Source organism: Humulus lupulus, chromosome 9 (assembly GCF_963169125.1).
Source record: "Humulus lupulus chromosome 9, drHumLupu1.1, whole genome shotgun sequence".
NCBI lineage: Eukaryota > Viridiplantae > Streptophyta > Magnoliopsida > Rosales > Cannabaceae > Humulus > Humulus lupulus.
Genome location: NC_084801.1, coordinates 179119857 through 179191945, shown reverse-complemented (window position 1 = coordinate 179191945; position 72089 = coordinate 179119857). Strand labels below are relative to the sequence as shown.

Sequence of the window (72089 nt, the reverse complement as noted above, 5' to 3'; positions counted from 1 at the left end):
AATAAGGTATCGACTATTTTGATACTTTTGCACCAGTAGCTAAATTACTCCTTGCGCTTGCTACCATTAATCAATGGCACTTGCATCAAATGGATATTAATAACTCATTTCTACATGGTGAACTAAATGAGGATGTTTACATGAAACTACCTCAAGGAGATAGCCCTAAAGGGAAGCTTCCTATCAATGTAGTTCACAAATTAAACAAGAGCTTATATGGCTTAAAACAAGCCTCTAGACAGTGGTTTGCTAAACTTAGCACCACATTACTTCAGCTAGGTTTAAACAATCTCCTTCTGATCATTCACTCTTTACTAGGCATCAATCAGGTGTTTTTCAAGCACTACTTATATATGTTGATGATGTCAATGTTGCAACAAACAATGAACATCCACTAACAAAATTTAAAGATACAATTAATGCCACATTTAAATTAAAAGACCTCGGTCCTTTACATTTCTTTCTTGGACTTGAAATAGGGCAATCAAACAAAGGGATTTATGTTTCCCAAAGACCATTTACATTGCAGCTTTTATAAGAAACAAGATATCTTGGCTTAAAACCTGCCTCCACACCAATGGAGCGAAATCTAAAGTTGATTTCTGATGAGGGTACTCTCTTTTTAGACCCCACAAGCTATAGAAGTCTTATTGGCAAGTTTATCTATCTCACCATCACAAGACATGACATTAGTTACGTTGTAAACAGACTAATTCAATACCTCCATTCTCCTCGGCAACCACATTTAACAACAACTTATAGAATTCTACAATACCTTAAGGCACTCCGGACCAAGGCTTATATTTTTATGCTAACACTAATGTTCCTTTACAACTAAAATTGTTTGTTGATGCAATTGGGGTGCATGTATTGACACTCATCGTTCCATTTCTAGGTATTGTGCCTTTCTCGGCCAATCTCTCATATCATGGAAGTCAAAGAAGCAACAAGCAATTTCTCGCTCTCCAGCTGACGCTGAATATTGAGCTATGGCGAATGAAACATGTGAAGTACTTGGATCACTGCCATCATTAAAGACTTTCAGCAAGAATTATCTCTTCCAGGTTTCCTTTATTGTGACAACAATGCTGCAATCCACATCTCTGATAATCCAGTTTATCATGAAAGGATCAAGCATGTGGAAATAGATTGTCACTTAGTTCGAGGAAAGGTCTCAAACGGCACCATCAAGATGATACATGTTTCCTCAAAAACAAGCTTGCTTATGTATTAACTAAGCCTTTAATCCCCTCTCATTTTCACGACATTGTATCCAAGATAAGTGTCAAAAACATATACACTCCATCTTGAAGGAGCCTGTGAAATATACAATTAGTTAGTCTTCTATAACAACCTTAATTAGCTTTAGTTAGTTGTTAATTTATGTTTTCCTTTTAGTTAATTTTGTTACATGACAGCTGTGTATACAGTTCTATTCGAGAATATAAAATGCCTTATTAAGAGGCAATCTCTTTTGTACATCTCGATTGATTCAATCAATAAAACAAACAACTTTATTTCTTGTTTTAGCAAAAGTAACAATTGATGAGTATGTCTTCACAATAGGTACTTGTAGCTAAAAAAAAAAAAAAAACTTCCAAACGACGTGCCCCCTATTATGATGGCATATGTTGCTCTAATTACCTATGTTTCTTGTAGTGATATAATGAAACTTTCTCTTTATTTTTTTATAAATGACACCAAATACCCTTTTTATTTTTAAAGAATATCTTTTAGTTTTTTAAAATTCTAAAAAATAATAATTTAGATCAATACCAAAGATGTCATAAGTTTTTTGTGTTATACACATATGAAATATGATAAGACTACTTGAAAATGACTTTCTTAATTTAGCATTTAACATTTTTTAGAACTAAATAAACATTTTCTTAAAGTAATATGCTTTTCAATAAATATATTTTTGAAATCATTTTCTAGAGTAGACGTTATACTAATAAAGATCAAATCTTAGTGTCTGCTAAAGGGTGGTACACCCTAGAATCATGTCCATCAACATAGTGAAGACATCTAAGAACTCATGTACCAATCTGGTCTCTCCTAGCCCTGCTGGCATAACCCTGGTGGTATCCACCACACTGGCTAGAAACCTATACAACCTCCCTGCAATAGGTCCCTAGCCCTTAATGCTGATATCATGGGTACGCGGGGTCCATGTACAGTACCCACAATAACAAAGGGATCCTCACCCTCAGGCTTAAAGATCACCATCTTCTTCCTGCAGTCTATAGTAGCCCCATATCTGACCAGCCAATCCATCCCCAAGATCATATCAAAATCATCCATACCCAACTCAATCAAATCTACTGATAGTTCCCTACTATCTACCATCACTGGCAGTGCTCTAACCCATCTCCTAAAAACTACCAGTTCCCCTATAGGCAGCATAGTCCCAAACCCCGCAATATAATACTCACTAGGTCTACACAATCTATCAATTACCTTACTAGATACAAACAAATGTGTAGCACCAAAGTCAATCAATACAGTATAAGAGGAGTCAACGCTAGAAAGCTGACCTATCATTACCGAGGGACTAGCCTCGGCCTCCACCTGCGTCAAGGTGAACACTTGAGCTGGAGTCAAGCTATCCACCTTCCCCTGTTCCTCCTTCTTCACTGTTGGGCAGTCTTTCTTGAGGTGTCCCACCACCCTGCATAGATAGCAAGCCTTTGCCCGAAATTCACCCAGATGGCACTTCCTGCCCTTCGTGCATTCTGGGTGATTCCTCCATGTCTCACTGCCTCCCTGGCGGCCACCCCGAGCACCCCGACCCCTCCTATCAGGACCAGCAGTAGTCGAAGTGTCAGGGGTCTTCCTCTTCAGATCACTGGGGCCTCTGCCCCTACCAAATCATGTGGATGGAGGCACTGTCGTGCGAACATCCCGTCTCGCAACGTTCTCCCTCTAGATCTTGTTTTCTACCTCTTCATCGGTAAGAGCCTTCTCAATGGCCTGATCATAAGTCGTTTGCCCAGGTACCGAGGTAATCCTCACATCCCGGGCTATCATAACATTGAGCCCTCAAATAAACCTGTCTTATCTAGTTGCATCTGGAGGCACTAAGTCTGATGCAAACTTCGTCAGCCTATCAAACTTCAGGGCGTACTCTGTAACTGTCATGCTACCCTGTACTAGCACTGTGAATTCATTTACCTTCGCGGCCCTGATGGCAAATTTGTAATACTTCTAGTTGAACAAATCCCTGAACCCATCCCAGCTCAAGGTAGAAATATCCCTGGTCTGTGATGCCACTTCCCAAAAAATACAGGCATCCTCTCTAAGAATATAGGTGGCGCATGCCACCCTTTCGTTACCTTCCACTCTCATAAAATCCAAGATAGAAGTAATCATACTCATCCACTGTTCTGCCTTCAGTGGATCCGGTCCTCCTTCAAAGGTTGGAGGATGCTGTCTCCTGAACCGCTCATACAGTGACTCCCACTTATTCCCAACCTCAAGTGTCTGTACAACTGGTACCACAACAGGTGGCACAAAAGGTGCAGCACTCCCTGACGGAGCCTGCTGTCTGAAGAGGCGGATCTGCTTTTCCTGACTATGTAATCGGGCTTGCATATCTACAAGTATCTGCTGCCAGTTCTCAGGGACTGGTGGAGGGTTATGGCTCTGCTCATCATCTCTAGCCCCAGACCCTGTACCGGTTAGTCAGATAGATATCCATGGACGCATAGATATCCAAGTTTATCTACAATCAACGACTCGACGGTCAGGCAATGATGACAGGTTAACGGTCTTTCCATAGCTCACCATTGAAACTCAATCCACATAAGCAGTCAAGATGCCAACAACCATTCAAATATTCATTCACATGCAACATCAATGCTAATAAGCATGCATCATTATCATCACACAACAGTCAAGGGCCAAGCCCTATCAGTGTCTCATGCTACCTATTAGTCACACAAATCAAAACATTTATATTCCATTTAAACATATAATCACATATACACAATTAACAAACCTAGAGTCGAGCTTGTCTTTAGCGGCGAGTGTACATGTCATGCTATACCCAGAAAATGGGGCAGATTGAGCCGGTGCGTACCCCGTTGAAGTGGGACCATAGATCGTCGGGGTCACGAATGTCATCCCATGGGTACTAGCGGATTCGAGCGCCGTTGGGGGTACCGGATAATGGTTTGCGGGGTACTGCACCCTGTATCTGGGAAAGGTATGGGCACTCGATTGGGTTGCTGGCTGCCACCCAAAAGCTTGGATTCGGGCCTCCTCCCAGTTGATAAAACCTTGTGCCCTCCTAATGAATTATTCTAGGGTGGTCGCCTTGCTGCGCTGCATATCGTCCCAGAGAGGGGATCCAGCTCTGATCCCGAACTGGAGAGCCACTAGGCGTTGTCCGTCATCCACCTTGGTTTATGAGGCTTCCTTCGTAAAGCGCTGTATAGAAGCTCTGAGGGTTTCTGTGGGATGTTGCTTGACATTGGCCAGTGCACTGATCTACATGTCCATCTTCATGGCGACCACAAATTGTTTACGGAATGTCGACTGTAATCCGAACCAGGATTGGATTGATCCAAGTTTAAGTCTCTTCTGCCACTCTTCCGTGGGTCTGGCTAGAGTGATCGAGAAACATAGGCATTTACCGTTGTCGAAGACGTGAGCTACGGTCATCAGGCGGTTATAGCGAGACAAGTGGTCCCTAGGGTCTGCGTTCTCGATGTAGGCGGGTAGGTTCGGTATCTTGAACCCTTTTGGCAATACCACATCTAGGATGTGTTTAGTGCATGGCTCCTTTTCTTTCTCTTTGGAATCAAAGCCTCCTCCTTCTTGTTTCCGGACCAAGCGGTCTGTGACCTTCTTTAATGCGGCCAAGAGTTCCATGAACTGTTTGGCCATTCCATCATCCAAGGGAACTCTTTCATTCCTCCTATCGTTGAGGTTATTCCTCAAGTCACCCCTTCGGGGGCAAATCTTTTCCTTGCGGGCCCATTCCTTTAGGGCATTAAGATCGTCGCGCAAGTCTATTTGGGAAGTATCGTCTCCCGAACTAATGGCTTCCGAATCTTCCTCGCGCTTGTATCCTCTGTGATCTTTATTCACAGATGCACTGGGATGGAAACATCATTCCCATTCGGTCTTTCTAGGGACATTCCAGGGCCTAACACCTTGCGGGAGCTTCTCCTGCGAATCAATCGGATGATCCCGTCCTGGGATAGGATGCATTTGTTCTTTCCTAGGGAATTTCCCTTGGTTAGCCCCGGTTTTTGGAATGGGATGTGATTTCTTTTGGGGGTTTCCTTTTCCCACGGGATCAACCATCTTGGCTTTTCCTTTTTCTTGAGCAGGATTCGGCAGGCCGTCTCTGGGATGTGGTCCCAGAGGAGGGATCGGGCTCATGTTCTTAGGTATGCCGATCCTAATTGGTGGGACCGACGGCTGTGTTCCTGGAGGCGGAACGGTTGGAGGATTGGTTGTCAATCCTTGGGAAACAATGAAGGCCTGAAGAGCTAGTAGGGACTCTTGCATCTGGCGGGTGGCCTCTTTCTGTTCAGCTATCTTGGCTTCTTGATCCAGGACTTGCTGTCTCAAACGGACCACTTCTGGGTCCTCATATTCAAGATTCATATCTTCTTCAGGGTCAACAGGATCTTCGGCCTCGTGATCCGGATATTCCCCTTCATTCTCTTCATCTTCTTCGTAGTAACCTTCGTCATAGTCAGCCCCATCCTCGAAATTCTAGGAGTCTTCATACAGAGGCACTTGATAGGGTGTTTCCTCGGGTTGGTCTAGAGGGAATGGTTGATTGGGCAATGGTTCTTCATTGCCTTGTTGTTGTTGGAGAGCAGGATCAAATACGGTATGCCTAGTATTCACCATTGTTGCAGATGTTCAAGATCAACTCAAGCTTCCTTCGGCTCTCAATGAAAGCACCAAAAATTTTTTACCGAGTTTTTCGGAAACTAAAATTATGAAAGATAAGAGAGCTAAAAAGAAAGGATTTGAAATATACAAGTAAGGATTTTACGTGGTTGGGGCGTTAATGAGCCTTAGTCCACGAGTCAGTTGTATTAGAGCTTTGTTGACGCCGTTTTTCGTCAACAGTGAAAGAAGAGCACGTAAACAATAAACAGTAATGGCCAATAAAAGTACGATAATCCAAAACACGATTTTTACGTGGTTCAGCAGTTAAATCTGCCTAGTCCACGAGTCTTTGTTATTAAACTCAAAATGATCTCTGAAAATTCTTCAGAGATTAATCCTTCAGAGTTTTCTCTCAAGATCACCAAAATTCGGTCCTTTACAATGGTGCATAACCTCTCTATTTATAGAGAAGATTTATGAATACTATCCCACATATTTTGGGTAGTTACTCTTTTTATGCAAATAAATTAAATGGCCTCAAATGCCTGTAATCCGATACAAAAGGAAACGTCCCCTGAAGACCAAGGGGCGTATAACTGATCAAATAATATCCCAAGATTGTAGGGGATTTACAGTAATAAATGTAGACCTCATCTCTTATAGACGACTCATCAGGATATTCAAGGTTATTATCCTATATCACCAAGGCCTTATTCTCCCAGGTCTCCTATCGACTTTTTCGAGCTAATAACATCTCCCGAGGCCACATGACTTCGAGATCGTAGGCGCGTCAGGCTCGGAGCCCATGATCCGAGGTCATCCCCTGAGAACAGATGCACCTCGGAGCCTACCTTTCGAGCTCGTGGGGATTTCAAGGCCACCATCTTCGAACTCGTCTCAGCTTTGCAGGCTCGATGTTTAGTTTTGGAACATACTCCAGACTTTACGAGTTCATTCATTATGCATCCAGCTTTCGAGGTTACACTTCTCATGGCTCGAAATCTGGGTATAACATTTTGCCCCCTCAAAAGTATTTGTTCGAATCCTAAGAGAAGGAAACTTTTGAACTACTTTCTTCGGGAACCGTACCGTCACAAACTTAAGAATGGACACGCGTCAATTGGGCATTGCCCATTCATGGTACTCGAGTACCTTGGAAATCTGCCCACGATCATTCGTCTGCCACCTTTTCGGTACTATCATGTCATCGGTCCCTGACCGTTGGATCTTGCAAGGATTTTATTCAACGCCCCAGATTAATCCCCTTTTTCCATCTACATATAAGACCCCTCTCATCATCTTCTTTTTTTATTTTCATTCATCAAAAGCAAGAAAAGAGCAAAACCAGAGACTATCCCTGAGAATTTCTTCTTGTGCATGTTTTCTCAACCGAAGAAACAGAGGACCGCCAGTTTGTTCGAGACCGTGAGCTCATATCTGCAGCCTCTCCTTCAGTCAACGATTTCTTTGTAATCGCCATTATTGTGTAAGTGTCCAATCTTTGTTTTCCCTTATCCCAGTTTTTGTTCATACTGTTCTTGTTATTTCTGTGAATGTACTAGTTTATTTTCTTTGTACAATACGTTAGGGAATTTTTGTCCGATAGGCTTTCATGTTTTAAGTTTCCATACTGGGTTTACATCACTGGTTCATACCCAGTTTTGATGTTTGAGCAAGATCTCTTTTTTTTTTCTGGGCTTTAAAATTTTAAAAGGCATTTCTTGTATACCAAGATATTGGGTATAAACCCTTGGCCTTGACGAATGCACGATACCCAAGATTACCTTTTCTGGTTATCCGCCACTCCTTTTCCCCTGATTTTTAGGATTTTTAAAAAATTGTCCACCCTCCTCCTTTTCTCGTGGGACACACGTTCTGACTCTTTAATAAGGGTCTTAGTATCGAGCTTGTTTTGTTCCTAAACTTCGAGCTTGTCCTGTCAAACTCGTAATTCTTGCATGCATGGCCCTCACCATTTCTTCTTTCTCGCTAGATATCACAGAATCTGGAAAGACGGTGGGGGTCGTTGCTGGCAATCCCTTATTCGCCCAAAACCCCGAGCCCGGAATCACTGTTTGCTCGGAATCAACGTCGAATTCGCGAGTACGATCTCGCACGCGAACAGGAGGATATTCGAGCTCATTACCGCCGCCAAATTGACGAGGTCATAGAGAAGAAAAGGAGGACCCTTCGAGAGGCTATTTGCCCATAATCTAATTCAGGGCCCAGGCAGGTCCCACTCGACCCTAAACTAACAGTGACCATTGCGTACAGCCCGGGAGAGCTCCAATTTTCACTTATGGGGGAGCCTTCTACCTCTCAACTGAGGAGAGAAATCTTCGAGGCCGAGCACTATTGGAGCTCGGTTACCTCGACAAGTCAGATAACCGACATTCTGGCGCTCCATGGCCTCAGGTTGTCAAGTTCCTTGAGGTGTCGAGCTCCGGCCGCCCACGAACGAAGCTGCTACGCCCCCGGGGACCGTGACAATAGGCTGAGGTACGCGGCATGGAGTCAGGAACACATGAAGGCAGGGGCGCTATTGCCTTTGAAGTCTTTTTTCAACACCAATTCTCACAGGGTTCTGTCTGCCTTGAGGTCGCTATACCACGAGCTGGAGTGGAAGGGGCCTTCGCCGTAGGAGATTTTATATCTCTTTTGTCTAAAAAGAAATCCCTCCCGAGCTCGGGGAGGAGATGGCTTTTACTACCATTCGAGCTATCCCAAAGAAAAGAAGGTGTTTGAGGATCTTCCTAATCACCCACCTGATTTTAAGAAAGCCTTCTTCTGGACAGATGGCTTGTCTCCGTCTTGATGCTACTCATTCAGGCGGATTCGTAAGTATTCCAACCTTTTTTATCTTTATGCTCGTGATTTTAGTTTTAAGATCCGTACTTAGTTGAAATGTGTCTTGCTTTCCAGCCAATTTTCAGCGTCCTACTCCCGACGATGCAATGAAGGGGCATAGAGAGACCCTGCTCCAACTCCCTCATGGCAGGAGGTCTCTCTTGTACCTTTTGCATGAGGATAAGCTCCAAGATTGCGGACTTTTGGGAGATGGCCAGTCCACCTTTGACTGGTCCAATAAAAAGTATGAACATTGGGAGCAGGTGCCTTTTCCCACAGGCATCCTCCCCCCGAGGAGAGAGGCGAGGCCTCTACCTCCAGCTCACCGAAGGAGTCCGCCATCGGGGAACGAGGCTAATGACGAAGCCTCGAGCTCAGACTCGGACGAAGAAGGTAAAGTCATCCTTACCTCGAGAATGTGGTCCCCTACCTTATTAAAGCATAAACCCGATAGGTTAGTTTCATGCCCGTATGATAGATACCACTTCTACATATGGACTCGGGTAGATGATCGAGTTCATAGGTTTGATAGTTGGCTCGGGAAGTATGACACTATGTACAGCCTAAACGAGGTGTGGAACGGGATAGCCGTCCAATATGGGACAAACGACTATAGGGACCTTTCGAGGTTGACGTCCACCTATAGGGAAGGTACTCCCCCTGCCTCTTCTGAAGATGGGGGAATTTCATGGTCCCCGAGCTCTAGTTCGGGGAAGAGTTCCAGTTAGGTCTTTCTTTACTTGGTTTTTTCTTTTTTATTATCCAAGCTTATTATCATTATGTCTAACTTCGGTTGGAACTGTGCAGGTGCCATGGACTCCGACGTCGATAACATCATCGAGACTGGTGAAGCCAAAAGGAGCAAGCGTCCCAGGGCGGGGTCGCGAAAGGTGGATCGGCCTACCAAAGTCCCCAAGAGGACCAAGAAGACACCTCCTCCCCCGGCTCCACCTGTTACCAGTTCCACCATGGCGCCGTCTTCGTAGGTTGGTGCCTCAACTGTGGCACCGACTTCGCAGGTCGATGCCTCTATCATGACCGGGCCCCGACTTCTTGTAGTGGTTCGGCCTACACTCGGTCCACTTCCTAGAAAGCCTTCCGCTTCTCGAACTCAGAAGCTGTCAGTTTCTACCCACATGGAGGAGTATGTAATTGACAATGCAGCTGGGTCCCATGGGTCTACACTGGGCTCGGATGCTATGTCTCGAATCGGCCATAGCTTTAGCAATCTCGAAGCTCCTCAGTGGCAATACTTGAACGATGCCCAAGACTGTACTGCCCTCTACGAGAAGAGTATCGAGCTCGCTGCCGCGGTAAGTTATCTTCTGCTTCCTAGTTATAATCACACAGTCCTGGCGCTAATGACGATTCTTTCTTTTGTCAGTCTCTTGCCTTTACTGCCCAGCTCAACTATAAGTTGAACAATGAGATCCATTCGAACAAGTCTCATGCTCAGGAGGCAAAGGATCTCCACCTCAAAGCAAGTGATGACCTGAAGGCGGCAAATGCAAAGCTTGAGGCAGGAGCTAAGGAGCTCGAAGCCAAGGCATCCGAGCTTGGGAAGCTGAAAACTAAGCTCGAGGAGCTTGAGAAGGAGAACGCTCGGCTCCAGGAGGCCAACAAAAAGCTCGAAGAAGATAAGGTCGCCACCTTTGATATTATTGAGGGTGAAAAGCCTCGTCTCCTTGCTGAGTATAAAGAGAAGAAGAACCATGCAGTTGACTCGGCTATGTACAGAATCTGGGCCAACAACGAAGACCTGGACACCAGCTTCTTAGGCCCTCTCGAGGCGAAGCTTCTTGATAAGTGGAATGCTCGGCTTGAGGCAGAAGAGGCTGCTTGGGAGGCCGTTTCTGAGGGAGCCCAGAAGGATAGTCATGCTATTCGTCCTGAGGGGTCCGGTGCTACTGATGCTGAGAAGGCCACGGAGACTCCTCCTTCTTGAATCTGATCTCGGGGAAATCTTATCTTGGGGCTGCGTCCTTTTATTTTTGTAATTACTTTAATTTATGTCCATAGGGCTGATACAATTTCTTTTTATATTGATTTATATATGCTTTACACTTTTTGGCTCGAAATATTTTGCATATTTTATATGAATGAGTTTTTTATGTTTATTTCTTCATACAAACATAGTTGGGATTTAGGCTCGAAACTCGATGCATCCACGCATTGTTTGTTCGAATTATCTGCTTCCGATCTTGTTATTCATCAAGGTCGGATATTACTTTAACCATGAACTCGAAAGTACTTGTATGGTATGTAATGTGAATGGTTTAGTTATATCTTATTGCTTAGTTACTTTTCCTCATCCTCGCTTATCTCCCCGAGGTTACGAGTTCGAAACTATTTTTCTTTAAGATATTCCAGCCTCGATCTCGACTTATTTCGAAGTAGGTTTAAATTCCAACTCGTCGATTAGTTTTAGCTGGTTTGTTCCAAACCTATTAAGTTTGCACATCTGGTTAAATCCAAACGTTATTATCTTTTGATAGTTTGGTTGTCCAAACTATCTAAGCTCGCGTATCTGGTTACATCCAAATACTTGTAAGTTTTTGATAATTCAGTTATGTACAAACTATCTAAGCTCGCGTATCTGGTTATATCCAAATACTTGTAAGTTTTTCGTATATGTTATTTTATTTTTTAAGCTGATGGTATATATACCAATGATGCCCCCTTAATATCCTATGAGTGTGACCATAGGTTATTAAATTAAGAGAGATTGCAAAAATAAAAAAAAGATGACATATTGAACGAAATAGATCTTTATTTGATGGAATTCAAAAGCAGACAAACTAATACAGATAGAAAATCATGGTTACAGGCAACACTTTTCCTACACTACTGATAGTAAGGTCTAAGGTGTTCGCCATTCCATGCTCGCGGTACCAGGCTCCCATCCAATCTCGCTAGCTTGTAAACACCGGACCGGATGACTGACTCTATCTGGTATGGTCCTTCCCAATTCGGTCTGAGCACACCAGCTGCTGGATCTCGTGTTGCCAAAAATACGCGTCTTAACACCAGATCTCCCACGTCGAATTTTCGATCTCGAACCCTTTTGTTGAAATATCTAGTAGCTCATTGCTGATAGGCAGCGTTCCTTAGCTGAGCCTCGTTTCTCTTTTCTTCAATCAAGTCTAAGGTTTCTTCGAGATAAGTGTGGTTTGAGTCTTGGTCGTAAATTTGAGTTCGGACTGTTGGAATTTCGACCTCAATAGGCAACATTGCCTCGCAACCGTATGCTAGAGAGAACGGGGTATGCCCCGTTGATGTTCGAGCTGTGGTCCTGTATCCCCATAGGACTTGGGGCAATTCTTCGGGCCATCGTCCCTTCGCCTCCTCCAACTTTTTCTTCAGAGAACTCTTGAGAGTTTTGTTCACAGCCTCGACCTGGCCATTCGCTTGAGGGTGAGCTACTGATGAAAAACTCTTTATTATGCCGTTCTTTTCACAAAATTTGGTGAACAAGTCGCAATCGAACTGGGTTCCGTTGTCGAACACAATCTTCCTCAGCACCTCATATCGGCATACAATGTTCTTTACTATGAAATCAAGGATCTTTTTTGAAGTTATTGTTGCCAATGGCTCAGCCTCCGTCCACTTTGTGAAGTAATCCACGGCAACAACAACATATTTAACTCCGCCTTTGCCAGTCGGGAGAGAGCCTATGAGATCGATGCCCCATACCGCGAAAGGCCATGGGGAAGTCAACATGGTCAGCTCAGATGGTGGAGCCCGGGGAATCGTGGCGAATCTCTGGCATTTGTCGCATTTCTTCACGTACTCGAAAGAATCCGTTTTAATAGTTGGCCAGAAATATCCTTGGCGTATGATCTTCTTGGATAGGTTATGCCCTCCGGTGTGATCTCCGCAGAACCCTTCATGAATTTCTTCAATGATCTTCTTAGCCTCGGGTGGGGTTACACACCGAAGTAACGGCATGGAATATCCCCTTCTGTATAGCTTTCCGTCCAGAATGGTGTAACGGGGAAGTTGATACATCAATTTTCGAGCCTGGTTCCGATCTCTTGGAAGGACTCCGTTCTTGAGATATTCAACTATTGGGGTCATCCAGGTAGGTTCTGTATCGATCATACACACATCTTCCTCCTCTGGCTCATTAATGCTAGGTGCCGATAGGTTTTCTATGGGCACAACGTTCAGTTCTTCATTTTCAGCGGATGTGGCGAGCCGAGCTAAGGCATCTGCATTTGAGTTCCACTCATGGGGAACCTGTTCGATTGTGTAAAATTCGAAACACTCCGATGCGGATTTTTCCTTCTCCAAATAAGCTGCCATTCTCGTGCCGCGAGCCTGGTATTCTCCCAAGATTTGATTAACCACGAGCTGGGAGTCACTGTAGCAATGTATAGCTCTAGCTTTGAGCTCTTTTGCTATACGAAGTCCCGCGAGTAAAGCCTCGTATTTGGCCTCATTATTCGACGCTTTGAAGCCAAATCTTAAGGCAGAATGAAATCTGCTCCCTGCGGGGGTAACCAAAATGACCCTGCCCCCGCTCCATTTTCATTTGATGATCCGTCGACGTAAAGTTTCCACAGCTCGTGGGCCGGGGTTATCACTTCGTCGTCGGCTATGCCAGTACATTCCACTATAAATTCCGACAACGCCTATGCCTTAATGGTCGTCCTCGGGTGGTAGGTGATCTCGAACTTTCCGAGCTCAACAGCCCATTTAAGAAGTCGACCTGAAGCCTATGGTTTAGACAAGACTTACCTAAGTGGTTGATCAGTCAACACATGGATGGGATGCGCTTGGAAGTAGGGGTGGAGTTTACGAGACAAATGAATTAGACTAAGCGCCAGCTTCTCCATCAGGGGGTATCTTGACTCTGCCCCCAGTAATCTTTTACTGATGTAGTAAACGGGTCTTTGTACCTTCTCTTCTTCTCGAACGAGCACTGCGCTTATTGCGTGCTTGGTGGTTGAGAGGTATAGGTACAAAGTTTCTCCCGTTTCAGGTTTTGACAGGATGGGTGGTTCCGCAAGGTGCTTTTTGAGCTCCTGAAAGGCCAACTCGCACTCCTCCGTCCATTCAAATTTCTTACCTCCTCTCTATAGGTTGAAAAATGGAAGACCATGGTCCGTAGATTTCGAGATGAATCTGCTTAGGGCTGCCATCCTGCCAGTCAAACTTTGGACATCTTTGTGCCTTCGAGGTGAGGGCATGTTAATCAAGGCCTTGATCTTGTCGGGGTTGGCCTCGATTCCATGAGAGTTTACAATAAAGCCCAGGAATTTTCCTGAAGACACCCCGAAAGTGCACTTCTGAGGATTTAGCTTCATGTTATACTTTCGGAGTACGCCGAAGCATTCTTTGAGGTCATCAACATGGTTCTTGTTGAGTTGAGACTTGACAAGCATGTCATCAACATAAACTTCCATGTTGTTCCCTATTTGTTCTGAAAACATCATGTTCACGAGCCGTTGGTATGTGGCCCCAGCATTCTTGAGCCCGAATGGCATGACATTATAGCAGTATAGCCCCTTATCCGTTATGAAGCTCGTATGTTCTTGGTCGGGGGCATGCATGGGAATCTGGTTATATCCAAAATAGGCATCCATGAATGACATCAGGCCATGCCCCGCCGTGGCATCCACGAGCTGGTCAATCCTTGGTAACGGAAAACAGTCTTTCGGGCAAACTTTATTGAGATCTGAGTAATCAATACAGGTTCGCCACATCCCATTGGGCTTTGGGACCAACACCAGATTGGCTACCCAGTCAGGATAAAAGGCATCCCTAATGAATTGGTTTGCCTTTAACCTGTCAACCTCCTCCTTTAGAGCTTTCTTTCTGTCTTCGTCCAGCTGTCTTCGCTTTTGTTGCTTCGAGGGGAAGCTTTTGTCTATATTCAGTGCGTGGCTTGCTATATTCGGACTTATTCCCACCATGTCCGAGTGCGACCACGCGAAGACATCCTGGTTTTTCTTCAAAAAGAAAATTAATTGCTATTTTGTCTCATCTTGGAGGTGTTTTCCAACCTTCACCTTTTTTGAGGGATCGGCTTCTTCGAGCTGAATTTCTTCGAGCTCTTCTAAGGGTTCGAGGTCAACTTTCTCCTCAATCCTTGGATCAATTTCTTCGTCAATCTCTAAGACCGTTCCGTCTTTGTTTTGAATGATGGTGAGCGCTTGTGCGCTCGTCTATTTCTTTCCTCTCAAGGAGATGCTGTAGCATTCCCTCCCTGCTAATTGATCTCCCTTCAATGTTCCGACCCCGCTAGGGGTCGGGAACTTAAGGGCCAGATGCCTCACTGATGAAACTGTCCCCAGCCCGACCAGGGCGGGTCTCCCGAGAAGCACATTGTAAGCCGATGGTAAGTCTACTACCATGAACTCCATCATCTTGGTTGCCGAGACTGGGTAGTCTCCCAAGGTCACGGGGAGTTCGATGGATCCCATGCAGGCGGTCCCTTCTCCTGAAAAGTCATACAAAGTAGTTGCACATGCTTTCAGGTCGCGAAGGGAGAGTCCCATCTTCTTAAGGGTTGCTTTATAGAGAATATTGACTGAGCTCCCATTGTCCACGAGAACTCGGTGGACCCTTTTATTGGCCAGCTGGAGAGTGATGACCAGTGGATCATGGTGAGGAAACTAGACATGGGACGCGTCTTCCTCAGTGAAGGTTATTGGTTGTGTTTCAATCCTTTGGCTTTTTGGAGCCCTAGGTTCGGGTTCATAAGGAGACCCATCCCCAGTCTTCAGCTCATTAACGTATCTCTTTTGGGCATTCCTTCCCACTCCTGCGGGATGAGGTCCTCCCGAGATGGTTATTACATCCTCTCCATCTATTGGCGGGGGTCTATCTTCTTCTCGAGCTCGAGAATTATTGTTTTGTTCGGTCGGAGGTGCGGCTACTTTCTGGCTCGCGACCGCCTGACTAGTACTCTGGTTTTTGACATATTTCCTGAAGTAACCTCTCGAGATCAATCCCTCGATCTCGTCCTTCAGTTGTCGACATTCATCGGTTGTATGCCCGGTGTCTCTGTGGAATCGGCAATACTTACTGGAGTCCCTCTTGGACTTTTGATTTCTCATCGGGTCCGGACGCCTAAAGGGGACCTGGTTTTCATTGGCCAGGTATATGTTCTCCCGAGACTCATTGAGCTCGGTGTATACTCTATACATGGAGAAATATCTCTCCCCTTTCTTTTTCTTTCCTCCCTCGGCCTCGGGGTTACTCCCTTCATTCTTTTTCCTCTTGGAGGGGTTTTCCGCAACAGGCTTTGCAGCTGCTGGGTCCGCCGAGGTTGAGGCAGAGTTGACGTTTATCGTTGTAGTTTCGAGCTGGGAAGTCACATTAAGTGTCGACCTCGCTTCCTCTACATTGACAAACCTCTACGCTCGTCTGTTGAACTCGGTTATGGACCTCGCCGGTTTTCTTTGCATGTCGTCCCAGAGGGCACTCCCTGGCATTACGCCGGCTTGGACAGCCATTAGGTGTCCACTATCATCTACGTTCCGAGCTCGGGCGACTTCCAGATTAAACCTTGTTAGGTAACTTTTTAGCATTTCGCCTGGTTGTTGTCGAACGTTAGTTAAGGTTGATGCCTCTGGTCTGACCCCCCATCATTGCTCTGAACTGCTTCTTAAAGTCTTTAGACAACTGCTCCCAATAAGTTATCGAGTGTCTCTTATATTTTTCGAACCAGCTTTTGGCTGGACTTGTCAATGATGCTGGGAACAACATGCATCTGAGCTCGTAACCCACGTTACTGGCTCTCATTATGGTGTTGAACGTGCTCAGATGACTATATGGGTCGGTCTTTCCTTCGAACGTTGGGACGTGAGGGATCCGAAACCCTTGAGGGAATGGAGTATTGGAAATATGGGGAGCAAACAGCTCGAGCTCCTCGTCAGAATCTTCATATCGATCATTCTCTCGCTCGTTTTTCAAAAGCCTAAAAGCCTTTTCAAGCTGATCGATTCTCTCTTGGACTGGGTCCACAAGAGGTACTGTCTGGAATCGGTTATCATCGATCATAATTCCGGGCTCGTGCCTCTGCAAGGGATCTCTTCGCCTATTCAAGCGATCCCTCAGGTCTGGATTTATTGGGTCAACATTACCCCGACTTTGATTCAGGTGTTCTCGCAGGTCGGGGCGATCTCGGCAACTTCTAGTTTTCTTACGACCTCGGTCATGCTTGCTGACCGACCTGGTATCTCTAGAGTCGTCACTGGTAAAAATTGTCGCATGGTTATGTCGAGATGGATTCTTTCCATGCCGCCTCGTCTCCACCGTGCGAGACCGAGATGTTTGACTTTTTTCAGATGGGGCGCCTCTCCGCTCCTGGAAAGCTTCCTCGTTTCCTTGTCTTCCTCCCGCACACCTTTCACCCTGATCTCGAGCTGGTTGAGCATTCCTACGAGGGGGTGAAGGATATCTTATAGGTGATGGAGGGAACCGTATGGGTGACGGTGGCTGCCACCCATTTCGCGGCCTAGACAGTCCGGAGTTTGCTCGAGATGGGTCGGTCGCATTTGGTGCACTCCCAGGGATTTGAGTCCGAGCCTCTGCAGGGGTTCGGTTGTTCTCAATTCCCGCAGGCACTTCCATAGGTGGACTAACCGGCGCCCTAGCTCGAGTACTTCTCTGAGGCCTAGGGGGAGTGGATGGCTCTGCTGGTGCCGGAGGTTGAGCTGGTCTTCTTGTGGCAGCATCTTTTCGTGGGCGCCCACGGGGCCTCCGGGGAGGAACGTGTACGTCCCTTGGAGGAGGGACTTGGTTTTCACGCGGAGGCGGGGGTTGAGCCACCTGCGCCTCTGCGGCTATCCTTGCCAACTCCTCATTCCGTTTGTTGGCCTTTGCCAACTGCTGCTTCAGCTGTCAGTTTTCAAGTTCCACAATGGGAACGTAGCGCTCAGGATTGTAATACATATCCTCATCCCTTGGTGGAGCAGGTGGTCCCCAGGAATCGGAAGATCCACTCCTTTCTTCGACATCTGGGTTTTCCATTGGTTGTTTCCCAAGACGCCTTGGGTAATTTTCTTCAGTAACGTTCTGATTATTAGTGGCCATGACTTACTCAAGGACTAAATGCTTAAGGCTCTCAATGAAAGCACCAAATTGTTGACGCCGTTTTTCGTCAACAGTGAAAGAAGAGCACGTAAACAATAAACAGTAATGGCCAATAAAAGTACGATAATCCAAAACACGATTTTTACGTGGTTCAGCAGTTAAATCTGCCTAGTCCACGAGTCTTTGTTATTAAACTCAAAATGATCTCTGAAAATTCTTCAGAGATTAATTCTTCAGAGTTTTCTCTCAAAATCACCAAAATTCGGTCCTTTACAATGGTGCATAACCTCTCTATTTATAGAGAAGATTTCTGAATACTATCCCACATATTTTGGGTAGTTACTCTTTTTATGCAAATAAATTAAATGACCTTAAATGCCTGTAATCCGATACAAAAGGAAACGTCCCTTGAAGACCAGGGGGCATATAACTGATCAAATAATATTCCAAGATTGTAGGGGATTTACAGTAATAAATGTAGACCTCGTCTCTTATAGACGACTCATCAGGATATTCAAGGTTATTATCCTATATCACCAAGGCCTTATTCTCCCAGGTCTCCTATCGACTTTTTCGAGCTAATAACATCTCCCGAGGCCACATGACTTCGAGATCGTAGGCGCGTCAGGCTCGGAGCCCATGATCCGAGGTCATCCCCTGAGAACAGATGCACCTCGAAGCCTACCTTTCGAGCTCGTGGGGATTTCGAGGCAACCATCTTCGAACTCGTCTCAGCTTTGCAGGCTCGATGTTTAGTTTTGGAACATACTCCAGACTTTACGAGTTCATTCATTATGCATCCAGCTTTCGAGGTTACACTTCTCATGGCTCGAAATCTGGGTATAACAAGCTTAGAGAGCTTTTGACAATAGAGTTTTCTGCAAGTTTGAGCAGAGTAATTGCTTACAAGAGAAAATATGGCATCCCCGCTACAGTGCACAATTGGTCCTATTTATAGGTAGTTTAGGTGCGATGGGATTGGATCGGACTAATCCAGGCCCAATAAGGATGCAATCATGGTTTGCTCGCTAATGCAAGCTTAATACAAAGGATATTGCTAAATAATACATATTAATCAGGGCCCATTGGGCCTGCTTGGGCGTGGCCAAGCCGTATAGCTGTTAATAGTACATAACCTCAGACTGGTCCGCGTGAGCTTCTAATGAGATCCTGAGGACAGGATCTGTCAAAGCAGTGACAATACTGTTTCATAGTAGCAGCGTACATTCCGTATGTAACCTCTTCTGCAGGTTAGTTGAGGAGACTAACTTCCGTGTTTCTTGGAGGTGTGTCAGTGTCAGGGAAGATCAATCTTGCCATATCCGGACATCTGGTCCAGGTTCCTTTACTAACGTCCCGGTCCATTCACCAGGACCCTGGTTCGTTCACCAAGACTCGTGTTCATCCTTGACAAGGGTGTATTCTCAGACTGTTGAGCCTGCCACCTCTACCCACATCCCGGAGGATACTGTTAGGTAGGGACCAGGAAGACGAATTGGGCCTGCATCTTAGTCCCGGTCCCTCGTTATGGTGGCGCCCATCGAACACTGTTGGGCTTACCACTAAGATTTTCTTCTTCCTCGTTCATTGGGCTTAGGATGGGTCTTTGATCTCTTTGGGAGAGCCCACAAACCCATTGTGTTATGCCACGTGTCCAGGGGAAAAACAAGGATAACAGAAAAATATAATTTTGAAATAATAAATAATGCATAAAGATAAATATAAATAAATATTTAAATATTAATATAAGTGTAAAGATTTCAATTTATCTCTCATACCAATCAATAAAAATAAAATAATTTTCTTTCGTCTCCTTTAACTAAATAAGTAGGAGAGAAAATATATTTTTTTTCTTTATCTTTTCTATCCCTTTTATATTTTCTATCCCTCTTATTTTCTTTCATCCCTTCCAAACATAGGCTTATAGTGATGAGTATGTTTTCACAATAGGTACTTGTAGCTAAAGAAAACTTGCGATCGCCCCTCTATTATGACGACATATGTTGCTCTGATTACCTATATTTCTTGTAGTGATATAATGTAATTTTCTCTTCCTTTTTTAAATGACACCAAATACCCTTTCTGTTTTAAAAGAATAATTTTTGGTTAATTTAAAAAAAAATGTTAAGATCAATATCAAATATGTCCTAAGTTTTTTGTGTTATACACATGACATGTGGCAAGAATACTTGAAAATGACTTTCTTAATTTAGCATACAACATTTTTTTTAGAACTAAATAAACATTTTCTTAAAGTAATATAATTGTCGATAAATATTTTTGTTAAGTAATGATATGTGCACTAAAATTATACTCAAAACAATACACCAACTGCTATGGCAGATTCATTTAAGGAGGTCTCACTATCTTAGAAAATAGTATCATGTCATAGTGACAAAACCATTATTATCATTAAAAAGAGTAATGACACGAGTCATTTAATGAAAAACCATGCATGTGTTTACTGTCATTACAATAAAAATACACACCTTAAAAGTTATTAGAACACGTGGTTGGGATGTCTATAAACACTTCCCTTAATGTCAATATAACACGTGGTTTTATATCCTTACAATAAAAAGAGTCACCTTAAACTAGGAAACTATAGCATGGCTCCAGTGATGCCATTCCGCAGAACTTAATATCAAGTTGACGAATTATGATGCGACACCAAAGAAGAAACATCACTGTTGTTTATGGAATTGGAATTGATCTCATATAGATCATGAAGAGATAAGGATTCAGGATTGATTTTGTAGAGATCATGAGCAGAACTACTTGTAGAAGGTTCATTAAACTTTTTACTCAAAGAATTGGAACCTTGGGTTTCGAAAGAATTCTTCCTTTGAATTTGTTGATAGTAGTTTTTGAGGGATTTAAATCTCAAGTCATTTTCCAAACCATCCCTAAATATACTAGGATCAGACACCACTTTAGTAATGGCAGTTTGTTCTTCAAGCATACTAACCACTTCTGACATTGTAGGCCTTAGCACTGGAGATGCATTGGTGCATAAAAGAGCCACATTCAGAACAATTTCAACCTCTTCCTTATTGAATTCATTCTCCAACTTAGGATCTATTATCCCCAATAATTCTTCCTTTCGCTGCAATGCGAAGGCCTGAAAATGAATGAACTATTCAAGAGCCCCCCAAAGATTCATACAATTTCATATATTCAATAAGCAACATAAGATACATTCTTCTTACATAATCAAGAAGGCAAACACATTCATTGTCAGGTTTGTAGTTTGTATTGCTCTTCCCACTAACAATTTCCAAAGCAACTATGCCAAAGCTATACACATCTGCCTTTTCAGTTAAATAACCCCATAATGCATATTCTGGAGCCATATATCCTCTAACAAAACAACAAAAATAAAGCATCTAAATAGTTAAAGCTTAAACAATTCATTCAAATTATTTACTTTTGGATCATTGTATATTTAGGTGTTGAATTTGTGAAATTACTTACATAGTTCCAGCAATCCGAGTGCTAATGTGGCTATCATCCTCTTCATGAAGCTTAGCCAAACCAAAATCTGATATCCTAGCATTTCGATCTTTGTCAAGTAACACATTTGTAGCCTTGATGTCCCTATGAACAATCTTGAGAGGTGACCCTTCATGAAGATACAACAGACCTTTGGCTATTCCAACACATATGTTGAACCTCGTTGCCCAATCCAGTTTCAAACCACTTTTTCCTTCACATTTGAATGACATAGCTTAAGTAAATTGATTGAAATAGTAAATTTCAAATACAAATCCAACAAAGTAAATGATAACATAATTCACCAAAAAGTGCATGGCCAAGACTATTATTTTCCATGTACTCGTATACTAGTAATAACTGATTTCCTTCTACACAACATCCATAAAGCTTGACTAGATTTGGATGTTGCAGACCAGATATCATGCCAATCTCTGTAATAAATTCACGATTGCCTTGTCTTGACTTAGAAGACAGTTGCTTCACAGCAATAACTGTACCATCTGATAAGTGACCCTACATTGCAACACATACAAATTTACATCTTGATTGTGTTATAATTATATTAAGCTCAAGATACACTATTATGGGGCATGAATTACACCTTATAAACACTTCCAAAACCACCTTCTCCAATTTTGTTATCAGAATGAAAATCATTAGTGGCAGATCTTAGTTGTCTCAAAGTAAAGGAACCTGTTACCAGCTCCAAGCCAGTAAGCTCTGTACACAAGTGGAGCAATCAATAGATGTTTAAATTTAACTTCTAAAGAGGATAATCAAGCAAGTGAAACTTCACTTACATAATTTGTTTTACACATACCTGATCTTCCCGTTGTATATTTGTTCCTTTGATATATTCTCCATGTGATAGCACTAATTATTAACAGGATTAAGACAAAAATTGAAATGGCAACGCCAACCGCTATAGGTATTCTATTTCGTGACATAGGCTCTACAATACACAAATGGAAACCAAATAACCATAAAGAGAAGGAAGAACAAATTATTTTAAACTCAAATTATTGCATTCTATAGGTTAACATTCATCACCTTCACAATGGGATTTGGAACCTGAAATGCAGAAACCAAAATCCATGTTCAATAAAGAACATTACTTAAATGAAGGACACAAACTTAAGCAAGCTTACATGATATTGGTCAATTTCAGTGCATAATGATAAAGGGTTTAAGTTGGTGAAAAGGCTAAAATTTATACAATTAATGCAAGTCAGATTTCCGTAATTATCTAAATCATCAAAAATTAAACTCACCCTCCCTAATTATGGTGTAATAAAATTACGTAAGATAATTTTTTATTTTGCTTCCAATCTTGTAAAAGACGACTTCAGTATTTGTTTAGATAATAATTGAGTATATTTTGTAGTTTGTTCATCAAATAAGAAAAGTGTGACTATGAATCCATAAAATATTTTCCAAAGATAAACAACTTACTTGGACACACAGAAATAGCGGATACGAGAATACCATAACTGCCCCTATTAGGAACAACAGTGGTTCCTTTTCCTGCCCAATAGAATCTAATATCCAGAGTATTATCTATCACATTGACATTAAAGTACTGTTGGACCACAACTTTACTACCAATTGTGTTGGCAGCCTCGTATATATTAAAATCCGTGGACATTTTCTTTCCCTAAAAAAAGAACAAAAAACAAAATAAGTAAGAAAGAAAAGTCAATATTATATTACAATCAAAATAGTAACGTTCTTTTCTTTTATTCTTTGAAAGTAATTACTTACCTGAATATATATATCAAATATGCGTCGACCAACATCAATAAATTTCTTGAACTCAAGCTCTGCAAAGTGCAGTTTTATAGTGTACATTCCATTTTTTAAACAACCAAAGTATGTAAGGGACACTGGAGATTTTCGTGCAGTAGCATACAAATATCCTGAATTTTTAAACTCGTCGTTTTCTACAATATAAACCCTTTGGTCTCCGCTGACAGATGGAAAGTATCCAATGTTACTAAATCCCCAATATGTTGTAATATTTTTACTCATAGTGGAACTGTCGCCATTAAACTCATCACCTTCATAAAAGAGACTCCCATTGGCATTTTTCACAGTTATTGGCGGCCCACCACAATTTATATGGAGGGAAGATTGAGGATCTGCCACATACATATAATGTAGACCCTTGTTAGCATAAGATTATGTTCTAATCCTGAAACTCAAAATGTCAACATTTATGAAACTGACTATTTGTGCCAAATGAAAAGAATTCATAAATCTGGGAAAATATTTATTTCTCTCTACTATAATGTGCTAAAATAAAGAATGTTGCTATGGGGCATTCAATGGTACAAAATACCATTTGATGCAACATACAATAATTGATGGAATTTAATATTAGGTCTCATATTTTTTTATTTATATTGGAATATATGAAATGTGATATTAAATTCCACTAATCATGGTATGCCGAGTAAAATTGTATTGGACACCTTAGGGTGCTTTATAATAATAATCTAAAATAAAATAAAAATTCATATCATAATTTAAAAGTAGAAATCATTCACTAACTACGACATGAACTGTGGTCATAGACATAAGCTAGTGGTATCATACTTCTCGTCACAAAAGAGGAGGTCCTATGTTTGAATCCCCTCCCCAATAAATATATATATAAACTACAACATGAACTTCCTAATGTATTAACACCTCCACCTGTGCAAATCATAGGCAAATTGTGGATTTTTTTTCTTGGCAAAAGGCAAACTGTAATCCATAAGAAGGCGTGCGATTTGCTCTCTTTTTTTCTCCATGGTGAGACACAAGAAAGCGATTCAAAAGCCTGGCAATCAATCTCCTGCGAATGAGAACCCTTCAGTCAAGATCACCAGTGAGGAGGGTCTGGGAGGTGCTAAAGATGCGATTTTGATTGCTATGGGAGGAGGTTTTCACCGATTCAGTTGCTGAATTTCCTGAGATTGGGGAATGCCACACAACTGAAGCTCCTATTGTGAATACTGGCGATATGTACTCTGGTTCAAAATTGTGTGAGGAGGTAGCTGATGAGAGGGATTTTCATCATTTAGCCAAGGACAAATGGTCCCAATTTCGAGAGTCAATTGCTCACTAGGGTGGAGCTCGTCTGGCTTTTGCAGAACCAATGCTCCTAGAAGGGAAACTGATTTCTCAGGTGGATGTGGAGGAGATAGAAATGGAAGCTTCTTTCTTGAATTCAGCAATGGTATGTATCGTCCTTGGAGCCAATCCCCCATTTGTAGTGTTTGAAGGTTTTATTAAAAGATTATGGGGAAAACTAGGTATTGAAAGGATAGCTCGAATGAATGCAGGCTATACTATTATGAAGTTTCGGGATGAAGTCACGCGAGATATGGTTCTGAAAGCTGGGGTAGTGCATTTTGATAGGAAGCCATTTATACTGAGACCTTGGTTGTTTGATTTAGACACTATGAGGTTAGTGAAATCTATTCCTGTTTGGGTTAGACTACCTGGTCTTGGGCTGCAATACTGGGGAGTTAAGTGTTTGAGTGCTCTTGTTAGTACCATTGGCAAACCTATGTTGGTTGATAAGGTTACTAAGGATAGGTCAATGGTGAAGTTTGCTAGGGTGTTAGTGGATGTGGAGATTTCAGATAATTTTCCTAAAACTATTAGTTTCCTTAATGAGATAGGTCAATTGGTGGAACAGATTCTTGAATATGAATGGTTGCCTACTCAATGTTCATTCTGTAAAGTTTTGGGCCATACTGCTACTAATTGTAAACGAGACCAGGGAGTTGTTTGGAGGAAAAAAGAGGTGATGAAAGGACCAGTGAACTCAGAAGAAGTGGTAGTTCCGACTTCTGCTGAGCCATCTACTGATTCATTTCCAAAGGAAAATGCTGGTGTTACAGCCATAGTTGACACACAGAAAATTGTTCCAAAGGAGGTCTATAGTAATAAGACAGTGCAGGATTCAAATTGGACTACACCTAAACGACTTGGGGGAGTTAAACAAACTGCTCCAGCTACTCAGACTACCACGATGCATGAATACATATAGTGTTTTACAAGATCATCTAGTGGAGGTTACAAATATGGGACTGTCTTCTACCAATATTTTCAATGGAGGGTTACAACATACTTAGCTGGAATGTTAGGGGCCTGAATAAAAGGAATAAATAGAGGTCCCTTCTTGATTTTTGTCGATTCAATAAGGTTGGATTAGGAGTTTTTCTTGAAACCAAAATTAAGGGTAATAAGGTTGAGGATATGATGAAGAATGTCATTGTAGGCTGGGATTGTTATAATGGTCAGGCTATTGAAGGTAGATTTTTACTGGTTTGGCAGTCTGGTTTAGTGTCTGTTACTGTTCTTCAGGAAAGTGCCCAATTTGTTCATTGTCGAGTGAAGATATTGGGCAAAGCTCGGGAATTTTGTTTGACATTTGTTTATGGGAGGAATATGATAGAGGAAAGACAAGATTTATGGCAGGCTTTGGCTTTGCTGGTGTTCCCTGTGCAGCCTTGGCTCCTGGCTGGTGACTTTAATACTGCGTTTGATTATGATGATCAAATTGGAGGGCGTGCGATTACTGATTTGGAAATGGAAGATGCTCATCAGTGGAGGGCTCTTGGTATGGCGGATGAGTTGCGCTCATTTGGCTCCCATTACACTTGGTCTAATAAGCAAGAGGCTAGGACCAGAATCTTCTCCGAATTGGACAGGGTGTTCAAAAATGAAGCTTGGGTGGATATTTTTCCTAATTCTTAAGTCTTAACTAATTGGGATGTCCTATCCGATCATTGCTACTGCATCATCAAATCCTTGAATGTTACTGTTTCAGGGATTAAACCTTTTAGATTCTATAACATGTGGGTTGAGCATGCTGAATTCAAGGATATTGTGATGAATACCTGGTCCAAGCCTTTACAAGCTCATGGTTTAGTGTGAATTATGAGGAAATTGGATAGGCTCAAACATGTTCTTCATAAGTTCAATAAATTGGCGGTTGGTGATGTCACTCTCAATTACTCAATAGCTAAAGATCAATATCAACAAGCTCACTTTAATCTTCAACAGAACCCTCATTCAGCTGAGCTCCAACATGCTGAACGGTCTGCTTGTATGGATTTTACTTGTCAATCCAGAATTTATGAAATTTTTCTTAGGCAAAGAAGTAAGATCACCTGACTTCGGTTTGGAGATGAAACTACTGCCTATTTTCACGCCTGTCTTAAGCAGAGGAAAGTTACAAATTAGATCACTTCTTTTATGGATGATCAAGGTCAGCTAAATGATAAGTTTGAGGATGTTATTGCTCATTTCATTAACCATTTTGGAAGGTTCTAAATGGAATAAAGTCGTGTTAGCTATGTATGTTTGGGCGCTTTCTTCCAAGCAAGACCTGCTTTGGGTTAAGTGGATTGATGATCTTTACCTCAAAGGACATAATTTTTGGGAGTATAATCTAAAGGTTGATGTGAGCTGGTATTGGAGGAAGTTGGTTAAACTAAAATCGTTTTTGTCTATTGATGATTTAGAGGCTTCGGTCACCAACAGGAAACTCAATATGAGTTTATTGTATAACCATTTTCTGCAGCAGAAAGGTTAACTATGCTAACGTCGTTTGGTGTAATCTTTCTATTCCGAAACACAGATTTATATTGTGGCAATCAGTCCAAGGTCATTTGCTTACTCGGGACAAGCTTGTGCATTGCCATGTTCGAATTGACTCTTACTTGTGCCCTGTTTGTGAGTTAGAGTTGGACACTCATATTCATTTATTCTTTGATTGTGTTTATTCTCAACAAATTCTGCACAGGGTTGAAGATTGGCTGGGAGTTGCCATTTGGCCTTCCAAGTTCGCTGATTGGATCACTTGGATGGTTGGGAGACCTAAAGGGCTGGTGCAAAGAATTGATGCAGCTGCTCTTGCTGCATCAGTTTACTTCATTTGGCTAAATCATAACTCTTGTATCTTTAATTGTTCTGCCTTTTCTGTTCCTAGAGTTGATCATTTGATTAAGTCTTGCTTGAAGGCTAGAGTGTTTAGCCTTGCTAGGAAGAATCTTGTGAAAAAAGAGAAGGCTATGTTTGATTTTATTTGCCAGTTGTAATCTGTTTTGTTTTTGAGAGCTCTTTGTGAGCTTGTGTTTGTAAAAGTTGTTGTGGTTCAATATAACTTTCTTTCTTTTTTGAGAAAAAGAAGGCAAAACTGAAGAATTATCATTTAAAGCTAGTTCTAAATTTTAGGAATCATATCTAATATATTAGAGATTGTGTTCATGCACAATTTTGGTATCATATAATCATATTTCCTTATTTAATTCCCACACTAATTTAGTGTCCCATTTTCCTCCATATTCTTTTAGACTTTTGGATTCTACAACTAGAATACATATGCCATGTTTATATGTATTGTATGTTTATCCCTCATTTGGAAATGAAAGGAATAAAAGAGTTTAATTCTATCTTAAAATTTTACATGGTATCCATTGGTAGGATTAGTTAAATACAAATCCTAAAGTAGTCTTACACATTGAGGTGTAAAACCCTCAACAATTTCACATTATGAGTGTGTGAAATTTGAGTTTGAGCTGTATGTATTTAAAAATTATATTTTGGTGGTTAAAAGTGGTATAATGAGGCATCCAAGCATGCCCAAAATACTTGAGAGCAATTGGAGTAGTCTAAGGTCAATTTTGAGAAATTTGACCAGAGGTTAGGTGAAGTCGCAAGTCTCATGTAAGGCATACAAGTAAAGTTGTAAAGCAACATGCAACATCTTGCCTGTTGCTAGGCGATATGTTTCCTGTGATCGGAAACATGGTGTCATACAACAAGCGACATGTCGCCTATGCTTGATGTGGAAAATACATTTTTGGCTCCAAAATTTGTAATTTAAAAGCTCTAATCCTATTGGGTAAACTTAATAGCAGTGCCTACACAATAAAATGGATAAATTAGAGTTGAGAGGTCTACCGCACTTCTCAATTCTCATTCTAATCTCTCTCTAGATCTTAAGAACACACTTTTTCTCCTAGAAAATCACCAAGAATTGTTTGGCTTGTGTGATTTTCAAGAATTACTACATCCTAATTCACATTCCACTATTTTAGAAGCTTTAAGAAACTTATTAAAGAAATTAAAATAAGGTCCAAAGCAAAGTTTTCCAATTGTAAAATATGGTGAATGAATTGTGTATATATTCAATAGAATAGTATGTATTTATATACAAAATTAGAGACAGAATAGGAGACTAACTAAATACAATTAACTCTAATTTCTACAACTAATATACAGCTAATATATTCTAACACTCCCCCTCAAGCTGGAGCATAAATGTTAATCATGCCCAGCTTGTTACAAAGATAATCAACCCGCACCCCATTCAAAGCCTTTGTAAAAATATCTCCTAATTGTTCTCCAGTTTTCACATATCCTGTGGAGATCAGGCCTTGTTGAATTGTCTCAAGAACAAAATGACAATCAATCTCAATGTGCTTAGTTCACTCGTGGAACACAGGCTTTGAGGCAATATGAAGACCAGCTTGATTATCACACCACAATTTTGCTGGAAATGAAGTCTTAAACCTGAGTTCAGTCAAAAGCTGATAAATCCATACTATCTCACACACAGACTGTGCCATAGCTCTATATTCTGATTCTGCACTAGATCTAGACACAACATTTTTCTTCTTACTCTTCCAAGAGATTAGATTGCCCCCAACAAAGACACAATAACCTGAAGTGGATCGTCTATCTACCTTGGAGCCTGCCCAATCTGCATCAGAGAAACACTCAATCTGGGTGTGTCCATGATCCTTGTAAACAATACCTCGTCCTGGTGCTCCTTTCAAGTAACACAAAATTTGCTCTAATGCTGCCCAATGATGAATTGTTGGAGAAGACATAAACTGACTAACAACACTAACTGAGAATGCAATATCTGGACGAGCCACAGTTAGATAATTCAACTTTCCAACCAATCTGTGATATTTCTTAGGATCTTCAAATGGTTCCCCATCACGTGTAAGATGCACAGCTGGATTCATTGGAGTACTGCAAGGTTTTGCTCCCAATTTTCCTATCTCAGTTAACAAATCAAGTACATACTTCCTTTGAGACAGAAAAATACCTTGTTTACTCCGAGTAACTTCAACTCCCAAGAAATACTTGAGCACCCCTAAGTCCTTCGTGTGAAACTGGGTATGAATGAAAGATTTAAGGGATGAGATGCCTCCAGTATCATTTCCAGTAATAATGATGTCATCCACATACAAAACTAACAAAATGATACCAGCAGTTGATCTTTTATAGAACACAGAATGATCTGACTTACTTTTCAACAAACCAAATTTCTCAACAGCCTAACTAAATTTACCAAACCAATCACGAGGGCTTTGTTTCAACCCATATAAAGATTTGTGAAGACGACAAACTCGCCCTAACTCCCCCTGAGCAACAAACCCAGGAGGTTTCTCCATATACACTTCTTCCTCAAGATCCCCATGAAGAAAAGCATTTTTAATATCAAGCTGATGCAAAGCCCAATGATGAGTAGCTGCCATGGAAATGAATAGTCGAACAGATGTGAGTTTAGCAACAGGAGAAAAAGTATCACAATAGTCCACTCCATAGGTTTGAGCATAACCCTTGGCAACAAGACGGGCCTTTAAGCGAGAAATTGTTCCATCTGGATTGACTTTAACCATAAACACCCATTTGCACCCTGTGGCCCGTTTTCCTGAAGGTAAATTAACCAAGTCCCAAGCACCATTCGCAACTAAAGCATTCATCTCTTCTATCATTGCAACAAGCCAACCAGGATGAGACATGGCTTCACAAACAGTTTTAGGAATAGTGATAGAATCAAGAGAAGCAATAAAAGAGCAAGAAGAAGAGGACAGATGATTATAAGAAACAAAAGAAGAAATAGGATATGTACATCGGCGTTTACCTTTATGTAGTGCATTGGGAAGATCATCATTGAGTTCCAAATCTGATGACGAAGATGCAGGTGCAGGACATGAAACGGGAGGTGGAGGAGGTGGACGCCTGGAGTACACTATAATAGGAGGCTTATGAGGTGGTAGAGGTGGTGGAGGTGTAGGCATTGCGAGAGCTATGACGGAGGCAGGTGAAGGAACAAGAGACTCGTCAGAACATGTATCAGGCGCAGAGGATGTGACAGAATATACCAACAAATCATCATCCTCCCCTTGACGAGTAGGATTAGGTGAAGATGAAAAATAAGGTGTATTTTCCACAAAAGTAACATCAATAGACACAAGATATTTGTTAAGATCAGGAAAATAACACCTATACCCTTTCTGAAGACGAGAATAACCAAGAAATACACACTTTAATGACTTAGGATCTAATTTGGTGACATGTGGATGGACATCTCGAGCAAAACAAACACTGCCAAATACCCGAGGAACAACTGAAAACAATGACTTACCAGGAAAAAGAGTTTTAAATGGGATCTCACCATTAAGTACTAAGGATGGCATGCGATTAATAAGAAAGCAAGGTGTGGAAACTGCATCGACCCAAAAAGGTTTAGGAACTTTCATTTGAAACAGGAGGGCACGTGCAGTTTCAAGAAGATATCTATTTTTACGTTCTGCTACACCATTTTGGGGTGCAGTATCAACGCAAGAAGTTTCATGAAACATGCCATTAGAGATCATATAAGATTGAAATTGAGCAGATGTGCATTCCTTGGCATTATCACTTCACAAAGTACGAACAGGCACATTAAATTGATTTTGAATCTCAGCACAAAAAGCACAAAATATAGAAAATAACTCAGAATGATTTTCATTAAATATAACCAAGTTACACGAGAATAATCATCCACAAAAGTAACAAAATACCTGAATCCAAGTTTAGACAAAATAGGAGAAGGACCCCAAACATCAGAATGAACTAACTCAAAAGGAACACTAGCACGTTTATTGACTCGAGGACTCAAACTAACACGATGATGTTTGGCAAACTGACATGACTCACAATCTAATGAAGACACCTTACTATATTGGGGACAAAGCTTCTTGAGCAAAGGAAGGGTTGGATGGCCCAAACGACAATGAGCCTCAAAAGCGGAAGCGACACTCGGACAAGCAATAGGAGTTGAGGACAGTGGATCAAGAACATACAGGGCGCCAGATTCATGTCCTTTACCAATAGTCTTCTTCATCATAAGATCCTAAAATAAACAATGATCGGGAAAGAAAGAGATGCAACAATTCAAATTACGACTGAGTTGACTAACAAAAAGCAAATTAAAGGATAAATTAGGTAAATGTAAGACTGATGACAAAGTAAGCAAAGGTGTAGGAGTAACAGTGCCAGATCCAAGAACAGAAGATGGTGATCCATAAGCTAAGGTAACAGAAGAAGTGGGACTATAAGACTAAAGAGTGGAAAAGAGACTGGAATTACCTGTCATGTGATCTGTGGCACCAGAATCAATGACCCATTTCGAGGATGTGGAAAGAAGGCATGCATTAGATTTACCTGAATCATAAATTGCAGTGACAGAAGGAGATGAAGACTGAAGTGATTCTTGGTACCTTGAGAACCTGGCAAATTCATCCGCAGAAATAATGACCGATTTGTCAGGTGCATCACTAGTGCTTGCAACATTAGCATAGTATTTTTGCTGATTTTTAAACTGTAGCTTCTTACACTCGAACTTGGTATGACCTAGTTTCTTACAATAGTTGCACATAATGCTCCCGGATTTCGATGTTCGATTTTCAGGCCTTTGTGAATTGCCTCCTTTGGAACCACTTGGAGTAGAGTTTCTCCATGGTGCATTATTATGACCAACCAAAACACTATTAAGAGAAACAGATGGAGTAGTTTTTGTATGAAGAACACGACTAAAGACATCTTGTAAAGAGGAGACATCAGACCCAGAAAGAACCTGTGACTTTGCAGAGTCAAAGTCAGATGAGAGTCCTGCTAAAAAGCTCATGATAGCCATTTGCTCTCGCTGGCGCTGTTGAACCTTCACATCAGGACTAAATGGCAACAACACATTAAGCTCTTCGTATGTCCTCTTAAATGTCATAAAGTAGTTCATAAGAAACTGATGTTGTTTCTCCGCGCGATAAAAGGCTTTGCAAACATCATACATACGTGATAGATTTTCTTTTCCAGAATACAAAAACTCCAAGTAATCCATTAGTTCTTTAACCAATTCACAATGATTAATTAAACTAATTATCTCATTATTAATAGAATTTCGAATTTGAAGAAACAAGTGAGCATCCTCACATAGCCACACTTTTCTTGAATCGTCTTTTTCTTTGGGAGGATCATCAGTCAAGTGATCATCTTTGTCAATACTCCTTAGATAAAGTCGAATCGTCTTACTCCATTCCAAATAATTCGAACCAATCAATTTATGGTCTGTGATTTTAGACATCACGGGAACCACATCAGAAATAACTAGTGGTTTTGGATCTGATTTCATCTCTGCCATAACCTCAAAAAAAATATTGGAAGAGACAAGATAGAATCGAACAACGAAGAACAAGTAAAGAACACCCAGATACGAAGAAGTGAGAAATACCAAACTACAACCTGAGACAGATGTGAGTAGACTCAAGAGGAGACGAGAAACGAACCGGAGATGATTCACCGTCGAAATCCCCATCACATACGCCTCTATGTGCCGGCGCGTGAGGTAGGTGGCAGAAGGAACAAGCGGTGCGTGAGCCACACGTGCGAGGAGTCCGGTGACCGGACTTTGAAGATTCTTCCAGCAGTGTTCTCACAGATGTACCCTTTGTGTTGTGGAGAGTATCCCAAGAACAAGCAAGGTTCAGAGCGAAAACTCAACTTGTGATTGTTATAGGGCCTTAGGTGAGGAAAACAGGTACAACCAAAAAGTTTCAAGAAGTGTTAATCCAGCTGCTTGATTATAAAGAACAGGAGTAGGTAGTCTATTGAGGGAGTAAACTCCACATTGAAAAGCATGCCACCAGTAGGTGAAGTGAAGTCCTGAATGAGCCAAAAGAGTGAGTCCAGTTTCTGTGATATGGTGATGTTTTTGCTCTACCCTGCCATGTTGTTCATGCGTGTAAGGGCAAGGATATTGAAATTTGATTCCTTGATCCTGCAAAAATCCTTTAAACACTCGGTACTCACCAGCCCAGTCAACCTGGACACTTTTAATTGGTAAAGAAAATTGTTTCTCAACAAGAATTTTAAACTGAACAAAGACATTAAGTGCTTGAGACTTAAGAGTTAAAGGAAAGTTCCATGTAAATCTACTATAATCATCAACAAAATGAATGTAGTATCTAAAACCATCTTTAGAGGGAGTGTGAGAAGGACCCCATACATTAGTGTGGATCATTTCTAAAGGCTGACTAGCTTGACTAGAAGAAAGGGAAAAAGGTTGCTTATGGCTTTTTCCCTTTTGACAAGAATCACATAATTTAAATTCTTTAATGAACCAGAGTGAGATTTGGGACAGAATTTGGCTCAATACTTTTGGAGAGGGATGACCTAATTTTATATGCCATAAATTGACATCCTAATTAACATTAGAAACAAAAGCTTTTGGCTGAAGATCAGGAACATAAGCAGAAAAGTCTTTATTAATTTCAATTGTATTATAAGCAAGGTGCTTAGAATCAGAATTGCAAGAACAATTAGAAGATGAAGGACAAGATTTTACATTTGTAAACAATTGAGAGGAATCAATTTTAGAAACAATAGCTAAATGACACTGAAGGGCTGGCATAGAGGAGCTGGTGGCATCATCCCCGAGCATGTATAGGCCATTTCTAACTCTTCCCTTGAGCAAGACATTCCCCGAATCCTTGTCCTTGACAAAACAACAGTTTTTGTGAAATTTAAGAAAGACATTATTATCTTTGGTAAGCTTAGAAACACTCACAAGATTTTTAGTAATAGATGGAACATTTAACACTGAATTTAAGTGTAAAGGGGAAGTAGAAGTTTCAGAATAGTAGCCTTGCCTATGTGAGAAATTAACAATTTCTTACCATTCCCAACAACAATTTCAGCTCAAGATCTTGATCACTAATCGTACACCCAGCAATGGCAAGACTATCAGATAGAGATTTAATCTTGTCAACATAGTCATAGATTGACAAGTTACCTTTCTAAATATTGGACAACTGGCCCTTGAATTGTAGTAGTCGAGCTTTGGATTGACCTGAAAAATTTTGCTCCAGAACATGCCAAACATCATAGGAGGTGGAATAAGCTACTACGGATCCAAGAATGCCTTTAGACATAGAAGATCTGGGCCAAGAAAGAAGCAATTGGTCACATCTCTTCCACTGGCGATATTCAGGGTTTGCATCACCGTTAACCAGCTTCACCAAAGGAGAGATGGTGCTGAAGAGAAGCTCATCAAGGTCATGCCCTATAGCAGTAGGTACCACCTGAGATTTCCAAGCAAGAACGTTAACTCGATCGAGTTTAGGAGTTAAAGAAGAGGTGAGAGAATTAGAAAAGAGGTTCCATGCCAAAGAGGTCATGGAGGATGTGCTGGCCGGAGAAGCAAGAGCTTGACCAACGGTCGAAAGATCAGAGGTCGTCGGAGGCGTAGTGATAGTAGGAACTGATGTAGAATCAGATGAAGAAGAATCCATGGACGTTAGTCAGAGGTCCCTGATACAATAAAGAACTTTGTGATCCCAAATATTCTTGAACATAATTTTATGAAAAAACTATACCAAAATATTGGAATGAAAGCTTAACCTCAAAGTGAGACTAAGTGCTTTATTTATAGAGCAGTATTTGTACAAAGTAAAGTTGTTACATCAAGAACCTTTAACAAGAACTTTGTTACCTAATTACAAAACAATTAGGAAACTAACATGAGCTGCTAAATAATTAATCAATCTAACTGTATTGGTTATTACCTAAGATTGTTAATATCGATGGGCCACCTAGGCCCACCAAGATAGGGTCTTTTAATTGACCCCTTCCCCAAAAAAATTCACAGCTCGCCCAGAAATGCCCTAGCTCCCTCCTCTCTCTTCTTTCTTCCCTCTCCTTCGGCCTCCCTTCTTCTTCATGGGCGGCACCCACCATTTCCACAATAATTGCAGCCATCATCTTTTTTGTCTCTTTCATCATCATTACCATTAAAATAGATGTACATGCTTTGTTTTTCCTAATGGTATGTATATTTGTATTTTTCAGCCCTAATAGTTAAGTTTTTTTTACTTTGTCAAAACTTTAGTACAATTTGATAGTATAGTTTGTTTTATGTATATTTTAGGTTTAAAATGTTGTTTGTAATCTTCAACAAACTATGAAGAACTTGGAAGATTAATTTGGAGCTTTCTTGGGTAATTGTTTTTTGTGCAAAAATGGTTGATTTTTGCAATCTAAGATTTTTTTTTTAGGATCAAAATACATTTGGCAATCTTAATAAATACAAATTGTTGCTTAAATTACTAATTTATAACTGTTTTAGATAAACTTTTATTTATTTTTCATTTTTGACGAAAATTAGCATAATAAATAATGGACAAATATTCCTAAATGTTATTCTTGTATATTAACTTACTTAAACTTTGTAGTTCCATTTTTTTAAATTGATATTTTTCCATAATTTTCTTTTTAAAAGTTTGTTTTTTTTTTAGTTTGTTAATGATACTTGTTATCCCCAAAAAAAAATTCGATGGCGTGGCAACCGAATGGGACAAGTGGCGATGCATGGTTAGTAAGTAAATGACACATTAATAGTCAATAAATGGGTTGACTAAAGAAGAGCAAAGGTTGGAAATTGACCTCCAGAGTTGTGATATTACTGGCCAGGAAATAGATTTACCTAGTCAGGAAGTGATTTGCCAGACCAGGTAAGGTTTTTGACAGACCAGTGAGGCATTCTACCCGACCAGTAATGTGTCTTGGGCGACCAGTAATGTGTTTTGGCCTGTTAGGAGTGTGTCCTAAAAGCATGTAAAGACATTTGTTTTCTCTGTGAATAAATAAATACAATGGTTTAATTATTATTGTTATATTTAGATTGTTAAATTATTGTTTGAATAATTTTATAAATGTCAGAAAAATTCCATATTCATTATTGAGGATGTGATCTTGTATTAGTACGAGAGAATTAAGATCACATGAATGAATAAAAATAGTCAACAAAAACAAATTAAAGTTATGGGATTCTTTAATTGGAGTTGTAAGTACGGTTTACTGAGTATCATAATGATACAAATAATCTAGATTCAGATTATTGATGTGAAAAGACATCTCGGTAAAGGTGCTTTATATAATATGATTATATATGACATGGACTGATATGAATTAAAGTCTTTATCCAAAAACCATTTAATAATAAAGACTTGTAATTCATATCACAACTGATGATCATTTATAGATCAACCTAAATCCTGAGTGTTCATGTTTATTAAATCTTTTGATTCATTCGTTAAGGTCTCTTCAAAGAATGAGGCTAATGACTTTTGTTTTGGAGATTTAATATCATGGATGGCTGGGAACATGTATCAACAATAAGGAATCTAATCTTTCCTAACGGATCGTATATTAGTTCCCTTAAGGGTTAATTCTGGAACTGAATGATTTTGAGCTCAAATCTATAATTAGATTATAGATTAATTATTCACTAGTGAATTAATGGTACTTAAGGAATAAGAAGTAAATTAGAAAGGTTAAATGGTAATTCTCCCATTCTAATTTATGAACTAATTAATTAGAGGGTTGAACTATTGTAAGATGATTATATCAATGGACGACTTAAGAAAAAGATTTCTGTAAAAGTATATCTATAACATAAAGAGTGCAATTCTGAATTTATAGTGGAGTAATATCAGAATTAATAAATTAACTATTATAATTAAAGAGTTTAATTATTTAGTTTCAATTTATTGGAGCTTAATGTTATAGGTCCATGGTCCCCGAAATGGCTCAAACAATCACTGTCAAAGGCGAATACAAAAATGGGCAAAAAGGACTTATGTGATAAGTAAAATATTTTTCTATGTATCAAACATAATTATTGTTTAATTATGTGTAATTAATTAATTATTTGATTTAACAAAAATATAATTAATTTTTAATTAATTTATTTTTGGGATTTTTGGTATTTAAATAATAATAAAAATTGGGAAAAATCACATGCCTGCACATGCATGTGGTACACGTGTGGCACAGTGCATAGGCACTGTGCTACACGCATAAGAGATGGACTGAGTCTCTTGATTCCACAATTTTAGTTATTTAAATATTAAATAAATAATGAGATATTTTAATATGATTAAAATATTATTATTTAAACAAAAATCTGATAACTGATCAGTTATTTTGAATTTGTTTAAAATAACAAATATTTTAATATATTGGATATTATTAAATATGGGATATCAGTTTTCACAGAACGTAATTTTTTAGGGATAGAAAAATATCTAGGATTCTCTTAGAGAAAAGAGAACAGTGACAAAAACAAAGGTTATTGTTTTTCACAAAACCTAGGTCCAAATTTTATCAGATCTCATGTGTTGAGAACATCTGATAAATAGTTATTGCCTATTATTTGTATAGCGAGCCCACACAAGTTATTTGTGTGCCTGAGAAAATTTTGGAAGATCTTGGTGTGAGATCTCAAGGATTCAGCCATACGAAAAGATAGCAGCAAAGGAAGGACCTGAGGTAATTTTTCTATTCTTGTCCTTGATTCAATATATATATGAGTATGAAGAAGTAGATCTAGAAATCTTATGGGATTAATCTGACAATTTGATTGTTGTTCGGCTGCACATAATCTCTGATTTGATCAATAAAAACCAACATGGCCGACCAATCACATCAGAGAATAGTGCTATCTAACCAGTAATGTGTTTTGGCCAACCGGTCATCTCGGAGTGGGACTCACCCGTTCAGACACATAGTTCATCCAACCAGTCATCTCAAAAATGGGCTCATCGGACCAGTCATCTCAGGAATGGGTTCATCCGACTAGTCATCGTAGAAATGAGTGTCATCTGATCAGCTATGTCAAATTGAATGAGTAGCCGACCGGATGTGTCAGAATCTCAGGAGTTAACTGCCCAGTGAATTCTTTATAGAACCTCAGTAACAACTTTAACTCGAAGCGCTCGCAATTACCGCGCGAATCTCTCAAATATCCCGAAGTAGTAGCTATATTGTTGTAATTTAAATTTTTTTATTATTTATTAATTAAAGTTGGTTGAAACAACCAAGGACCCCGTCAAAAGATGATATTTCTCATGTATGATCCATGAGCCTATAAATAAATGGCTCATGACATCATTTGGGGGGATCAGATTTTTGGAGACTGGAAAAACTCTCTAGTTTGGAGATTTTGGGACCGTCACTTGGGGCATTCTGGGAGCATTTTCTGAGAGTTTAGAGAGATAAACACTATACTTTTCTACTTACACTTAAGAAATTCAATTGACTCAGACTCATCTGATCTTAAGTGTAGGCTACATATATTACAACTCCAAGTAGATTAGGCTATTACCAACAAATTGTGGTTGAACCACTATAAAATTACTTGTGTTATTTATTTTATATTCAAGATTTATTGTCGTTTTTGTATCTACTCGCAGCTGGCCAAAATCGTGGTCAACAATACTATATCTTGGAAATGATATATAGTTAATTGTTTAGTTAATATTTCTATAAATTAATGTTATTTTTAAGGTGATTTTTGAGGTTGTCATAACTTATTGAAGTTAAATTTGTGCATTTTATAAAGTTTTGAAAGGTATGTTTTCCAAAACTTAATCATATAAGGATTATGCGATAGTTTGATTACTTGTCGGTCAAATTAGGTATATAAGAATCTTGTTTAAATTATTATTGTGTGATATTATGCGATTTGTTATGACGTTTGATTAGAATTAAATTTGCAAAATAGGAGGAAGTCAATTTCTTTTATATATACGTAAGAATATACTTTAATTGAAGTTAAGTGATAAAAATAAATTTTAAGTTAGCATAATCATATACTAACTTATTGTAGCAATAGATTGTTTTAGGTTAATTTTATGGTTTGCTTAGCTAACATTCCTTTTAGGTTGATTATTTTGTACAATATAGACATATACTATAACATGCATGTTATTAGATATTTATATTCTATCTACTGTAAATTGTCTATTTTTTTTGTTGTAAATATAGGATATAATCAATAAAACATAGTAAGAAAAATAGGAGAAAAAATAAAAAATAAAAAAATAATTTTTTTCTGCTTTAACATATTTCGGCGGTCTTAGACCGTCGTGATTGCTAATTCATAGTGACAATAAAACACCTCTTTCAGTGGGTCATTGATGGCCCCCTCATATTACTCTATCTCAATAGTTTAAAACTGTCGATATTGTACCAAATTTTTACCTATCTGGGGGTTTTCAACAACCCATCGAGATATAGGTTACCCAATCTAAGCGGTCTACGACCGCTAAGATAGACTACAATTTCTATCTCAGTGGGAAGGAGCCCGTTGAGAAATCATTAACTCGATAGCTTTTAACTGCTGATAGGGTGTTTTATTTTTCTGTAGTGTTAAAATTATTTCTGATTTCTCTCCTACAAAAATCTTAGTTTTAGTCACAATAATTTTTGTGACTACAAGTAAAAAATTTGTGACTAAAGAAAAATTATCTTACCTGTAGTATTATCACTAAAAAGTTCGTGGCTAAAAGTATTAGTCACAAAAATCACAATTTATTGTCACTAAATGTATTTTTAGTCACAAGAAACTTTATCACTTAAAATAATAAGTTGTGACTAAAACTACATTAGTTACAACTTTTGATTAAGTATGACTTTTCAATCACAAATAATTTTTTGTTGTGATTAAAAGTAGTATTTAGTCACACAAAATATATATTGTGACTAAAAAGTTATCACTAAAGGGTACATATATTTATAGTTCTTGCTCTTTAAAAATAAATTAGTAAACATTTCAAACGATCTGAAGAGAGGAAATTATCTTCATTATTATAGTCAAGGAAGATGTAAAAAACTGTGACAGCATGAATATAAACCTTGAAAAAAAAAATCTTAAGATAAAATAAGAAGAAACTTACTTTGTTGACAATTGAATTTATAAGAGCAAGAAAGAATCCTGATTGAAATAACGATGGAATATATTATATTCTATTAGTAAATTTTCAATACGTACTAACGTATAGCACAAAATATGTACAATTAAGTCTAATTTTGTCCAAGTAAAAGAAATATAGTCTTGATACGTACTGTAGGAGTTGAAAAAAAACTTACTCATTCTTCAAATAGGAACTCCGATATGTGTTTACAGATTCTAACCTAAATGATATAGGAAAAGAAAAGAAAAAAAAAGGTTAAACTGTGTGCAAAAGTTATTAGGGCGCCAATTCAGATTACCAATTCTAGGGGTCAGAAAATTGGGAGAGTGAAATTTTTTTTCTAGAAACAGTGGGGAGTGTGTAAGTTTATGTGTTGATAGTGTGTGAATTTATTTGGTACTTATGAGAGAAATCATAATTTTCATCAGATCCTCACCCGTCTTTGTCACAAGTGGCAGTTGACCAATTGAAGTCATTATAAGATAGATCACTGCATTTAAAAAAAATGGCAACTAATATACGTCAGTATTGTTTACTTTTCACTATGTTTTTATTAATAATAACATATATATAAATCCTTTTGTGAAAATAATTTGTCATATTTTTTTGTGTATTAATTCCAATAACGAACAAATTTCCCATTATTACTATACCAAAAATTAAACCAAATCGTGCAAAGATAATTATACCTAGTTACGATTTCCTAATTTCATCATAGTTGGAAAAAAAAACATACTTTTACATGAGGTAAAATGCAAGTTAATGATACAAAAGATAAAACCAAAATTTACTTAACTGGAGTACTAGACCTTAATTGTGCCTATTACTTATGAATACTCAATACCTTATTAACTAGAAGGTTGTCACTTTGACAAAAACTAGAAAGTTATATTTATACTATTGCAAAGATCAATTTATTAAACACAAAGGAAATCATGTTACTTAAACAAAATAAAACAAAAATGCATCCAAATTTAGAACATACATACTGTAACTGTTGAGATTGTTGCGGAATGACTCAGGGACACTTCCATTGAACTTGTTTCCCCCTAGAAATCTGATAATAAGATAAGTTATATTCATTCAATTACACTTATAAAAGCAGACGAAGATGACTTAATAAGAGCATTTACACACTAGCTTTGCTATCCGATTCTTCAATTTCATCACCAAAATTTCACTTTTTTATTTATTTTTTTATTTTACATCACTTCATACATAGTTACTCTATGTTTTTCTCTACATTATTTAAATATTATATATTTTTTTAATATTATTTATTTATTTTAATAAAAAAATAAGTACTAAATCTTAATTAAAAACTCTTTTGAAGAAAAAAAAAAGTAAAAACAATAAAATATTATTTGAATGAGCTTTATTCTTTCTATAGATGTAGAGAAAGAATAGTAAATTTTAGAGAATCTATAAAATAGAGATAGGATATAAAGCATTAGATGGAAACCTATTTTAACATCTTTTTCTCTATTATTTTAGAGATTTCTTTATTTTAAAGCTACCAATGAGAGAGTGCTCTAACAAAGCAACAATACCACACAAAATGATTGACATAAAAAATACATGCAGTATGCTTACATATTTTGTGCTGTGGAGGTTTGAGGACTTAGTTCTCCTTCCAAATTATTAAAACTTAGGTCTCTGAGAGAAATTGCAAAAAGATATTATAATGAATAAGAATATCATTGCATTAGGTTGACTAAAATACTTTGTTAGTTTGTTATGCCAAACTAGTAGAAGAAATGCTTTAAGGAATGTTAATTTGGTTGGTGGCTTAGTCATAAGTATATAAGAATTTATTCTCGATTCCAAGAGAGCAATTCTCATCATTTTGATTCATTCTCAAGAGTGTTATAAGAGAATTAATACATTCTAAATTACTATCATGTACATGTCTATGGTAGTTTTGTTTCATTATGTATTTTTTTTGCATTGCTTATCTTCATGTACAAAAGGCTCCTTTTTTTATCAGAACAATGAACAAAAAACTTAAGCATAAAATATAATTTGTAATATATATCTTGGAAATTTAATGGCTTGTACAGTGCAACTTTCACTATTTCTTTCTATCTAGGCAAGCCGTCTCAAGCCTATTAGGAGCCTAGGGCAAAATTTCAAAATGAGGTCTTTTTTTTCTAAGAAAAATTCAACCATTAATTTTTTTTTTTTGTTAGGCTGTTCATCAGCCAAGGTTTAGCCCGAGGCCCCAAATGAAAATAGTAGAGTGAAAAAGTCCAATTTTTTGGGCTGTCATATAAATAAAAAAAAAATAAGGGGCCTCTTGGACTGAGGGGCGGGGCACCTGCTGCCCCACCCTTCAGTCGGGCCTGTATCTAGGCTTTATATCTTTTCAAAGCCATCAAAGAAAAGAAGTTTTGAAAACTTACAACGTTAATGTCGATGGCATCTCACGCATGATTTTTCCATCGATCTTTCCAGATAAATTCACATTTCTCAGGATCCTGACAAAATAAAATTTCATATTTTCTCAACATTTGAAATATGCTCTATAATTAACACAAATAATTCTTTATATCAATGGAATCCCAAGGAAGCATGTTTCATACAATGTACAATCTCTTATTCTCATAAAGTTGCTGTTTAGAAAAGGAAATTCAGACTTTTCCCCAGCCATATCAGTGATCTTCCTATAAGATGATGAGTTTACAGACGATTAATTAGTTCATGAAGATAATTATAATGTCACATGTTAGTAAAATAAATTCAAGAAGTTTTGTTTGCTTACAAATCAAACAAATTCTCCAATTTTTCAAAAATGGCAGCAGGGATAGGTCCTTTTAGACCAGTTGCATACAATTCCCTACATTAATATGTGATTGTGTAACTATTAATAAACAACTATGTAAAATTATCCTAAAAGAAATACTAAGTAAAATTCATAACTCGATATATTTGTTTCTTTATACAATGAAATTGTAAGGTTATGAATGGATAATTACAGTTTTCGGAGTTGAGTAAAGTTCTGAATGAATTCTGGTATAGGGCCTTCAAAATTATTATCGCTTAGCCTACTGCATATGACAAAGAAAACGGTTTTCATGCATCTTAAAATAGCCCCATCCAAGAATAAATAGATCGAATATACAATCTGAAGAAGAGACTAGCAGCAAACAAAACAACAAGAAGAAGAAGAAGCATGAAAACTATACAGATCCTTCAAATTCTTCAACTTTACAAGTGTATTTGGAAGGCTTCCCTCAAATTTATTGGAAGAAAAGAACCTGAAATATATATGTATAAGTACATTTATTTTAATTGGGAAAAAAAATTTCTTTAAGCCATAAATAAAGATTGAAGCAAATTATGAATTACATAATAACATACAGGTGAGTTAGAGTGGTTAGATTCCCAAGTTCCGCAGGAATACTACCAGAAAGATTGTTCGCTTCAAAACTTCTGCATTTCGTTAGTTTTTAACCATATATGAAATAATGAGAAGAATGTGAAATACTAAATGTGCACAATGTAGAGAATTCACAGCTCTTTTCAATGATTAAACTATAATTACCAAAAAAACAAAAGTGATATTTCTATATTAAGAATGATGTGAAATCAAACATACAAGTACTCAAGACTTGGAAAAGCTCCCCACTCTATTGGAATTTTCCCTGATAAGCGATTGGCAGTGAGAGAACTGCACAAGAATTTGTCAATGATCTTCATAAAGGAAAGCAAGAACAAAAGATATCAAATTTAACCATTTTTTTCCCATTCATGTTTACATGAATTTCAAGTTCTTCATGGTGCTCCATATCGGTGGAAGAGAACCGTGAAGCGAGTTACGCGTGATGTCACTGCAAATTCCAAAACAATAAGATGAAAAATCCCAATAAGCTATGAGGTTCTCCAACAAGCAAAATTAGTTTCAATAATGTTAGTGGAGGAGGAAAAGTATCAAGCAATTAGTTCAATTATTTGGAAAAATTTAAACAATACACAGCAGAAATAACATTCAAGAAATTTATCAAACATAAATTGGGTAATTAAGCACAACATAGTAGTTTAAAATAAATTTAAACTTACAATTTGTTAAGGTATCTAAGATTCACAAGTTCAAGAGGAAGCGTGCCCGTGAAATTTAGTTCTTTCACACGTCTGTCAATCAAATAAGAATTGAATCAATATAGTACTATTAATTATAGCTATATAAAGAACTGACATATTTTTCTTTACAAGTTTCTTAGCAACCAAACAAAGAAACCAAAAGCACGTACAACTCGGTGATGTGACAGTAGCCACCACTGTAATTTCCACAAGTAATATTAGGAACCTTGGAATCGCAAGAGAAAGTTAGTTTAGTAGCAGTCTTCATTTTCACTGCCATTTGATTGAGAGTCTTCACTGCAAAATTCGTAGGACTAAAACTCAATTACTGATGCTCAGGCATATACTTGCTAGCTATATATGAATGAATTATACTTGGAAATGTCAACAATTACAACAGCAAAATAAGGAATAAAATGAACAATAGGTTTTATATGTGGTTTGGCTAAGAATCAATTTGCCTATGTTCATGAGTCTTTCTTCATTTATATATATATATATATATATATTTATATATATCCACAAGAAATCCAAAATGGATGGATGCAAGAGGTTAATTTCCTTGTCAGTTTGTGATGTAGTGAGAATAGTCTAGAATAGTATGAGGTGTCTTTATTCTAGAATAGTCTAATTTGTTATCTATATTTCTTTTATGTATTTTATTTTATTATTTTTGTTAGATTGTTATCTATGTGAGGGTCCTATAAAATACCCCATTTGTTTTATTGTAAGAAACTTTTGGAGAATTATATTTTGAATACAGTTTTGAGAGGGTTTTTCCCTTATTTTCCATGGATTTGGCATCAACATTGTTATATAATTTTATGTCACACCTTGTAACATATTATTGAAAGTTACAAAATTGGGCACATGTGTGCACCCAAATGTAACATATTTTTGGAGTTACGAAATCAGTTACAAATTTGTAACTCTAAAATATTACTCAATAATGTGTAAATTGAGATCGAGTTGCACATTTGTGTTTGAATTTCATAGAATCATTATGGAATATGGTTGTTGAAAAAATATTTTTAACTCTCATTAGGTGTATGAAGGTTACAAAATCATGTGGGAAAGGATTTGAAACGTTTTAGAAAAATGCAAAATTGGAAGGCTGAAACAGCCTGGTAGCTAGGGTCACAAGTGTCCCTGGTCACGGCCTAGGAGTCAGTGGCCAGTAGTCATGGCCAGATTACATGTCCCAGGCATCGGCCAGAGCTGACAACCAATTTCAATTTCGATTTTTTTCCAATTTGAACGGTTCTAACATCCTAAGTAACTCTCAAATCTTCATTTTAATTCCATAAACATCCAATTAAACATTGGTAACAGTCATGGGGTTGGTGGAATTTTAAATTCAAAATGAATCTCAAACTCTATAAATAGGAGTCTAATGCTCACTTGTAAGACACACCATTTTTTATCCACAAAGCACTTGGGTGGAAAATACATCATAGATGCTTGATAATTCCAAAGAGTAATTTCCTCGAGAGATCCCTTAGTGCTTAGAGAATAGGGAAAATAAGTTTCTGGAGAAAGGTCTTAAAATTCTCTACACTTTGGTTGTGTTAGAGTTTGTGCTCTTATTTTTGTTATTTTCACTCTTTTTGTTCTTATTTCATATTTCATGATCTTCTTTGCTCTTTATATTTACATGTACTATTTTTGCTTTGAGTATGTAATCTTCTACTCTTCTACTTCTTCTACATCTCTTTATTTACTTTTTAATTTTAGAAATTGTGTTGTAGTATTTATTTTAATCAAACACCTTGTCTATTGTATTCTTACTTATTAGAGTTGTATCTTGATTTTATATATTCCATTGAATAATACATATTCTATAAGAATTAAAAACTTATCTTCCCTTGTTTCAATGAAAGGAGAAACTATCAAGATCGTGAACCAAGACCTAGTGACGTTGGATAGGTTTGTTGGATCCAATTTCGCTAGGTGGCAAGACAAGGTGACATTCCTTTTTACCACACTCAAGATAGCGTACATCCTTGAGTCATCCTTGGCACCTCTAGCCGAGCCATTCAACAAAGACACTCCCAAAGTGGTGGAGAAAATAAGAAAGAGAAAAGAGGGCAATCTTCTATGTAGGGGTCATATTATTAATGTCTGATCTGATAGGCTATATGACATCTATACCAATACCAAATTCACGAAGGAGATTTGGGATGCCTGGGAAAGTAAGTACAAGGTCGAGGAAGAAGGTACAAGAAGGTTCTTAATTTCTCAATATTTTAAATTTTCTTTCATTGATGAAAAAACTATTTTACCTCAAATTCATGAGTTGTAAGTGATAGTGAACAAATTGAAAGTTCTCAAGACTGAGCTTCTCGAGGCCTTTTCAAGTTGGTGCAATAGTGGCAAAATTACCACCAACTTGGAGGAGTTATAGAAAAATAATCATTCATAAGAATGAGGATTGCACTTTGGAAGAGATCCAAAAACACATTAGAATTGAACAGGAATTAAGAATAAGAGACAAGGGTGTGAATGAGTCTAAAGATGAGACTTCCAAGGCCAATGCAGTCTCACACAATCATTCCAAGGGCCACAACAACAAAAAGGGTAGTTTGAACCCTTTAGGACCAAAGAAAGATCATGGACAATTCAAAGACGTGAGGGGTCATTATTTTATTTGTGGAAAATTTGGGCACTATGCTAGAGTGTGTAGGTATCGAAAGGACCCACATGAGAATGAGGTAAATGCTATTGAAAATGAAGAAGAGATCCTAGCATGATTTCCATGTTTGTGTGCTTGTTGGGAAATGGTTGTTTATGTAATGACCTATAATAAAGCTTGTACTCTTGAGAGCTATCAATAAAATTAAAATTTTATTCTATGATAATTCTTTACTTTGCTACGAGAATTATTATTGTGATATGAGAAATTTGTGTGAGATATTAACAAAGTTTCAAAATGAACTTGTTAAAATAAAATAATAGGTAAGAGTATAGACCTATTATTCCATAATGTGATTATTTGTTTGAGAAATTGTCACATTACATTTGTGTTCACATATTTTAATTTTGTGAAATATATAGAAGAAAGCAACCAAGTGAAGGATCACTTTCAAAGAATTGTATCTTGCTTTAGCAAGAAAATAAACAAACATTGAGGTTTTGTTTATCTTGATCTATTGAGAGTTAATCATGTAGCTTAAAGGACTCATGATGAACTTTGGGAATTATAAGTCTAGATTTATCTTGGAGGATAAAAAACTTAATAGAAATAAAAAGATTTCTATTTAAAAGTGATATTTTCACTTTATGTGAGAAATATGGGGGTGATGCACCAAAGTTTATCAATTTATTTTGTTGATAATGATTGTTTAATTTGGTCATCCTATCAAATAGGTGATTTGGAATTTCACATTCTAAATTACTTTAGTTATATATGTATAGAATGAATAAATCTAGACATGCTTGATGTCAAAAGTTATTGTTTGTAAAATATTTGATTCAAGAAGGAATCAATTTAAAACATAAAGGAGAGTTTTAGAAACAAAGAGGTTTCTAGAATTAATATTCAAGAAAAATGTTTATCTTGGATATTGAAGTATAAAATAGTGGGGGTATTGACTATGATCAAACTCACTATTTTAAAAGAGTAACTATTTTAATCAAACTATAGCTAGCAACAAGGTATGAATAAAATAATGAGAGAATGATGAAGTATGCATACATGAGAGTTAGACTCCCTAAAGAGATTCACGGTTGATGGTAACCTATCTTAATACTAGTAACCAAACTAGTATTAGGTTCAATAGGCAATAACAAGTCAATTAAGTGAATAATAGTAGTACTCGAATTGTGTCCCATATGAGATATGAGTACTAGAGTGTTACCAAAATGAGGGTTAAAACTGAAAGGTTTTTTTTAATATAACTCAGTCTTGAAAATACAAGTATTTTAGGGTAACAAAATACTATAAGAGTTCTACTTATATAGATCTAGGGCTGGTGCTTCCCCTCATGAGAATTGGGAGTCATTGTCAAGAAAAGTCTATGAATGGAATGTGCACATGGCCATTAACGGTGCAAAAGTGAGACATTGAGGTCTCACGTGAACATAGCATAAGTGTGTGTGTGTGTGTGTGTGTTATCACTAATTTGTTATCAAGGAATAGTGGTTCAATGCTTCGGCAGCCAAAATTTCAACAAATTTTGTGATAATTACACTAAGGTAAAATTCATGTTGAAAGACATTTTACTTTATGCACCAATGCAAATGTTTCTATAAAGAGATTAAATAATGTGACAAAATGTGATTTGTCACACCTTGTAATATATTATTGCGAGTTATAAAATTGGACACATGTGTGTGTCCAAATGTAACATATTTTGGAGTTACAAAATCTGTTACAAATTTGTAACTCTCAAATATTACTCAATAATGTGTACATTGAGAGTTATACATTTGTGTTTGAATTTCATAGAGCCATTATGGAATGTGGCTGTTGAAGACATGTTTTTAACTCCCATTAGGTGTATGGAGGTTACAAAATCATGTGAGAAAGCGTTTGAAACGTCTTGGAAATATGCAAAATTGGAAGGTTGAAACAGCCTGGTGGCAGCGGCCATAAGTGTACCTGGCAGCGGCCTGGGAGTCAGTGTCTAGCGGCCACAACCAAACATGTCCGAGGTTGTGGCCAAGGATGCTGACAGCCAATTCTAATTTTGGTTTTTCTCCAATTTGAACGGTTATAACATCATAAGTAACTCCCAAATCTTCATTTTAATTCCATAAACATCCAATTAAACATTGGTAACAACCATGGAGATTGGTGGGATTTGAAATTCAAAGGGTATCTCAAACTATATAAATAGGAGCCTAATTCTCACTTGTGACACACACCATTTTCTATCCACAAAACACTTGGCTGTAAAATACACCATAAAGACTTGATAATTCCAGAGAGTTATTTCCTTGAGAGATCTCTTAGTGCTTAGAGAATAGGGGAAATAAGCTTTTGGACGAAGGTCTTGATCATTGTTCAAGTTTGTAATCCCCACTACTCTACATTTTGGTTTTATGAGAGTTTGTGTTCTTATTATCGTTCTTTTCACTCTTTTTGTTCTTGTTGACGCCGTTTTTCGTCAACAGTGAAAGGAGAGCACGTAAACAATAACTGATAATGACCAATTAAAATATGACAATACAAACACCCGATTTTTACGTGGTTCAGCAGTTAAATCTGCCTAATCCACGAGCCTCTGTTATTAAACTCAAGATTATCTCTGAAAATTCTTAAGCATGAATTCTTCAAAGTTTTCTCTCAAGGTTTAGAATTTCGCCCCCTTACAGTGGTGCATGACCTCTCTATTTATAGAGAAGGCTGCAGAATACTATCCCACATATTTTGGGTAGTTACTCTTTTTGTGTAAATAAAATAAATGGCTTTAAATGCCTATAATCAGATATAAAAGGAAACGTCCCCTGAAGACCAGGGGGCGTATAACTAACCAAATAATATCCCATGATATTATGGGATTTACAACAATAAAGGCAGAATGCGTCCCTTGAGGATAACACTTATAGATATTCAAAATCTTGTATCTCCAAGACCTTAGCCTCCGAGGTTTCTCATCAGATTTCGAGCTAATGACATCTCCCGAGGTCACATGGCTTTCGAGATCATACACGCGTCAGGCTCGGAACTCCTGATCCGAGGTCATCCCTAAGGACAGATGCGTCTAAGAGCTGCCTTTCGAGATCGTAAATATTTCGAGGTCACCACAATCGAGGTCGTCTCAGTTTTGCAGGCTCGATATTTAATCCTGGAGCATACCTCAAACTGTACGAGTTCATTTGCTGCTAACCCAGCTTTCGAGGTCATATTTAACATGGCTCGAAAACTGGGTACAACATCTTGCCCCCTCAAAAGTATTTGTTCGAATCCTAAGAGAAGGAAACTTTTGAACTACTTTCCTCGGGAACCATACCGTCATACACTTTTTGAAAATGGACACGCGTCAGCCAGGTATTGCTCATTTTTGGTACTTGATTACCTTGGGAACATGCCCACGATCATCCGTCTGCCACCTTTTCGGCGCCATCTTGTCATTTACCCCTAACCGTTGGATTTCACAAGGATTTTGTTCAACGCCGCAGATTAATCTCCTTTTTCCACCTATATATGTGAGACCCCATTCATCTTCTTCTTCTTTATTTTCGTTCACCAGGAGCAAGAAAAGAGAAAAAATGAAACCAGAGACCTTCCTATAAAGCTTCTATCCCGTGCATGTTTTCTCGGCAAAAGAAACAAAGAAACCCTGGTTTGTTCGAGTCCGTGAGTTCTTATTTGCAACCTCTCCTTCAGTCAACGATCTCTCTGCAATCGCCATTATTGTGTAAGTATGCAATCTTTGTTTTCCATTTTGTTAGTTTTTGTTCATGCTGTTCTTGCTGTGTCTGTGTATGTGCTAGTTTACATCCTTAGCATAATATGATAGGAGGTTTCTATCCGATAGGCTCTTGGCTTTTTTTTTTAGACTCCCAACACAGAATTTACATCACTGGTTCATATCCAGTTTTGATGTTTGAGCAAGATTCTTGTTTTCTGGGTTTTAAAATTTTAAGAGACGTTTCTTGTACACCAAGATTTCGGGTAAAAAACATTGGCCTTGACAAATGCACGAAACCCAAGGCTGCCTTTTCTGGTTAACTGCCACTCTTTTTTCCCTTGACTTTCAGGATTTTCAAAAAATTATCCACTCTCCTTCCTTTCTCGTGGAACGCACGTCCTGACTCTTTAATAAGGGCCTTAATATATAGCTTGTTTTGTTCCTAAACCCCGAGCTTGTAACTTTGAGCTCGCAACTCTTGCATGCATGGCCCTCACCATTTTTTCTTTCTCGCTAGATGTCACAGAATCTGGAATGACGGTGGGGGTCGTTGCTGGCAATCCCTTACGAGCCAAAAACCCCGAGCCCAGAATCGTTGTTCGCCCGGAATCAACGTCGGATAAGGGAGTACGAGCTTGTGCGCGAGCAGAAGGATATTCGAGCTCATTACCGCCGCCAGATAGACGAGGTCATAGAGGGGAAGAGGAGAGTTCTTCGGGAGGCCCTCTATCCGAAATCCAATTCAGGACCTAGGCCGATTCCCCTCGACCCTGCACTAAAGGTCACTGTTGCATACCATCCAGGAGAGCTCCAATTTTCACTAATGGGGGAACCTTCTTCCTCGCAGCCGAGGAGAGAAATGTTTGAGGACGAGCACTATTGGAGCTCGATTACCACAACTAGTCAGATAACTGAAATCCTGGCTTTCCACGGCCTCGGCCTGTTAGGCTCCTTGAAGTGTCGAGCTCCGGCCGACCATGAACGAAGCTGTTTCGCCCCTCGGGGTCATGACGCCAGGTTGAAGTACGCGGCGTGGAGCCAGGAACACATGAGGGCGGGAGCACTGTTGCCCTTGAAGTCTTTTTTCAAGGACTTCACGGATTTCGTTGGGTTGGCCCCGTTCCAACTCAACACCAATTCTTACAGGGTGCTGTCTGCCCTGAGGTCCTTATACCACGAGATGGGGTGGAAAGGACCTTCGCCTCAAGAGATTTTGTATCTCTTTTGTCTGAAAAGTAACCCCTCCCGAGCTCGGTGAGGGGATGGCTTTTATTATCTCTCGAGCTATCCCAAGGAGAAGAAGGTCTTTGAAGATCTTTCCAATCATCCGCCTTATTTCAAAAGGGCCTTCTTCTGGACAGACGGTCTGTCCCCGTCTCGACACTACTCGTTCAGGCGGATTCGTAAGTATTCTTGTTATCTTTATTTCTGTGCTAGAGATTTTAGCTCTTAGATCCATACTTAGTAGAAATATGTCTTGTCTTTCAGCCAATTTTCAGCGTCCCACTCCTGACGAGACAATGAAGGAGCATAGAGAGACCCTGCTCCAACTCCCCCATGGCAGGAGGTCTCTCTTATACCTTTTACACGAGGATAGGCTCCGGAAGTGCGGACTTTTGGGGGAGGGCCAGTCCACCTTTGACTGGTCCAATAAAAAATATGAACACTGAGAGCAGGTGCCCCTGCCCACAGGCGCCCTTCCTCCGAGGAGAGAAACAAGGCCGCCACTTCCAGTTCGCCTGAGGAGTCCGCTGTCGGGGAATGAGGCTAATGATGAAGCCTCGAGCTCAGATTCGGATGAAGGTAAAGTCCTCCCTACCTCGAGAATGTGGTCCCCCACCTTGCTAAAACATAAGCCCAATAGGTTAGTCTCATGCCCACAGGATAGATACCACTTCTACATATGGAGTTGGGTAGATGACTGTGTCCATAGGTTTGATAGTGGGCTCGGGAAATACGACACCATGTATACCACGGACGAGGTGTGGAACGGGATAGCTGTTCAGTACGGTACCAACGATTATAGGGACCTTTCGAGGTTATCACCCACATATAGGGAAGACACTCCCCCCGCCTCCTCTGAAGACGGGGGAATTTCATGGTCCCCAAGCTCGAGCTCGGGGGAGAGTTCCAGTTAGGTTTCTTCTATCATCACTTTATATGTCTGTGATACTGAAACAACTTGTATGCTTCTCTTTTATTAACTCACTCTGTGTTGTGACTTGTGCAGGCAAGATGGACTCCGACCTCGACAACATCATCAAAAGTGGTGGCGCCAAGAGGAGCAAGCGTCCCAGAGCGGGGTCGCTGAAGACCGACCGGCCGGGAAAGGGCCCCAAGAGGTCCAAGAAAACCCCTCCTCCTGCTCCGCCGGTTTCGAGCTCCATCGCTGCGGCGACTTCCCAGGCCGGCGCTTCCACAACGGCGCCGTCCTCGCAGGTCGTTGCCTCTGCAGTGGCGCCGACTTCGCTGGTCGGTCCCTCCGTTATGGTTGAGTCCCGACCTCCTGTGGTGGTTCAGTCATCCTTAGGTCCGCCTTCTAGAAGGCCTTCTGCTTCTCGAGCTCAGAAGCTATCAGTTTCCACCCACATGGATGCATATGTGGTCGACAATGCCGCTGGGTCCCATGGATCTACGCTGGTCTCGGATGTTATGTCCTGGATTGGCCAGAGCTTTGGCAGTCTCGAGACTCCCCAATGGCAATGCTTGAACGATACCCAAGACTGCACTGTCCTCTATGAGAAGAGTATCGAGCTCGCTGCCGCGATAAGTATCCTTCTATAGTCCTTCTTCTTGGTTATAATCACACAGACTTGGTGTTAATGATGACTTTTTCTTTTTCAGTCTCTTGCCTTTACCGCCCAGCTCAATTACAAGTTGAACAATGAGATTCATTCGAGCCAGTTTCATGCTCAAGAGGCGAAGGATCTCCACCTCAAAGCGAGCGATGATCTGAAGGCAGCGAATGCGAAGCTTGAGGCAGGAGCCAAGGAACGTGAGGACATGGCCACCGAGCTCGAGAAGCTGAAAACTAAGCTCGAGGAGCATAAGAAGGAGATCACCCAGCTCCAGGAGACCAACAAGAAGCTTGAAGAGGAAAAGGCTGTCACCTTTGACATCATGGAGGATGAAAAAGCTCGTCTCCTTGCTGAGTACAAAGAGAAGAAGGATCAAGCGGTTGACTCGGCCATGTACTGAATGTGGGCCTATAATGAAGATCTGGACACCATCTTCTTAGGTCCTCACGAGGCGACACTTCTTGACAGGTGGAATGCTCGACTCGAGAAGGAAGAGGCTGCTCAGCTCGAGAAGGAAAAGGCTGCTCGGGAGGCCGTTTCGGAGGGAGCCCAGGAGGACAGCCATGCTATTCGTCTTGAGGAATCCGGTGCTACTGATGCTGAGAAGGCCAAGGAGACTCCTCTTCCTTAAATCTGATCTCGGGGAAACCATCTATTGGGGTTGCGTCCCCTTATTTTTGTAATTATTTTAATTTATGCCCACGGGGCCGATACAATTTCTTTAAATATTACTTATATATGCTTTACATTTCTTGGCTCGAAATATTTTGCACATTTTTTATGGATGAATCATTTATGTTTATTTATTCATACAAACATATTGTGGATTTAGGTTCGAAGCTCAATGCATTCATGCACAGTTTGTTCAAATTATCCGCTTCCGACCTCGTTATTTTTCAAAGTCGGATATTACTTTAACCATGAACCCAAAAGTACTTATATGGTACGTAATGTGAATGATTTGGTTATATATTTTTTGCTTAGTCACTTTTCCTCATCCTCAGTCTTTGCTCCAAGGTTAAGAGTTCGAAACTATTTTTCTTTAAGACATTCCAGCCTCGTTCTCGATTTATCTCGAAGTAGGTTTAGGTTCCTACTTATCATCGATTAGTTTTTTGGCTGGTTTGTTCCAAACCTGTTAATTTTGCACATCTGGTTGACTCCAAACGTTTTCGGTTTTTGATAATTCGGTTATGTCCGAACTATCTAAGCTCGCGTATCTGGTTATATCCAAATACTTTATTTTTGATAATTCGGTTATGTCTGAACTATCTAAGCTCGCGCATCTGGTTATATCCAAATGCTTCATATATTTTTTATATTTTAAGCTGATGGTATATATACCAATGATGCCCCCTTAATATCCTATGAGTGTGACCATAGGTTATTAAATTAAGAGAGATTGCAAAAATAAAAAATAAAAAGAGATAATATACTGAATGAAATAAAGCTTTATTTGATGGTAATCAAAAAGCAAACAAACTAATACAAATAGAAACTCATGGTTATAGGCAACACTTTTCCTACACTACTGATAGTAAGGTCTAAGGTGTTCGCCATTCCATGCTCGTGGTACTAGGCTCCCGTCCAATCTCGCAAGTTTGTACACACCAGGACGGATGATTGTCTCTATCTGGTACGGTCCTTCCCAGTTCGGTCCGAGCACTCCAGCTGCTGGATCTCGAGTTGCCAAGAATACGCGTCTCAACACCAGATCTCCCATACCGAACTTTCGATCTCGAACCCTCTTGTTGAAATATCTGGTAGTTCGTTGCTGGTAGGCAGCATTTCTCAGCTGAGCCTCTTCTCTTTTTTCTTCAATCAAGTCTAGGGTTTCTTCGAGCTGAGTGTGGTTTAAACTTTGATCGTAAATCTGAGTTCGGATCATTGGGATCTCTACCTCAATAGGCAACATTGCCTCGCAGCCGTATGCTAGAGAGAACGGGGTATGTCCTGTTGAGGTTCGAGCTGTGGTCCTGTATCCCCAAAGGACTTGGGGAAATTATTCGGGCCACCGTCCCTTTGCTTCTTCCAACTTTTTCTTTAAAGAACTTTTGAGAGTTTTGTTCACAGCTTCGACCTGGCCATTCGCTTGAGGGTGAGCTACTGATGAAAAACTCTTTATTATACCGTTCTTTTCACAAAAGTTGGTGAGCAAGTCTCAATCGAACTGGGTTCCGTTGTCGGATACGATCTTTCTCGGCACTCCGTATCGGCACACGATGCTCTTTACAACGAAATCAAGGATCTCCTTTGAGGTTATAGTTGCCAACGGTTCAGCCTCCGTCCATTTTGTGAAGTAATCCACGGCGACCACAGCATATTTCACTCCTCCTTTGCCAGTCGGGAAAGATCCTATGAGGTCGATGCCCCATACCGCGAAAGGCCATGGGGATGTCAACATGGTCAGCTCGGATGGTGGGGCTCGGGGTATCGTGGCGAATCTCTGGCATTTGTCGCATTTCTTCACATACTCGAAAGAATCCGTTTTAATTGTTGGCCAGAAATATCCCTGGCGTATGATCTTCTTGGACAGGCTATGCCCCCCGGTGTGGTCTCCGCAGAACCCTTCATGAATTTCTTCAATGATTTTCTTAACTTCGGAAGGGGTTACGCACCTAAGTAATGGCATGGAATATCCCCTTCAGTATAGCTTTCCGTCCAAAATGGTGTAACGGGGAAGTTGATACATCAACTTTCGAGCCTGGTTCCGATCTTTTGGAAGAGTTCCATTTTCGAGATAATCAACTATCGGGGTCATCCAGGTCGGCTCTGTCTCGATCATACACACATCTTCCTCTTCTGGCTCGTTAATGCCAGGTACTGATAGGTGTTCTATGGGTACAACATTCAGCTCTTCATTTTCGACGGATGTGGCGAGTCGAGCTAAGGCATCTGCATTTGAGTTCCGTTCTCGGGGAACCTGTTCGATTGCATAAAACTCGAAATACTCCAATGAAGATTTTTCCTTTTCCAGGTAAGCTGCCATTCTAGTGCCACGAGCTTGGTATTCTCCTAGGATTTGATTAACCACGAGCTGGGAGTCACTGTAGCAATGTATAGCTTTAGCTTTGAGCTCCTTAGCTATACGAAGTCCCGCGAGCAAAGCCTCGTATTCGGCCTCATTATTCAACGCTTTGAAGTCAAATCTTAGGGAAGAATGAAATCTGCTTCCTGCGGGGATAACCAAAATGACCCTTGCCCTTGCATTATTTTCATTTGACGAGCCGTTAACGTAAAGTTTCCACAGCTCATGGGCCGTGGTTATTACCTCGTTGTCAGCTATACTAGTACATTCCACTATAAATTCCGCCAATGCCTGTGCCTTAATGGTCGTTCTCGGGTGGTAGGTGATCTCGAACTATCCGAGCTCAACAACCCATTTAAGAAGTCGACCTGAAGCTTCTGGTTTAGACAAGACTTGCCTAAGCGGTTGATCAGTCAGCACATGGATGGGATGCGCCTGAAAGTAGGGGCGGAGTTTTCGAGATGAATGAATTAAACTGAGCGCGAGTTTCTCCATCAATGGGTATCTTGACTTTGCCCCCAGTAATCTTTTACTGATGTAGTAAACGGGTCTTTGCACCCTCTCTTCTTCTCGAACGAGAAATGCGCTTATTGCGTGTTCGGTGGTTGAAAGGTATAGGTACAATACTTCTCCTGTTTCAGGTTTTGACAGGATGGGTGGTTCCGCTAGGTGCTTTTTGAGCTCCTGAAAGGCCAGCTCGCATTCCTCTATCCATTCAAACTTCTTACCTCCTCTCAGTAAGTTGAAAAATGGAAGACCACGATTCGTAGATTTCGAGATGAATCTGCTTAGGGCTGCCATCCTGCCAGTCAGACTTTGGACATCTTTGTGCCTTTGAGGTGAGGGCATGTCAATCAGGGCCTTGATCTTGTCGGGGTTAGCCTCGATTCCACGAGAGTTCACAATAAAGCCCAGAAATTTTCCTGAAGATACCCCGAAAGTGCACTTCTGAGGATTTAGCTTCATGTTGTATTTCCTAAGCACGCCAAAGCACTCTTCAAGGTCATCAACATGGTTCTTGTTGAGTTGAGACTTTACAAGCATGTCATCAACATAAACCTCCATGTTGTTCCCTATTTGTTATGAAAACATCGTGTTTACGAGCCACTGGTATGTGGCTCCAGCATTCTTGAGCCCGAATGGCATGACATTATAGCAGTATAGCCCTTTATCCATGATGAAGCTCGTATGTTCTTGGTCGGGGGCATGCATGGGAATCTGGTTATATCCAGAATAGGCATCCATGAACGACATCAGGCCGTGCCCCGCCGTGGCATCCACGAGCTGGTCAATCCTTGGTAACGGAAAACAGTCTTTTGGGCAAGCTTTGTTGAGATCTGAGTAGTCAATATAGGTTCTCCACGTCCCATTGGGCTTTGGGACCAACACCGGATTGGCTACCCAGTCAGGGTAAAAGGCATCCCTAATGAATCAGTTCGCCTTCAACCTGTCAACCTCCTCCTTTAGCGCCTTCTTTCTATCTTCGTCCAGCTGTCTTTGCTTTTGTTGCTTTGGGGGAAAGCTTTTGTCTATGTTTAGAGCGTGGCTTGCTACATTCGGGCTTATCCCTACCATGTCTGAGTGTGACCACGCGAAGACATCCTGGTTTTTCTTCAAAAAACAAATTAATTGCTATTTTGCCTCGTCTTGGAGGTGTTTTCCGACCTTCACCTTCTTCGAGAGATCAGTTTCCTCGAGCTGAATTTCTTCGAGCTCCTCTAAAGGTTCGAGGTCAACTTTCTCCTCAATCCTCGGATCAATCTCCTCGTCAATTTCTAAAACCGTTCCCTCTTTGTTTTGTATGATAATGAGTGCTTGAGCGTTCGTTTGTTTCTTTCCCCTCAAGGAGATGCTATAGCATTCCCTCCCTGCTAATTGGTCTCCTTTTAATGTCCCGACTCCACTAGGGGTCGGGAACTTAAGGGCCAGATGCCTTACTGATGAAACTGCCCCCAGCCCGACCAAGGCGGGTCTCCCGAGCAGCACATTGTAGGCAGATGGTAAGTCTACTACCACGAACTCCATTATCTTGGTCACCGAGACTGGATAGTCTCCCAAGGTCACGGGGAGCTCGATGGATCCCATACAGGCAGTTCCTTCTCCTGAAAAGCCGTACAAAGTAGTTGCACATGCTTTCAAGTCGCGAAGGGAGAGTCCCATCTTCTCGAGGGTTGCTTTATAAAGGATGTTGACTGAGCTCCCATTATCTATGAGAACTCGGCGGACCCTTTTATTGGCCAACTTAAGAGTAATGACCAGCGGATCATGATGAGGGAACTGAACATGGGAGGCATCTTCCTCGGTGAAGGTTATTGGTTGTGTTTCAATCCTCTGGCTTTTTGGTGCCCTAGGTTCGGGTTCATAAGGAGACCCGTCCCCTGTCTTCAACTCGTTAACATACCTCTTTTGGGAATTCCTGCCCCCTCCTGCGAGATGAGGCCCTCCCGAGATGGTTATTACATCAGCTCCATCTATCGGCGGGGGCCTGTCTTCTTCCCGAGCTCGGGAGTTATTGTTTTGTGTCGTCAGAGGCGCGGCTACTCTCTGGTTTGTGGCCGCCTGACCAGTACTCTGGTTTTTGACATAATGCCGGAAGTAACCTCTCGAGATCAACCCTTCGATCTCGTCCTTCAGTTGTCGACATTCATCGGTTGTATGCCCGGTGTCTCTGTGGAACCGGCAATATTTACTGGAATCCCTCTTGGATTTTTGATTTCTCATCGGGTCTGGGCGCCTAAAGGGGACCTGGTTTTCATTATCCAGGTATATGTTCTCCTGAGACTCATTGAGTTCGGTGTATACCCTATACACAGAGAAATACCTCTCCCCTTTCTTTTTCTTTCCTCCCTTAGCTTCGGGGTTACTTCCTTCGTTCTTTTTTCTCTTGGAGGGGTTCTCCGTGGTAGGCTTTGGAGCTGCTGGGTCCGCCGAGGTTGAGGCAGAGTTGATGTTTATCGTTGTAGTTTTGGACTGGGGAGTCGCTTTGAGCGTCGACCTCGCTTCCTCTACATTGACAAACCTCTGCGCTCGTCTGTTAAACTCGGTTATTGACCTTTTCAGTTTCCCTTGCATGTCGTCCCAAAGGGCACTTCCCGGTAATACACCAGCTCGGATAGCCATTAGGTGCCCACTGTCATCTACGTCCCGAGCTCGGGCGACTTCCAGATTGAATCTTGTTAGGTAACTTTTAGTGTTTCGCCCGGCTGTTGTCGGACGTTAGTTAAGGTGGATGCTTCTGGTCTGACCCCCATCATTGCTCTGAACTACTTCTTAAAGTCTTTAGACAACTGCTCCCATGAGGTTATTGGGTGTCTCTTATATTTTTCGAACCAACTTTTGGCAGGTCCTGCCAATGATGTTGGAAACAACATGCACCGGAGCTCATAACCCACGTTACTGGCTTTCATGATAGTGTTGAACGTGCTCAGGTGACTACACGGGTCGGTTTTTCCTTCAAATGTTGGGCGTGAGGGATCCTAAACCCTTGAGGAAATTGAGTGTTGGAAATATGGGGAGAAAACGGCTCGAGCTCCTCGTCAGAGTCCTCATATCGACCATTTCCTCGTTCATTCTTTAAAAGCCTAAAGGCTCTTTCGAGCTGATCGATTCTTTCTTGGACTGGGTCAATAGGAAGTACTGTCTGGAATTGATTGTCATTGATCGTGATTCAAGGCTCGCGTCTCCGCGAGGGGTCTCTACGCCTATTCAAGCGATTCCTCAAGTCAGGATTCGTTTGGTCACCATTACCCCGACTCTGATTCAGGTGGTCTCGCAGGTCGTGACGATTTTTGCAGCTTCCGGTATTCTTACGACCTCGGTCATGCTTACTGACTGACCTGGTATCTCCAGAATCTTCACTGGTAAAACTCATTGCTTGGTTATTTCGTGATGGATTTTTCCCACGTCGCCTCATCTCCACAGTGCGAGACCGAGACGTCTGACTTTTCTAGGACGGGGCGCCTCTCCGCTCCTGGAAGGTCTCACTGTTTCCTTGTCTTTCCCCCGCACACCCTTCATTCTGATCTCTAACAGGTTGAGCGTTCCTGCGGGGGGGGCGAAGGATATCTTATGGGTGACGGAGGGAACCGTATAGGCGACGGTGGCTGCCACCCTTGTCGCAGCCTAGAGGGTCCAGAATTTCCCCGAGATGGGTCAGTCGCATTCGGTGCGCTCCCAGGTACCTGAGTCCGAGCCTCTGCAGGGGTTCGGTTATTCTCAGCTCCCGCAGGCACTTCCACAGGAGGGTTAGCCGGGGCACGAGCCCGAGTACTCCTCTGGGGCCTAGGTGGAGCGGATGGCTTTGCTGGTGCCGGAGGTTGAGTTGGCCTCCTTGTGGCAGCATCCTTTCGTGGACGCCCGCGGGGCCTCCGGGGAGGAACATGCACGTCCCTTGGAGGAGGGACTTGGTTTTCGCGCGGAGGCGGGGGCTGAGCCACCTGCGCCTCTGCAGCTATCCTTGCCAACTCCTCATTCCGTTTGTTGGCCTCTGCCAACAGCTGCTTCAGTTGCCGGTTTTCAAGTTCCACAATAGGAGCGTACCGCTCAGGATTGTAGTACATATCCTCATCTCTTGGTGGAGGAGGTGGTCCCCGGGAATCAGAAGACCCACTTCTCTCTTCAACATCCGGATTCTCCATTGGCTGTTTTCCAAGACGTCTTGGGTAATTTTCTTCAGGTGTGTTCTGATTGTTTGTGGCCATGATTTTCTCAGGGATGAATGCTTAAGGTTCTCAATGAAAGCACCAAACTGTTGACGCCATTTTTCGTCAACAGTGAAAGGAGAGCACGTAAACAATAACTGATAATGGCCAATTAAAATATGACAATACAAACACCCGATTTTTACGTGGTTCAGCAGTTAAATCTGCCTAGTCCACGAGTCTCTGTTATTAAACTCAAGATTATCTCTGAAAATTCTTAAGCATGAATTCTTCAGATTTTTCTCTCAAAGTTCAGAATTTCGCCCCCTTACAGTGGTGCATGACCTCTCTATTTATAGAGAAGGCTGCAGAATACTATCCCACATATTTTGGGTAGTTACTCTTTTTGTGTAAATAAAATAAATGGCTTTAAATGCCTATAATCAGATATAAAAGGAAACGTCCCCTGAAGACCAGGGGGCGTATAACTAACCAAATAATATCCCATGATATTATGGGATTTACAACAATAAAGGCAAACTGCGTCCCTTGAGGATAACACTTATAGATATTCAAAATCTTGTATCTCCAAGACCTTAGCCTCCCAGGTTTCTCATCAGCTTTCGAGCTAATGACATCTCCCGAGGTCACATGGCTTTCGAGATCGTACACACGTCAGGCTCGGAACTCCTGATCCGAGGTCATCCCTGAGGACAGATGCGTCTAGGAGCTGCCTTTCGAGATCATAAATATTTCGAGGTCACCACAATCGAGGTCGTCTCAGTTTTTCAGGCTCGATATTTAATCCTGGAGCATACCTCAAATTGTACGAGTTCATTTGCTGCGAACCCAGCTTTCGAGGTCATATTTAACATGGCTCGAAAACTGGGTACAACAGTACTTATTTCATATTTCATGATCTTCTTTGGTCTTTATATTTACATGTACTATTTTTCTTTGAGTTTGTAATCTTCTACTCTTCTACTTCTTCTACATCTCTCTATTTACTTATAATTTTAGCAATTGAGTTGTAATATTTATTTTAATAAAATACCTTGTCTACTATATTCTTGCTTAGAGTTGTATCTTGATTTTATATAATCCATTGAATAATACATATTCTCTAACAAGCATTGCTCAACCATCCAATATGCTGCATCAATTGGTATTCAGAGCCTCAGTCTTTTCCCGAGAGGTACGATAGCCATGGATGGCATTGGGAGTCATTTTTATGTCGAAGAACATGAAGCAAGATTCTTTTGAGCGAATAAAAAACATCAAAGGATGTGAATGAGAGATTTAGCTCAAGATCGATCTAGAAGAGTTAGAGATTCATCCGATCGGAAAAGTGATTATCAAAGGTGGAGTGCCCACCAACGGTGGTCTTCCCCATTCTCTTCTCACTATTACCATCTATCACCATCTCCATTTTCATCCTCGTCTTCTTCTCGATACCGTCACCCCCCACCAACATCTTCCCCATCACACCACTGTGACCATCATATCTCAACCTCACACCTACCACCACCACAAAACTATAACCCACTCCTACCATGATCTTCATATTTGTCACTGTATCATAGAACCCACCATATTTTAAATTCACCACCACCACCAAACTATCAACCCCACCACAGCCACCATGCTTCATCCCTACAAACCCACACACCCCGACCTATGAAACCCACCAAAAGGGAGAAGTGGTGGGTTGGCCATGCTTTGGTGCCACAAGGATGATGCACGATTGCTTAGCCACTCTCAGAATCACATTGATTTGGTTACTAAGGTGAATAGTTTGGAATAGTGGAGGCTTACTGAGATTTATGGGGAGTCTAATAGGGCGTTAAGATAAAATACTTGGCTTCTTCTTCAAACTCTTGCTTCCAACTCCTTCTTATCGTGGTGTTTGATAGGGGACTTCAACAATGTTCTTAGCCAAGATGATAAGAAGTGGTGGCGTCCATATCCAAATAGGTTGATTGATGGCTTCAAAAGAGTTGGTTTTGAGTGTGACCTTGTGGATTTGGAGCTGAATGGTCATCCCTTTACGTGGGAAAGAGGTAGAGGTAATATTTGGTAGGTTGAAGTTCGTTTAGACAGAGCCCTTGTGACCCACTCTTGGATGTCTTTGTTTTCTATGGCTAAGTTGACCAATCTTGAGGTTTCCACTTCGGACCATTGCCCAATTTTTATTTTTATTTTTTTGGAGCCAAGTTCTACAAATCACTCTCAAGTATACAAGCCATCCTGCTTTGAAAATGTTTGGCTAAAGGAACCCATGTGTTACCAAATTGTTCTTTCTAGCTGGTTTATATACGGTAATTATGTTGGGAATATAAGGCTTATACTTTATGATTCAACAATGAATGAAGGGAGTTAATTCAATATTTCAAATCCTAGAGACTAATCAAGAACCATATTCATAGTATGAAAGCAAATTTTCAAACTTAAAGAAACATATTCAAACTATGAATGCAAATATTGAAACTTAAAGATTAAATGAATATAACATGAACTTAGAATGAAGATAACATAAATAAGATCAAAGTGTAGAGTGGACCTTTCTTTAATAACAACCCTTAGAACATAAATCACAAAGCTATGATTTTATGAGAAATACAAAAGTTATAAGGCTGGACACAAATGAAGGTTTGTTGCTCAAAAATCTTTATTCCTAGCCTTCTCTATAAAGATGCTTGAAGCTACAACAATTGCATTAGATTGGGATTCAGAAGCCTTGATCCTTCATACAAGCCAAGCTTTCTTGATGAAGATCTTGGAGAAAACTAGTAATCTTGGAGCTAGAGAGCTAGAGAGATAGTTCTTCTTTTAGAGAGAGAGAGAGAGAGGTGAGTGAGTGATCAATTCACCAATTAACTCATTTAGACCCCTTAATAGTATAGGACCCTCATTAGACTCAATCAATAAGATTAGAGCATTTAAAGTTAAGTTTTGGAGTTAAACACGTAACCATACGGACACTCCGTAATAGACCAGGCGACGCGTCGCCTGGCACTAGGCGATGCATTGCCTATCAGGGGATGCGTTGTCCAAGGCCCAGCAATGCATCACCTGGTTTGTCTTTCTAGGTCTTTTTTAGCCCAGGCAACCTATCGTCGACGCTTCTGTAATACGACTTCAAGAGGTGTCTCAAAACACCTCCAAATGCTCCCAAATTTCTTGGGTACTCTTATATACTCCAAATAAATATTTTGGACACAAAAAGTTGATTGAAAAATATGTATACTCAAAGTCAACTTTCGCATGTTGTGAAATCATTATTTTTTTAGGACATCTTCGTGCCTGAACAATTCCACCATGTATTTAACCAATCTCAACAAATTATGCTATGAATCAAAAGATATCTCGATTTTGTAATGACTTGGCTAGTTGGGGTAAAGGTGTGACAGGTGTTTTAAAGGAGTAAATTCAAAAGTTCAAAACTATAATTTGCAGGTTGAAGCAAAGAAGAGATGTTCATGCTATCTAGAAGTACTAGGAAGCCCAGAAAAGAGCTATGCAATATACTTCACCAGCAACAGATCTTTTGGCGACAACGTTCAAAGCACCTTTGGTTGAAGGAAGGAGACCAAAATACTAAGTATTTTCATGTAGTAGCTTCCGCTCAGAGAAGGCAAAACACGATCCATAGGTTGCAAACGGATGAGGGAGTTTGGGTGGATTGGAATCAAGGGCTGGATGATGTCATAGTGAAGTACTGAAGGCTCTTAAGCGACAGAGATTATATCTTTTATCCCTTCGATGCTCACTGATACCCATAATATGGAGCTGCTTTGGCCTATTTCTGACCAAGAAGTCAATGATGCTTTATTCCAAATGCATCCTGACAAAGCTCCTGGTCCGGATGGTTTAAATCCAGCTTTTATCATAAATTTTGGCATATTGTTGGTTCAGATGTGATAGTGGAGGTAAAATAGGTCTTCTCTACCGGTTCTTTTCCTGATCTCTGAAATGATTCTAACATTGTTCTTATCTCAAAGAAGTGTAATCCTTGTTCTATGGGTGATATTTGGCCTATTTCTTTGTGCAATGCTATTTATAAGGTGGTTGTTAAAGTCTTGGCTAATAGGTTGAAGAGTGTGTTGGGGCTGCTTATCTCTGACTCGCAGAGTGCTTTTATTCTGTGTAGACTCATTTTGGATAACATCATGCTTTCTTTTGAGGTTCTCCATTTTCTCAAGAGAAAGTCTATTGGAAAGAAAGGCTTTATGGCGTTAAAATTGGATGTGAGCAAGGCTTACGACTAGGTTGAATGGTCTTCCTTGACAGTTGTTATGCAGAAGATGGGTTTTGCAGATCGATGGATTCAACTCATTGATAACTCTACAAAATAGAGTTATTTTACCATCTTTTATATGCTAATTACTGCTTAGTTCTTGAGTTTTTAATTAATTTATTAAGTTTTTAAGTAATTTTGAATTTATTAGTCTTATGATGATTTTATATACTTTTGTGTGTTTTTATACTTATTTTGTTGTAGTTTAATTATTTAAATTAGTGTGTTTAGTTAGAAGTAAAAAATGTGTGTTTTATTGAAACTAAATGTTAAATTGAATTAAGTTATAATTAATATTTTTAAAGAATTAAATTGATTTATTTTATAATTGAAAATATTTTATTATGATTTATTTATATTTATTTTGTAGGGAATTTATGACACTTTTGCTCTTGAAAAGAAAGAAAAATGAAGGAAATGTGGCATTTACAAGAATTAAAGCTGAAAAAAATAAGGACAATATGACATTTCTGAAAAGCTAAAGGCCCAAGCCTCACTCGAAGCCCACAATCAGTCTACTGCCTCCCATGCTTGGGCCACTGCTACATTATGAGACCCACTGATCCAGCTGCTTCCCAGCCCACGGTTCCACCTGATGCACCCTTTCAGCAGCCAGCTCCAATAAACCACCCATTCGACCAGCACCAATTGCCTGCCTCCATGTGCCAACGCCAGCTTCACTCGGCTCCTCCTTGCCACCTTTGTGCATTTTTGAGCCCAACAAATTCTTTTGTCCCCTTGTCCCCTTATGTCTAAAAATACCATTTTTTTTACCCAAATTTTTCTACACATTTTACCCAAAAATCATCATTACACTCTATAATTTACCCATATTATTATTAATTTAAATTGATTATTTTAATACTCTCATTTTGGCTATAAATAGAGAACTTTCAAGACCATTTAGGGTGGCTCATTTTAGGGGAGAGGTTACCATACCACAAGTTCTACACTTTCAAAACCTCTTAATTCTCTTCATCGTTTTCTTCTTTTTGGTCATTTTTCCTATGAGTTTTTAGAGGAAAAATTTGAGGGTTTCTCCTCCAAATTTTCCTATTTATGTTTGTAATTTTTAGTTTGTATTTGCTATTCTAGTTATGAGTTTCTAATCTTTTTAAGATTATTAAGGTGATGATGAAACAATATGTAACTAGATAGTATTTATGTTGTGTGTTGATTTCCCATTTTGTGCAATAAAGTTTATGGATTTTCTTCTTCAAATATCTTCTTTCATCTTAAATATCATGTATTTTGGATTGTTAGCACATATTTACACTTTTTTCTTCATTAGTGCAAAAACATAATATTTTTTGTGTAAGATGTGTCATTAAATTGTACACATCCATGCTTAGAACAAAAATATTATGTTTTGCCTTATAAATAATGTTCATTGATTTATTTGTTATTTCATTAGATTGATTTACACTAAATGCTTTGAAATTATAATTTTAAAAGTGAAGATAAATCCTATATTTTTATAAAAAACTTGTGCTTAAATAGAATATCAAATTTGAATAAGTGATGGTTTGATTAATTTCTACTATTACTAAAACTTGGAAATCAATGTACTTATAAATATTATTGAACTTATATTTTATGGATTCTATTATCTTAATAATCTTTCTTCTACCATCTTGATTTCTATTATTAATTTATGTTATATATATTGTCTTCAATATCTTTATTATTATCTTTTATTTTATTTTTATTGTTACAAATTCTCATTAATCTTTGGAGCTATGTTAGAATTTATTAATTTTGGTTTAAAATAGTTTTCTTTTTTATTTTAGACAACTCATTTGGGTTCGATCTCGTGCTTACACGAACACTATATTCCATATACGATTCGTGCGCTTGCGAGTAGAAATTTTTAAAACATACCTGTTTTGGGTCCATCACTCATCTACCTTTGTGCTTCTTTGGTTATCTATAGAATGGTGCATAATGGTAGGATTATAGGGCCTATTATTCCTTCGTGTGGCCTCCGACAAGGGGACCCGCTTTCTCCTTATTTGTTTATTCTTTGTACTGAAGGGTTCTTTACTTTGCTCATAAGATATGAGGAGAAAGGTTGGATACACAGATGTCGTGTTGCTAGAGGTGCCCCTACTATTTCCCATATGCTCTTTGCTGATGATAGTTACCTTTACTGTCGAGCTTCTGATACTGAGGCTCGTAATGTGGTTGAGCTGCTCCAAAAATTCCAAAAAGCCTCTGGTCAAAGAGTTAACTATTCCAAGTCCTCAGTGTTTTTTAGTGCTAATGTTGATTGTAGCACTCAGGCTAGGATTTGTGCTAGTATGGGAATGTAGGAAGCCAATGCGAACAACCTATGTCTGGGTCTGCCGAGCCTCATTGGAAGAAATAAAAAGACAATTTTGGGGTTTTTAAAGGACAGAGTTCAACATAGAGTGCTCAGTTGGGATGGAATGCTTCTCACAAGGGTTGGAAAGGAAGTTCTTCTAAAATCTATTGCTCAATCCCGCCCCTCTTATGCAATGAGTGTCTTCTTACTGCCTATTAGCCTTTGTTCTGATATTGAGAGGTTAATGTGCAAGTTTTGGTGGGGCCCTAGTAAAGGAAGTGGTTGGGGAATTCTTTGGTTGAGCTGGGAGAAACTGAGCAAGCATAAGCATACTAGAGGTATGGATTTTCGGCATCTTCGGGACTTTAATTTAGCCATGCTTGGAAAACAAGGTTGGAGAGGTGAGACAATATTTCATAGCCTGGTCACTTGCCCGATTGCTAGATTTTGTTGAAACCAGGTGGACCGTGATTTGTTGGTTTTAACAGTTTTTTATTTTTTTTAATGTTAACTTTAACGGAATATTCTTATATTTAACGGTAGTTTGTAAACACTTAAACTTAAATAAAATTAAAAAAATAATAAAAAAAATTAAAATAGAATATTTGAGTTGAGGTATATGAAGAATGGCTTTTTGGTCCCTTTCGTCGAATGGTTATTATTTAAAAATAATAAAAAATTAAACAAATTAAAATAAGATATTTTTGAGATAGTTTATCATATGATAATTATTTAAAAATAACAAATAATTAAACAAATTAAAATATGATATTTTTTAGATATTTTACAATGATAATTATTTAAAAATAATAAAATTACATGTTTTATAACTTAAATAAAATAAAATAATTAATTAAAAAAAATAAAATATGATATTGTAGATATTTTACAATGATAATTATTTTAAAATAATAAATAATTAATCAAATTAAAATATGATATTTTTGATATAGTTTACAATGATAATTATTTAAAAATAATAAAATCATATGTTTTATAACTTAAATAAAATTCAATTAAACTTAAACACTTAAGCTTAAATAAAATAAAATAAGATATTTTTTAGATATTTTACAATGATAATTATTTAAAAATAATAAATATTAAAAAAAATTAAAGTAAGATATTTTTGAGATAGTTTACAATGATAATCATTTAAAAATAATAAATAATTAAACAAATTAAAATAGAATATTTTTTAGATAGTTTACAATGATAATTATTTAAAAATAATAAAATCATACGTTTATAACTTAAATAAAATTTAATTAAACTTAAACTCACTTATTAGAATAATATCATATTAAACATATAATATAATCTACTATCAATTAGCAACAAATTTTTTTTTTTTAAATTATCAAGAAACTTAAATTTAATATTCACGTATAATATTTAATATTACATTAAACATATAATATATAATCTTTTGTTGTCACTCCAAAATTAAAAAACTAGAACAAACATAAACTTAAACAAAAATAAATAAATTATTTAATTAAAATAGGATATTTATTTGAAATTTATATGACATTAATATAAATTTAATAAAAATAATTAATAAATTCTATAAATAAAACTAAACAAACGTGTATATTGCACGTTGCTTGTATCTAGTAAGTGATGAAAAATATAAACGCGTTTGTTATTTTCGTTAATAAATTCCAAAAAAAATGTATATGTTTGTTATGAATTTGTGATTAAAGTTTTATGGCTGAAAGATAAACGGATTTTGAGATAAAAATATTTAAGGGTCGAAAATATTCTAAAATTTGTGTTGAAAATAAATATTTTATACCTATACAACACATTTAAAAAGTTGATTTAAATTTAATAATTTTCTAATTATTATGTATATATATAATATATTTATTTTTAAATATACACATATATATTATAGGTATATAATATATTTACAATATATTTAAAATATATATTTTAAAATTTAAATAAGTTTTTTGTTAATAACTAATTTTCCAATAATTATTTATGTATATACGTATATGTTCAAAAATAAAATATATTATAGGTATATAATATATATTTTAAATTTAAATAAGATATTTATTAATAAATAATTTTATAATAGTTATATATACGTATATGTTTAAAAATAAACATACAATATATTTAAAATATGGTGAATCATTTTTCTTTATTTTGAATAAAAATAGGTTTTATCACTCAATAATTTTATATATTTTTTTAAAATAAAATTTTGTTACTATATATAATTTCTTATATTATTCATTAAATAATTAAAAATACTGTTAAGTTTAAAATTTAATATCATTTTATTATTTAATATTATTAAATTTGTTTATAATTTAAAAAAATATATATCTATATATATATAAGCTTGTAGTCCAGTACATACTACTAACCTTCATCAGGGTGCAAAGGTGCTGCAGATAAACCGTAACAAGCTACACTCCAGAAGAGGATCCAAAATAGACACCACCGCGAATTGTAGAAAGCAAAGCAATCATAATGTTTGGAAAACACTTTTCGAGATTAGTTTTTTTCATTATTCTAATTTGAATTCAGTATTAAAATTTATAAATATATATACATATGTATTAATATGTAAGCTCCGTAATCCTCTACTTACTACTAACCTTCAACATCAGAGTGCAAAGGTAGTCCAAATAAGCCAAAACAAGCTATACTCCAGAAGAGGAACCAAAATAGACACCACCGCGAGTTGTAGAAACCAGTCATGATGTTTGGGAAACACTTTACGAGAATAGTTTTTTCTTTTTTTTTTTTCGTTTTTAGAGTTGATTATTATGGCATTTTTATTATGACTAATCTATAAAGATGAGTTTTCCATCGTATTGACACATTTGAATTATTCTACCAATCAAAACTTAGAAAACAATGGCAGATGATAATGGTAGAGAAATTCAATGTGTGATGACATTCCAGTTCACATATACCGTAGGCAGGGGACCCACTCCATGGAAAATTCAGAAATTTAATTGTGTATTACAACATTTTTTAAATACAAGAAATTTCTCAAAGATAAGGTAGCTCGGGCGATGTAGACCCAATTAAACCCCAACAATTTTCAAGGATATACAGTATATATTTACCAATATCTATATACATTTATGTGACAATTTTTTTATAGGAGTTTCACTTTAAGTCCTACCGGAATGAGACTCTTAGTGTTCTCAACTTGTGAATAGTTTTTGGCGCAATTTTTTTTTTATGATTGTGTATATTGTAGCGATTTAAAGCATCCTACAAATTTTCAGAAAATTCCGAATAGTTTACAGTACCGAAAACTAGGTTCAAACATGTTGCTTTCTACGCGCATAAAAAAAAAAATAGTCACGCGTGCAACAACATGTTTTAATATAGTTTTTGGTACTGTAAACTATTCGGAATTTTCTGAAAATTTGCAGAATGCTCTAAATAGCTACAATATATACGGTAAAAAAAATCGCGCCAAAAACGGTTCACGGGTCGTGAACACTGAGAGCCCAACCGGTAAGACTTAAAGTGAAGCCCCTATAGGAGAATTCCCCTATATTTATATAATGAATAGCATTAAGCAGATGATGTATTACTCTAAAATATCTTTAAGCCACCCTATTTATTTTCTCCATTAACCTAATTTATTTTATTTTTTTTATTAATTAATAATTATAATAACAGTAATTAATTCTAATTCTACTTCTTAACTACTTAATTAGTAAAAATTAATGATGATATGACCGTCTAAAATCTCTTCAAACCACTTTATCTTTTAATCTAATTTATAATTGTTGATACCGTTTTTCGTCAACTTAAATCTGAAGAGCACTAAACACATAATTAAGAAAATAAATAAGAACAATCAGGATTTTTACGTGGTTCAGCAGTTAAAATCTGCCTAGTCCACGAGTCAATATTATTGAGTGGTGGAATACTCTTAAAGCTTTTACAAAGAAATTTAGCAGTGTATTCTCAATATCCAACTGTTCGTATCTACAAATGAAATTCTCCAATCTATTTATAGACTGGTTAACAAAATATCTTACATTTTATTTCGGGAAGTTACAATTCAAATTTGAAAAACATATAACTAAATATATTAATCATGTAATGTGCCATGATAATCAGGATTTAATATCAGATAATAACAAACCCCCAAGGAATAGGGATTTTCTAACAGCAACCGCGTTCAAATTGGATTATCGACCTCGAACATACAATTTACACACTTTCGAGATCGACCAACATCACGAGATTGTTATCCTGATTAGC

The 72089-nt window shown here is 38.8% G+C and overlaps 1 protein-coding gene across 2 annotated transcripts; it reads right to left on the bottom strand.

Moving 5' to 3' along the window:
* Positions 1-20137: 20137 nt before the first annotated feature.
* Positions 20138-70612, bottom strand: LOC133801339 (probable LRR receptor-like serine/threonine-protein kinase At1g29720). 2 transcript variants are annotated; one of them, XM_062239514.1, is made up of 26 exons: positions 70454-70612; positions 70220-70261; positions 44582-44708; positions 44391-44462; positions 44090-44161; positions 43930-44001; positions 43692-43763; positions 43517-43588; positions 43307-43378; positions 43093-43167; positions 42914-42994; positions 42734-42808; positions 41925-41987; positions 41321-41388; positions 40768-40843; positions 40507-40551; positions 40314-40351; positions 23005-23381; positions 22696-22897; positions 22294-22314; positions 22064-22195; positions 21845-21963; positions 21546-21756; positions 21223-21454; positions 20958-21108; positions 20138-20869 (listed from the first exon to the last, which is right to left on the bottom strand). In XM_062239514.1, exons 1-26 carry the CDS (start codon positions 70554-70556, stop codon positions 20393-20395), a joined length of 3147 nt encoding a protein of 1048 aa, XP_062095498.1. In that variant the 5' UTR covers positions 70557-70612; the 3' UTR covers positions 20138-20392. The 2 variants fall into 2 exon arrangements, with proteins under 2 accessions (XP_062095498.1, XP_062095499.1); XM_062239515.1 differs by lacking the exon at positions 20958-21108 and having other exon boundaries at positions 20681-20869.
* Positions 70613-72089: the final 1477 nt, after the last annotated feature.

What these genes read in the sequence shown, in the direction of transcription:
- LOC133801339 (XM_062239514.1), bottom strand. Translation starts at nt 70,556, where the DNA reads ATGACTGGTTTCTACAACTCGCGGTGGTGTCTATTTTGGTTCCTCTTC. An exon ending in TCTTGGCCATGCACTTTTTG is followed by an intron (nt 21,455 to 21,545) that starts GTGAATTATGTT and finishes TCAAATGTGAAG; the next exon opens with GAAAAAGTGGTTTGAAACTG. An exon ending in GTGTTTGCCTTCTTGATTAT is followed by an intron (nt 20,870 to 20,957) that starts GTAAGAAGAATG and finishes ATTCATTTTCAG; the next exon opens with GCCTTCGCATTGCAGCGAAA.